We start from the raw sequence: 71,064 nt of genomic DNA, 5'->3' as shown, positions 1-71,064 counted from the left end.
ATACTATGCTTGGTTGAGAAAAATCCACACCCCGCTGTAGAAGTACCACCCTTCGATAATACTTGATACACACTTTCTGCGCCTAGCTGAAAGGCGTTAAAGAAAAGCGCTTATGGGAGACAACCCATGTTTTTCCCTACAGTACTTTGTTTTTATTTTGTGTCTTGGAAGTTGTTTACTACTGTAGCAACCTCTCCTTATCTTAGTTTTGTGTTTTGTTGTGCCAAGTAAAGTCGTTGATAGAAAAGTTCATACTAGATTTGGATTACTGCACAGTTTCAGATTTCTTTGCTGTCACGAATTCCGACCTGCCTCTCTGTAGGTAGCTCAGAAAAATATGCCAATTTACGTGCGTGATCCTCAGATATGTACGCAACTTTCATTCAATTTGGGCATTTTCATTTGAGCAAGTCTGGTGCCATTTTATAATTCGTCAATACGAACTGTTCTGTTTTGACAGATTCTGCCTTTTATTTCGCATTGCCTCTTTTGCTATGTTGGATGAATTTCTTTGATCCATTAATGTCCAGTAGCTTTATGCAATGTCCAGAAGTGTTAAGAATGATTGTGTCACCTCTGAACATGTTAATTTTTATTGTGCACTAACCCTCTAATGAGTTGTTTCGAGTTTGGTGTGGAGGAAGTTTTCAAGGATCAAGAGAGGAGTATGATGCAACATGATCAAGGAGAGTGAAAGCTCTAAGCTTGGGGATGCCCCGGTGGTTCACCCCTGCATATTTTAATAAGACTCAAGCGTCTAAGCTTGGGGATGCCCAAGGCATCCCCTTCTTCATCGACAACATTATCAGGTTCCTCCCCCGAAACTATATTTTTATTCCGTCACATCTTATGTGCTTTGCTTGGAGCGTCGGTTTGTTTTTGTTTTTTGTTTTGTTTGAATAAAATGGATCCTAGCATTCACTTTATGGGAGAGAGACACGCTCCGCTGTAGCATATGGACAAGTATGTCCTTAGTTTCTACTCATAGTATTCATGGCGAAGTTTCTTCTTCGTTAAATTGTTATATGGTTGGAATTGGAAAATGATACATGTAGTAATTGCTATAAATGTCTTGGGTAATGTGATACTTGGCAATTGTTGTGCTCATGTTTAAGCTCTTGCATCATATGCTTTGCACCCATTAATGAAGAAATACATAGAGCATGCTAAAATTTGGTTTGCATATTTGGTCTCTCTAAGGTCTAGATAATTTCTAGTATTGAGTTTGAACAACAAGGAAGACGGTGTAGAGTCTTATAATGTTTACAATATGTCTTTTATGTGAATTTTGCTGCACCGGTTCATCCTTGTGTTTGTTTCAAATAGCCTTGCTAGCCTAAACCTTGCATCGAGAGGGAATACTTCTCATGCATCCAAAATACTTGAGCCAACCACTATGCCATTTGTGTCACCATACCTACCTACTACATGGTATTTCTCCGCCATTCCAAAGTAAATTGCTTGAGTGCTACCTTTAAAATTCCATCATTCACCTTACAATATATAGCTCATGGGACAAATAGCTTAAAAACTATTGTGGTATTGAATATGTACTTATGCACTTTATCTCTTATTAAGTTGCTTGTTGTGCGATAACCATGTTTCTGGGGGCACCATCAACTATTCTTTGTTGAATATCATGTGAGTTGCTATGCATGTTCGTCTTGTCTGAAGCAAGAGCAATCTACCACCTTATGGTTAAGCATGTATATTGTTAGAGAAGAACATTGGGCCGCTAACTAAAGCCATGATCCATGGTGGAAGTTTCAGTTTTGGACAAAATCCTCAATCTCATATGAGAAAATTATTAATTGTTGTTACATGCTTATGCATAAAAGAGGTGTCCATTATCTGTTGTCTATGTTGTCCCGGTATGGATGTCTAAGTTGAGAATAATCAATAGCGAGAAATCCAATGTGAGCTTTCTCCTTAGACCTTTGTACAGGCGGCATAGAGGTACCCCTTTGTGACACTTGGTTAAAACATGTGCATTGTGATGATCCGGTAGTCCAAGCTAATTAGGACAAGGTGCGGGCACTATTAGTATACTATGCATGAGGCTTGCAACTTGTAAGATATAATTTACATGATGCATATGCTTTATTACTACCGTTGACAAAATTGTTTCATGTTTTCAAAATCAAAGCTCTAGCACAAATACAGCAATCGATGCTTTCCTCTTTGAAGGACCATTCTTTTACTTTCATTGTTGAGTCAGTTCACCTATTTCTCTCCACCTCAAGAAGCAAACACTTGTGTGAACTTTGCATTGATTCCTACATATTTGCATATTGCACTTATTATATTACTCTATGTTGACAATATCCATGAGATATACATGTTATAAGTTGAAAGCGACTGCTGAAACTTAATCTTCTTTTGTGTTGCTTCAATACCTTTACTATGAATTATTGCTTTATGAGTTAACTCTTATGCAAGACTTATTGATGCTTGTCTTGAAGTACTATTCATGAAAAGTCTTTGCTATATGATTCACTTGTTTACTCATGTCATATACATTGTTTTGATCGCTGCATTCACTACATATGCTTTACAAATAGTATGATCAAGGTTATGATGGCATGTCACTCCGGAAATTATCCGTGTTATCGTTTTACCTCGCCGGGACGAGCAGAACTAAGCTTGGGGATGCTGATACGTCTCCGACGTATCGATAATTTCTTATGTTCCATGCCACATTATTGATGTTATCTACATGTTTTATGCACACTTTATGTCATATTCGTGCATTTTCTCGGAACTAACCTATTAACAAGATGCCGAAGTGCCGCTGTCGTTTTCTGCTGTTTTTGGTTTCAGAAATCCTAGTAACGAAATATTCTCGGAATTGGATGAAATCAACGCCCAGGGTCCTATTTTGCCACGAAGCTTCCAGAAGACCGAAGAGGAGACGAAGTGGGGCCACGAGGTGGCCAAACCCTAGGGCGGCGCGGCCCCCCCCCCCTTGGCCGCGCCGACCTATGGTGTGGGGCCCTCATGCCCCCTCCTGACTTGCCCTTCCGCCTACTTAAAGCCTCCGTCGCGAAACCCCCAGTACCGAGAGCCACGATACGGAAAACCTTACTGAGACGCCGCCGCCGCCAATCCCATCTCGGGGGATTCAGGAGATCGCCTCCGGCACCCTGCCGGAGAGGGGATTCATCTCCCGGAGGACTCTACGCCGCCATGGTCGCCTCCGGAGTGATGTGTGAGTAGTCTACCCCCGGACTATGGGTCCATAGCTGTAGCTAGATGGTTGTCTTCTCCCCATTGTGCTTCATTGTCGGGTCTTGTGAGCTGCCTAACATGATCAAGATCATCTATCTGTAATTCTATATGTTGCGTTTGTTGGGATCCGATGTGTAACACCCCAAATTTCAAAACAAAGCAAAAATGAATTTCCTTTTTCCAAAAATGAGAACCAACAAAAACTTTTCTTAAATAGAGTGCTATGCTTAGTGCTCATCCATATTACTTGTGCTTCTGCCCTGATGAGTGTTAGTATGCTTATGTGATAAACCCTAAAACCCTAAAGTGATCAAGTGAAGATCACAAACCAAATAAAATTAAAAGAGAAAGAAATCAAATAAGAAAAAACCCTAAACCCTAACCTTTTCAAAAATCATTTGGATCTATTTTGAGAAACCTAAAATAAAGGAAAGGCCATATGGGGGCCTATAGCCTTAATATGTAAATCTTGAACCCTACCTTTTCTTATTGTGCTAAATGGTGGTGAACCATTGCAAAACTTATTAAACCCTAAACCACATCCCTCTTGTCATCAATCTCTGAAAAATAAAATAAAAAGGAAAAATCTTATTTAAGAAAGAGGCATATATGCCTATGGCGATTTTATAAAACTTTACCCTAGGCCTTTCTACTTTATTTAGAGGATTGGAAAACCTTCTTAAACCTTATCTAGAACTTCTCCAACCCAATCCAAAATGAAACAAAAGATTTTAAAAAGAAAGTAATAATGCCATAGAGGCATATGAGAGCAAAATATCAAATTTGTGAAATTGAGGATCTTGACCCTAAGACTTCTAGTGAATGGTTGGATCACTCCTATATATCTTTTCAACACTCAACAACATCAATTGGGTCAAGCCTAGTCAAATTAAAAATCAAATGCCACATATGCATAGAAGCATATGTGACACATAGCCATCTTCACCAATTCTTGTCCTATGCACTTCTACTTTTACCAAATGGTGTGAAACCATCTCTGAACCTAATCTAACCCTAAGGTGACCCTCAACCTTGCTCAAGTCAAGCAAGGGGAGCACCTTACAAGAATAAGAAAAATTGACATGTCACCTCCCATGTGTTTTTGCCAATTTTACAAATCTTTGAGCTAGACCTTTTGGAATGGTTTCAATGGTTTGAAAATGTTTCTAAACTAACAAGAATCACATTAGAGTCAAGAAAAGTCAATTCAAATGGAGAGAAATCAAATAGGGAGATAATTCCATTTTCACTCACATACACATAGGGCCCCTTTATCAAACCTTGACCTAGTCATCTCCATGGCCTCAAAATGGTTTGAACCTTTCACCTAACTCAATCCAACACCAAATAAACCTCATTCTTGTCAAAATGAAGCAAAGAGAAATAAAAGAATAAAAGTTAGAATTCCACAAAACCCTCACATATGGTTTATACCATTTTTATAAATTTTGACCCTAGACCATTTTGGGTCTTCACCATTGGTTGAATAAGGTTACTAAACACTTATTACAACTTTTGGAATCAAAGAAACACAATTCAAATCAAATTCAAACTCAATTGGGGATCACATGTGATATTGGTCAAATCTGCCAATATTAGTCTGATCACTACTTTGAGCCCTTGCCATTCAATTTTCTCAAACTAACTCTTGATAACTCTTTGCACCATTTCAAAGTCAACATCAAGGTGAACACTTTTTGTAAAGACACCCTGGCCAAAATCATTTTTTATCATTTGCTATGCTCATCCAAAGTTGGCACTTTTTATTATGGGGAACAATCTCCACTTAGCCATTCTTGCGATTCTTTGATTTTTACAAATTCCACCACCACACATGTTGGTCTCTGGTCAATTGCAACCTAACCAAGTACACCATTTTCAAATTTTGGAACCATAGCACACAAACCAATTTCGACAAGAATTTGCATTTTTTCAAATAGGCATCAATTCAACACTATTTGAAATAGTGTTTTCCCCCAACCCTAACCTGCTCCTAACTACTCTACCCTGTCCCCTTGTCCCCTCTCTGCCTCACCACCCACAGAAACCCTAAAGGAGCAAGCCTAGCTTGCATGTACATGGCCATGCCGGCCATGTTCTTCCTCCCCTTCTCTCCTTCCTCCCCAGCCTCCGGCCACCTTGTCCACTGGCTCCACCTCACCTCCCTAGACCTCCCTAGCCATGCCCCTGTCGAGGTGAACGACGACAACAGCCGAACTGCACGCGCCCAGCTCAGCCCAGGGCCATGCCGAGGGCGTCGCGCGCGCGCCACGGACACCCCCCAGGTCACGCGTCGCCTCGCCGCGGCACACCTCCCCTGGACCCCCTAGCATCAAGTTGAGCTTCGCCGCCACGACCAGAACCCGCCAGACACGCGCCGTGCCTCGCGCAAGCATTGCCGCCGTCGACATCGTCGTCGGAATCCCGCGCCCGTGCCGCCAGAGCCCGACGTCGCGCGCGCCAACCAGACCGTCCCCCACCTCGTCTCCTAGCTCGCTAGCACCGCCTGTACGCCACCTACCTCGCCCTGCTCCCTCCTAACCCTCTCCATCGCCGGCAACGCCGTGTCGCTGTCGACCTGCCGCACCCCGCCCGGCCATCTTGCAACCTATAAAAGGAGCGCTCCTCCTCCTCTGAGTACACCAAGCAACTTCCCTCCCTCCTCTGAGCCTCCTCGCCCTCTCTACACGCCACATTGCTCGCCACCGCCGCCCAATTGCAACCTCGCCGCCCGAGAGCCGCCGCAGAGCAATCCGACGCTACCATCCACCCCCGGAGCTCCGGCGACCATCGTGGAGTTCGCCATCGTCGACACCGTCGCCCTGCATCAGCGCCACCGCTCGCCGACGTCCCAGCTCGCCGTCGACCCCCTACCGCCGCCGCTGCAGCAAGGTCTTCTCGTCGACGACGACGACGATCCACCGCCGTCCGATCCCCCTCTGATCCAACGTTCCTCAGCGCCCCGTACCGATTCGGTAAGCATCGCCCACTGACGGGTGGGTCCCCCTGTCAGCTGGCCCGCTGCGCGCTGGACGCACCGCCGGGCCGGCCCAACTCCACTCGCCACGTTTCAAACTAATTCGGCCCATTTTCTTTCCCGCCAGCCCGCCTAATCGAATTGGAATTAATTCAATTCAAATCATTTTCAATACTGAACCCCACTTTGAAATTCAATACAATCTGTTTGGCTTGGCCAAGTTTAACAAAATTTATATTTTTGGAAAGCTAGTGAAATTATCTATCAAATGCCACTGGTCCCATCTCAAAATTATTTGTAGGATTAATGTAGCAAAATAAACAAGACAGGGACTTTTCTGCCTTAGAATAATTCTTAAAAATCAACCAAAATAGATATTGAGTCAATTCAAACTCCAATAGCTCACATTTGACTTACACTAATTGTTTATGCAAGAAAATGCTAGGGTCACTTTGCATGATCATGCCCTAGTTTAAGTAGTGGATAATATGGCTAGTTTAACTAGTTGATATTGTCCAAAACTATTAAGTAATTCATATGAAGTCTTATACTTCATTTAAATCTTGTCTCCAATGAATTCATGTGCTGTTTGGACCCCTGGCCAAACTCACTTATATGAATTACTTAGAGATTTAAATCATATGTAGTGTTACTAAATGGTATGAGGTACTCTACCTCATTTAAATCAATTTCTCAAATAAGGATGATGAATGGTTGACTTGGGTCAACATGATCTCATGTATGATTGTTTGGGAAATTAAATCTTAAGAAGATTTCAATGAGAGAAAAGTATTTCTCAAGAACCATATGTAAATTATCATTTACATATGTAAGGAGAGGAAATTATTTTCCTCAAGCAACACAACCAATGCACCCCAATTGTAGTATTTGTGTGAATAGAATAATTGGTGTGAGTACAAGTAATGTTAGAATAGCCAATGAATTGTTGATAATGTTAAATCACCTCAATGGTAGTTGTTAACCTAGTTACAACTATGTGTTAAATCATATGAGAGGTTTTCCTCTCATTTAAATCTTGGTCTCAAGTATTTCAACATGAGGTGGTGACCATGGTCTATATAAACTCATATTGAGTTATTTGGTGACATTAAATCACTACCCTGTTAGTATTAAATTATATGAGGTATGGAACCTCATTTAAATCACTTTCTCACAATGATGAGTATGAAGAGGTTGACTTTGGTCAACCTAGGTCATATATTACTCATAAGAGAAATTAAATCTTAATAAGATAATGAGAGGAAATTATTTCTCTAAGTAATTGAAAGTAACACCTAAGTTAGTATGAGAGGAAATTATTTTTCTTAAATAAGAGGAACACATCCACCCACTTAATAGTAGTGTGTGATTGTTATCACCAGGATTTAACCGAGTCAGAGGTGGGCCGCGATCAGGATGGGCTTAAGGAAATATACATGGAGGATTACGTGAATCGGCCTTTTATACCAAGTTGGGCTTAATTGCCCGTGTATCTGTAACATATTAGATCGTATCTTAGTTTAGAGATAGAATCTTATTCGTGCACGGTTTGGTGCACGCCCGCATTAGAGAGTCCGCTGGACTATAAATATGTACCTAGGGTTTATGGAATAAAAACAACTCACGTTCAACCCCAAAACAAACCAATCTCGTCGCATCGCCAACTCCTTCGTCTCGAGGGTTTCTATCGGGTAAGCGACATGCCGCCTAGATCGCATCTTGCGATCTAGGCAAGCACAAGCCCCACGTTGTTCATGCGTTGCTCGTACCGAAGCGCTTTTGATGGCGAGCAACGTAGTTATCATTAGATGTGTTAGGGTTAGCATTGTTCTTCGTTTAAGCATGCTTACGTAGTGCAACCCTTGCATATCTAGCCGCCCTCACGCCTATCTCAGTGTGGGGGCGGCACCCCGCTTGATCATTATTTAGTAGATCTGATCCGTTACGATTGCTCCTTGTTCTACAAGGATTAGTTTAATATCTGCAATAGTTAGGCCTTACAAAGGGGGGAAGATCCGAAGGCACGTAGGGTGGCGTTCGCAAGTCCTAAACGGGATGTTCCGAGGACCAACTTCATGTTGGTTTTTAGGCCTTGTTTAGGATCGGCTTACGAGCACCGTGCGTGGCCGCGAGGCCCAACCTCGGAGTAGGATGATCCGATTATGCGGTGAAAACCCTAAATCGTCGTAGATCTCATTAGCTTCATCTTGATCAAGCAGGACCACCAAGTATTCGTGCACCCCGTACGAATCATGGGTGGATCGGCTCTTTGAGCCGATTCACGGATAACCCGAGAGCCGATCGAGGCTCGTATTTAATGTTTACATGTATGCCCCTGCAGGAAACTAAGCGAGGCATCCCCATCACCTTCCCGACCGTGTATAGGTCGGTGGCACGCCCTTGCACTTCGCATCGCCGCGTGTGACCAGAAGAGCATTGCGGGCCGTCGCTCGGAGGGGTCTCAGCCAGCCGCGCAGCTCTAGGCTCTTCCCGGCTCTACGGTGTTGACAAGGCCGCTGCCCGCCGGTGGGTTTTGGCAGTCAACACATTCTGGCACGCCGGTGGGACAATCGTCTACATCAAACACATCGCCATCTACATCCGAGATGGCGGACGGCACGCCGACTCACCTACGAGGATCTGCCCGACGACCTCAAGAAGCAATACAACGAGATCAAGGCCACCCTCGAAGCCGACCTCATCGGCTCTTTTCGGAGAACCCGTTCCCATGGCATCGGATGGAAGGGATTCTCACCGCAAGGTGCGCTCGATGGGATAGACCTCTCTACCCCGTCGGAGGAACGCACCGGGGTCCGCGGCGAGAGATCAACTACCCGGTGGCTCACTCGCTACACCGCCACTCCGAGAACTTGGTCAACGTGTTGGAGCGTGTCGCTCGCGCGTGATCCAGGAGATCATGAGCCACCGCATGCTCGCCGTCGCGACCAGCTCTCGGGACTCATCAAGGAGAGTTGCCACTCCGGCCCCGTCCACCGCTGCCATATGCGTTGGCAGCACTCGCCGAAGTGCCGACTACACCGGCATTCCTCGTCTACATGTGATTGGTGGCGACCCTAGTGACTACCGGCTCTTAATGGAGGCGCCTAAGGAGATCCCTCAAGGATACGCGTGCATGTATGTGCCGGATTGTGGTGACCGGGCACTCACAAACCAGGCCACAACATCGGGGACTCCGGCGAAGACAGGAGGAACGTCGGCGACGCAGCTTGAGAAGCGTACGTGGCTAACTAAATACGCCACACCGACGAAACTCCCGAGCCCGGCTCCCGCAGGTTGGCTCGTAGCCGGAAAAGCAAACATGGCTGGCCAAGTACGCCACCCCGGCGAATCTTCGCAGTGCAACTCCTACGGCCAGCACAAGCGGATCGAATCAATACCATACCGAGAGACCAGTTCGGCATGATGCCGAAAAGAAGGGCGATCGGCTATTCCAAGCCGTACCCCGACGATTACGAGATGATCCCGCTGCCACCTAAATATCGGCTCCCCGACTTCTCCAAATTCGGTGGATCAGATGGCTCCAGCTCCATCGAGCACGTCGCCCGATATCCGGCTCAACTAGGACCGGCTTCGGTGTCGGATCAGCTACGCGTGAGGCTCTTTTCACAGCCCCTCACGGGATCGGCTTTTGGATGGTACACCTCTTTGCCAAGAAACTCCATCCGAGCCTTGGAAGCAATTGGAAGAACAGTTCCATATGCAATACCATTCGGAAGCTTCCGAGTCCGGCATTGCCGATCTAGCACAACTACGTCGAAGCGCGGGGAAACGGTGACAGAATACATCCAGCGCTTCAGAATCTTAGGAACCGATGTTATTCGGTTCGTATAACCGAAAAGGAAGCGAGCCGAGTTGGCGTAGCAGGCCTTGCAACACAGCTCAAGGACATGGCCTCCCAAGCGAGATTATCCCTCGTCGGCGCACATGGTTCGAAACTATCAGCATATGAACAGCCGCCACCCCGACCTGTACCAAGACAAGTTCAAGCGTGCAGTAGTTATGGTCGATACAGAGGAAGATGAAGTGCTCGCGGGAGACCAAGAAATAGCAAGTGGCGAGTGGACTCGGGGAGGAACCCCCGTGGCCTCGCAAATGGGTAAAGCCACCAGGGCCGCCCAGGGGATTTGATTTTGACGTAACCAAGACCGAACAAATCTTCGACCTCCCGCTCAAGGAGAAACAAGTTGACGATTCCCGAAGGTCTCAAGTTCCCCACGGCGAAGGAGCTAAACGGAAAGCCGTACCGCAAATTCCACAACTCGCTTTCCCATGCCACCAACGACCGCCGGGTGTGGCGTCAGCACATCCAAGCGGCGATAGAGAAGGGGCGGCTAATTTTCAACCAAGTACGCCATGAAGGTCGACACCCAACCCTTCCCCGCCGTTAACATGGTGGAAATCACCTACCCCGAAGGTTGCCACCGGGTCCCTCGTTCAAGCATCAACATGGTAGGACCCGGAAACCACTCTGGCAAAGATGGAGATGAGGGCAGCTGCTCTCATAGCAAGGATACAGAGGAGGCCGCTCCACGCGATCGGCTCCGTCATGATGGCAAGCGCTATGTCACCGAGGGAGAGGTGAAGAATATAAGATATCAGCGACCCCTCTCCGATCACCTCCTCAACAAATATGTGAGTCAGTATGATCAACGCCGACGGCCCAATTACGATGATAGAGGAGATCGTCCGGCTAGAGAAGCCGAAGATATCGTCGGCGGAATCGCGATGAGGAGGAACACGAGCGCCGTGCCACGGAAGCATCAAGGGAGCAAGATGACAACGCCGGACACTCGGGACTGCCCTTTCTTCGGACATCGCCGGGATCCAGGAATGAGCCGATTGCCCACAATCGGCAATTTCCCGTAATGCAACAATAAAAGAAGGAGGCAGCCAACGTGTCTGTGTTCGAGCGCCTAGGGCCTCTCCCGCCACAAAGCAAACGCGCCGAGTCACCTCGTTGGGCAGATCTTGAGGATTCAGAAGACGAGGGAGAAGTGGAAGAAGACAGTACCACCGGCCAAGGTGGTGCCCCGACGGACTCAGCCGTTCCCAAAAGCGCAGGGTTCAGCCGATTGCGCGGCCCTGGAGGAAGCCGAAAGGTTGTACCTGCATACGCTAAGGAAGGCACGGCCTGATCTGGCTGCAAAGGTTCAGCGAACCCTGGATGAAGAGGGTCGTCCACGGAAAATGGAGTGGCGCACCAAACAGAGGAAAGCCGATGATGAGACATCGGCTGGCACAAACATGGTACTCGTCTTGCCGACAGAGCTTAGCGCTCCACGACTCTACGGAGCACTCAAGGTGGACGACAGCAAGCGCATCAAGTCAGAGGTTGGGTTGGTTTTATCTAGCCTGACCAAGTAGCAAGATCAAACCAATGAGCAAACCAGGAGAGGCTGATCCTTGTGATCGGCCCCAAAAAAATTTATGAAGGGAACTTACAAAACCTTCAACGAGCAAGCAACGTGGAGGCCGATTCCAAAGAATCGGCCATATCCTCACCCACCATTCTCGCTTGGGTTTAACATGTTATCCAACGCAGTCGATACCATCAATGCTCCCGACGTAATCGGCTCGGGGGCACCTGTGTAGATAAAATACGAGGATACAACGGAAGCATCTCATCTTCTGGTGATGGGTATTGGAGTATGGGGGCCGATATGCACAGGTCGGCCCCGTAAAAAAATGAAAATTCGAAAATTTTCGAGCTCAGCCGATGCAGCAGGCATCGACTTAAGGATGTGGAAGCCAATGCGCAGCCATCGACTGCAGTGGAATTATGCAATGTTTATCGAGTCTCCACCAAATCCAGACCAACGATGGTGCCTTCTGTTGCCTCGAGGGAGTAAAACAATGGAAACTTCTTCAGCTGAAACGGAAGATTATCGGCTGTCGGAGGAAGAAAGAGGGTGAGCCGTGGCGCATTCTCTCGATATTCTCGCCTCGAGTGAGGCTCGGGGGCAGCCGGCTTAGTGGATACTCGTTTAAAAGAACCGATGAGGATACCATCGGCTGATCCTTCATTGCAACCTTCTTCACAATGATGGGTACCGAAAAGGATTATTGGGTTTGGTTGGAAAGTTCGAAGGTTTTCCTGAAAATCCTGCATTTTCCACCAGATTTAGAAAATCGTCAGCTGAAGAAGAGAAGGGTGAATTTCAAAGGACCGATGCGGTGCGATCGGCTCATTACGCATTGGCAAAGGGGACGAATCAGCAAGGTCAGTAGAAGAGAGCATCGGCTCAATTAAACTCAGAAGGAATCGGCAAAATCAAGATTTGGGGAAAAGTTCTTCATTGATTAAGATGAGATTTCTTACATAAAGAGCTAATTGCTCCCAAAAGGGAAATGCTAGGGGATCCATTGCCCCATCTACTACTACTGGCCCTATTCTAGAGGTCATATCTATGGGCCATCACTGCCCTCGTCGTCGCCGTCATCGCCACTATCGGCGCCGCTCCCGGCGGGCTCTTCGTCGCTCCAATGGCCGCCGACCGGGCCCTCGTTATCTTCATCTTCTTCGTCAACGTCGTCCTCGTCGCCGTCGAAGTCGCTAAGGTTGCCCGGCCAAGGGCGAACCGCTTGGCCGGCGGCTCGTCGGAGGAGCCTCGTCGTCGTCCTCCTCCTCCTCCTTTTCCTCGCTCCTCCTCTTCCCCGGAAGAGGTGAAGTCGCAGGAGAAGCTGTCGTCGTCACTCTCCTCCTCCGCTCCCCCAACGGCGAGGAAGCGGAGGTCGCTCTCCCCGTCCGTCAAGGACTGGTCGTCCTCGGACCAGATGGAGAAGTCATGGTCCGACTCCTCTCCGGCCGCAATGGCGCGGCGGGTGTTGGCCGCGTGGACCGCCGCCGCGTCGTACTCCGGCGTCGGCTCACGGGACGTGGAGGATTGGCTGGCAAGATCCGATGGGGCAGAGGAGGAGGAAGACATGGTGGCTGGGAGGGTTTTTGGAGTGCTAATGCGGAGGAGATACAAAGGAGAACTGTTCAGAGCGGTTAAATCGAAGGAGGATATAGTGGAAATTCAATGCCACAGCAGTTTCCGAGGAAGTGGTGCCTAAAAAAGAAAAGAAAACTGCCAGATCACGCGGAGAAGTTGAGAAGGCAAGGCATCATCATGAGGGATACTGCGACGGTTCTGCCACGACATGACCCGACGGAAGCGTAATGATTTTGGAAATATCATTTCCAAAACCAGGGGGGCATGTGTTATCACCAGGATTTAACCGAGTCAGAGGTGGGCCGCGATCAGGATGGGCTTAAGGAAATATACATGGAGGATTACGTGAATCGGCCTTTTATACCAAGTTGGGCTTAATTGCCCGTGTAGCTGTAACATATTAGATCGTATCTTAGTTTAGAGATAGAATCTTATTCGTGCACGGTTTGGTGCACGCCCGCATTAGAGAGTCCGCTGGACTATAAATATGTACCTAGGGTTTATGGAATAAAAAACAACTCACGTTCAACCCCAAAACAAACCAATCTCGGCGCATCGCCAACTCCTTCGTCTCGAGGGTTTCTATCAGGTAAGCGACATGTCGCCTAGATCGCATCTTGCGATCTAGGCAAGCACAAGCCCCACGTTGTTCATGCGTTGCTCGTATCGAAGCGCTTTTGATGGCGAGCAACGTAGTTATCATTAGATGTGTTAGGGTTAGCATTGTTCTTCATTTAAGCATGCTTACGTAGTGCAACCCTTGCATATCTAGCCGCCCTCACGCCTATCTCAGTGTGGGGGCGGCACCCCGCTTGATCATTATTTAGTAGATCTGATCCGTTACGATTGCTCCTTGTTCTACAAGGATTAGTTTAATATCTGCAATAGTTAGGCCTTACAAAGGGGGGGAAGATCCAGTGGCACGTAGGGTGGCGTTCGCAAGTCCTAAACGGGATGTTCCGAGGACCAACTTCATGTTGGTTTTTAGGCCTTGTTTAGGATCGGCTTACGAGCACCGTGCGTGGCCGCGAGGCCCAACCTGGAGTAGGATGATCCGATTATGCGGTGAAAACCCTAAATCGTCGTAGATCTCATTAGCTTCATCTTGATCAAGCAGGACCACCAAGTATTCGTGCACCCCGTACGAATCATGGGTGGATCGGCTCTTTGAGCCGATTCACGAGATAACCCGAGAGCCGATCGAGGCTCGTATTTAATGTTTACATGTATGCCCCGCAGAAACTAAGCGAGGCATCCCCATCACCTTCCCGACCGGTATAGGTCAGGTGGCACGCCCTTGCACTTCGCATCGCCGCGTGTGACCAGAAGAGCATTGCGGGCCGTCGCTCGGAGGGGTCTCAGCCAGCCGCAGCTCTAGGCTCTTCCCGGCTCTACGGTGTTGACAAGGCCGCTGCCCGCCGGTGGGTTTTGGCAGTCAACAGTGATGCTAGTCTAAGTTGTGTAAAACTGGTGTGTGCTTAGTTTAGTATGTAAGTTTGGTATGATGATTGTATACCCCGTATTCGTATTTTAGACGCTAGCACCAAGGAGTATCCAGAAGAGGAGGACTTCTACAACAAGGAAGGAGAAGAAAATTTGGACCCCTCACTTCAACCAAGGCAAGCTAACATACTATGCAAGCCAATACCAATGCAAGTTATAATGTTGCAAGCTAATATTCCTGCAAAGTGCAAAGCCCCTTTGGGGCAAGGCACCATGATTCTTATCTTTTCTTATACGAACCCATCCCAAGTTTTTACTTTACAAGTTTACTGGTTTTTCTAAATGAGTTACTTTTATAGTTAACTTTGGTCAAAGTAAAGAAGTTTACTAGAGTAGTCAAGTTAGCAAGCTATTACCAATACACGCTAGACCTTTGCAAGTTGACCCCAATGCAAGATAATAATCTTGCAACTTGCAAAGCTCACTATGAGCAAGGCATTACCTTATTTACTTTATGCTTATGATCCTATCTTCCAGCTTTACTTTACAAGCCTTATTTACTTTTGTTTTATTAAAGTACTTTTTGATTCATGATTCACGTGGTTAGTAGTGGATTAGTACAAGAATATCAAAGTTAGCCTAGAAGCAAAGCAAAATACTTAGCACCCCTCTTACATAGATGCTACTGCTAATTTGAAAGTAACTACTCCATTTGGGAACTTGGGAATTGAAATGACTTTGAAAACCTTGGAATGATGAGTCATTCTATTGAGAGATTTTGAAGGTGAACATGACTGGTGAATGACTTGGTGAATTTTACAAAAAACACTGATGGTTGGGTTCGGATGCGATACCATTCCAATTTTACATGTACCCCCACAATACCTGAATCTGGGTAGGGCTTAACTGGAAGTTTGTGTGTCTTAGTATGGGTTCCCTCTAAACAAGCGTCATCGGGGTTATGCCGAAAGCTGCCTCTACCACAAACAACTGAGATGATACGATATGATGCGAAATGAGGTGAATGTCCGGCCCAAGCCCCTGTGCAGCTTCCAGTGCCGACCGTCGGCCTTCACCGGGAGGCCAAGCTCATGGGGAGAGGTGCCTATACTAGGGTATGTAAACGAAAGGTTATGATTGGTAGTTCGCGTACTCGCGTATGATAAATCAGGGCCGAGTTACCCTCGACGAGCTATTGCAATTGTTGTGGCACAAGTGTACAACCTCTCGCAGAGTTAAACCTATTCGAATAGCCGCGTCCTCGGTTATGGACAGTTGGAAAGGCCATACTGTTCCGTCATCAGAACTTTTCGAAAACTATGAATGGTGAAGGGTGACTTGTGATTTTAAACTTGAAAGGTGACCTTGACTTTGAATCACAACAGAGTTGTGGGAATGACACTAATGTTCCCACGTGAGTTAGTTAGCACATGAAGAGTTGTTTACAAAAATGTTTGTGAACTAAAATTGGCTTTATGCAAAATAAACTAGAGCTTAGCACCCCTTACTAGAATTGTTAGCACTTACATTAGTATTAGTTTGCGAGTACTTTAAAGTACTCACGGCTGTGTCCCTGGCTATTCAAATGGCCAGACTATGAAGAGGAACAGAACTATCAAGATGACGACAACCAGGATGTCCACGACAACTAGGAAATCTTCTGACGTCAGACGTTGGCATGTGGACTAGCGAGTCCCTTCTACTTTACGCTTCCGCTATGAAACTATGAACTTGGTGTATGTTGATCACTAGATCAACTCTTTGTGTAATATTGGATCATGTGATCCCTATTTGTAAGACGACTACAGTCTGTAATGAATGATGACTTATGATATTCAACTGTTATGTCTCGCAACAACAATATTTCTGGGATTGCGATGTATGGCATAACAGGCATCTGGACTTAAAAATCCGGGTGTTGACACGATGAATAGAGAATACTTGTTATGTTGATTATCAAAGTTATGTCTATGTGTTGTTTATGATCTTGCATGCTCTCCGTTATTAGTAGATGCTCTGGCCAAGTTGATGCTAGTAACTCCAAGAGGGAGTATTTATGCTCGATAGTGGGTTCATGTCTCCGTGAATCTGGAGGGGTGACAAGAACCTCTAAGGTTATGGATGTGCTCGTTGCCACTAGGGATAAAACATTGGTGCTATGTTCAAGGATGTAGTCACTGATTACATTACGCGCAATACTTAATGCAATTGTCCGTTGTTTGCAACTTAATACCGGAGGGGGTTCGGATGATAACTCGAAGGTGGACTTTTTAGGCATAGATGCATGCTGGATAGCGGTCTATGTACTTTGTCGTAATGCCCAATTAAATCTCACTATACTCATCATAATATGTATGTGCATGGTCATGCCCTCTCTATTTGTCAATTGCCCAACTGTAATTTGTTCACCCAACATGCTATTTATCTTATGGGATAGACACCTCTAGTGAACTGTGGACCCCGGTCCAATTCTCTTTACTGAAATACAATCTACTGCAATACTTGTTCTACTGTTTTCTGCAAACAATCATCTTCCACACAATACGGTTAATCCTTTGTTACAGCAAGCCGGTGAGATTGACAACCTTACGGTTTCATTGGGGCAAAGTACTTTGGTTGTGTTGTGCAGGTTCCACATTGGCGCCGGAATCTCTGGTGTTGCGCCGCACTACATCCCGCCGCCATCAACCTTCAACGTGCTTCTTGGCTCCTACTGGTTCGATAAACCTTGGTTTCATACTGAGGGAAAACTTGCCGCTGTACGCATCACACCTTCCTCTTGGGGTTCCCAACGAACGCGTGTTGTACGCGTATCAGAACCCTTGGCCATAAGGCATATATGAGGACCGTGAGATAAAGATGAGGAGTTACTTGAGGCTCCTTTCAAGATCTTGTCTTGACTAATAGAATCCTTGGTTTCCTCTACATTGTTAGACACACAACAACTAGAGGAAATAGAATCATTTTTATCATGGCCACAAGACAAATCAAGCATATCATTATGAGATTTATTCAAGCAACTTACACATGATATGCAAGGACTATCAACACAAGCATGTAAATCATTTCTAGTGCTAGATGTGTTTAAGTCCAAAGATGAAGCATTGCAATGAGATAGAGATGAAGAATCATCAATAGTAAGCTCAATATCAACATTGCAATTCTCATCACCACTCACCATATCATTACCTTGTGTCTTACCACACTTTGGTGAAGTGGATGAAGATGAGAACTCATCACGGCCGGAAGTGGAAGCAATACAATCATCCTCAATAATATTGGACACATCATATTTATCTTGAATCTTTGTCCATAACTCATGAGCGCTCCAAAAAGGCAAGTATGGAGAAAGACCTACATCTCTCAAAGCATTCATAAGAACATAAGAAGCTTGAGAATTGAGATATAAATTTTTCTCATCCTGTAACGATAGATTTTGTGAATCCATAGGAGGAGAAAAACCTATATCTACAATTTTCTCCATATGAGGGTCAATGTCCCGAAAATGACTAAGCATGCAAATTTTCCAAACATCATAATTTGTACCATCTAATATAAGAGTGTTATCGTGCACTAATCCTCTAGCCGACATCTTTACTCTCAAGGCGGTGAAGCCTAAGAATGAGAGACCTTGCTCTGATACCAATTGAAAGGACACGGATATCGCCTAGAGGGGGGGTGAATAGGTGATTTAAAACTTTTACGAGATGGGCTTAACAAATGCGGAATAAAACTAGCGTTTACTTTGTCAAGCCCAAAGCCTATATACTATTGTTCACCTATGTGCACCAACAACTTATTCTAAGCAATGGTTCACCTATGTGCACCAACAACTTATGCTAAGCAATACAAGCAAGTATGTGATAGCAAGATATATATAACTTCAAGCACGATGACTATCACAAGGTAAAGTGCATAAGTAAAGAGCTCGGGTATAGAGATAACCGAGGCACGCGGGAGACGATGATTTATCCCGGAGTTCACACTCTTGCGAGTGCTAATCTCTGGTGGAGAGGTGCGGTTGCTTAGTGCTCCCGAACGCCACAAGAGGCTCACCTTGAGGTGTGGTTGCTCGATGCACACCAACGCCACAAAGGCCTCACCCCAAGATGCGGTACTCACACCACACACCGAACGCCACGAAGGCGCCTCACCTAAATCTCCGGTGACCCTCGCCACAAAGGCCTAGGTCACGGTTCCACTAAGGGATTTCCTTCGAGGCGGAAACCGGGCCTTACACAAAGATTGGGGCACACATCCACAACTTAATTGGAGGCTCCCAACAAATCGCCACAAAGGCGTAGAATCCGTCTAGGGTTCCAAGAACCCAAGAGTAACAACCTTCTTGCTTTCACCACCACGAATCACCGTGGAGAACTCAAACCTATGCACCAAATGCAATGGCAAGAACACCACAAAGATGCTCAAGTCCTTCTCTCTCAAATTCCAACAAAGCTACAAAAGCTATTGGGGGAATAGGAGAGGAAGAACAAAGAGGAGAACACAAAATTCTCCAAGATCTAGATCCCAAAGATTCACTCACAAAGAGATGATTTGGTTTGGTCAAAGTGTGGATCTAGATCTCCTCTCTCTTTTCCCTCAAAATGGGGCAAGAATCATGGAGGGATAGAGAGAAAGGGCAAGCTTCTCAAGAACAACAATGGAGGAGAGAGAGAGTAGAAGAAGCAACAGCCCAAGGAGGAAGAAGGGGGGTATTTATACCCCCCAAGAAAATCGAGCCGTTGGGCAAAACCAGGGCCGGATAATCCGGCCTAAGTAAGGGCCGGATAATCCCCCCCCCCCCCCCGGATAATCCGGCCTCTGGGACAAAACCTGGTCAAAATCCGGGCAAATGTCCAGCCCCTATACTGAGCAGCAATTCCTGAGGTCCTTAGCCGATTTCGAGGGGGCCGGATATTTCAGAAATATCCGGCCCGGATAATCCGGCCCGGATATTTCCGAAATATCCGGCCTAAGCAAACCGCGAAACACCAAAACTAAAACGGGCATAACTTTTGCATCCGGACTCCGATTTCGATGATCTTGGGCTCGTTGAAATCACAACAACGAGCTCTACAACAATATGCATAGAAACATCATAGTCCAGCAAAGGAGGATAGAAACAAATGATGAAAGGTTTGACCTATCTCAAAAAGACATACCGGTAAAACCTCCAATCTTGAAAATGCAACAAGTTGCCCATGGAAAAACCATTCTCAATGAACTAGAGCTTGTCATGAGAATAAGCACAAGCTCTAAAGCATCACATGGATAAGATCCAAATAAAACCAAGTAAGATGATGAACCAAACTCGAAAACGCAACAAGTGATCTATGTGAAATCCGTTTTCGATGAACTAGAGCTTGTCATGAGAATAAGCACAAGCTCTAAAACATCACATGGATAAGGTCCAAATAACAACCAAGAAAGATGATGCAAGGATGCAAAGGTTTGAGCTCTCTCCGAACGATACGATCGAGATACTCACTCGAGAGCCCTCTTGATAGTACGGCAACTAAACTATAAACCGGTCTCCAACTACACTATGAGACCGGTGAGAAAGAAACCCTGTCAAGAGCAAACCTTATACTTGCGCATTCCACTTGAGCTCGATGACGACGATCTTGACCTCAACAAGATGGAACGCCTTTCTTGCTTGTGCTTGCTTGACGAAGTCTTGTGGATTGCTCCCCCATAATCCACCATGGGAGAGCTTCTTCTTCGGCGCATATTCACATAACCATGACCACCATGTGGATGGCAAGACTCAAGCAAAGGATCTCTTCGAGATGGCTCATCTTGAACTTGCACTTCATTCTTCATTCTTCATCATATTGATGTCTTGAAGTAACTTGAGGGCTCACTTCATCTTCATCTTCAAGACATACTTGACACTTGATATCCTTCATCAATTTCTTCTTATTGCAACCTTGAAGCCAACAAATGGTTCAAGAATTGCCTATGGACAACTCCTACAAATATAACTCAATGCAAACATTAGTCCATAGGGATTGTCATTAATTACCAAAACCACACATGGGGGCTCCATGCACTTTCACCGGTGCTGAAAGTTGACTCCGATGACACTGACGTGGCCAGTATAGTTAAGAAATTATTTGCCATCTTTGCCACGACGGGGTATCTATGTGCATTCAGCTTCCACCACAATAGCACATCAAAAAAATTGTTTAGCAAGTTCTCATTCTCCTCACCAAGATACTTGTCAAGCCCATTCTTTGTTGTCTCCAAAGAAGTTTCACTTAAATAGGAGGCAAACTCGCTAGCACTTGAGGGAAAAGAGGCACTTGTATCCATAGTGTTGTTGATGAGGATGCACCCGCTCTATAAGAATCATCTTTCTCATGACGATGATGCATTTCATATGTCTCATACAACTTTCTCACCTCGATGTCGATCAACTCATATTCAGTAGCAGCAATTTATAGTATCAAACAATGCCCATTCATCATTTGTGGGCTTCCATTTATAGTTTGCATCGGTGTCCGCAAATGAATCTAATGCATCCTTATAGACAATGGTTGTTTTTAGCATGTTGTACGTTGAATTCCATCTTGTGTAACATCAAGTTTCAGCCCCTCACCAATTGTCATTGCAAGATTACGACAGATTTCAACAAACTTGAACAATCGAGATAACGACTTCTTTATGTACTTCACAGATTCTCTCACATTGGCAGTCAAATGGGAGATGGTTGCAGTACCATTGGTCACCACCAAGTTGATGATATGAGCACAACAACAAACATGAAAATATTTTGGAACGAAACAGTAGGAGCTTCTAGCTGCAAACATGGCCTTCAAATTCCGGATTGCTACATCATTGTTGGCTGCATTATCTAGATTAATTGAGATGATTTTATCTTCTATCTTCCATGCAGCCACACATTCAAAGACAGCTTGAGAAATCACATGCCCACTATGTGGAGGGTCCAACTCCACAAGTTTTAGCACATGACAGTGCATATTCCAGTTTTTATCAATGAAGTGTTCAACTAAACACATATAGGAGAGTGTTTGGTTGGATGTCCACAAATCAGTACTTAAAGAAATGAAGTCCACACCTTTAAGAACCTTCATAAGGCTATCTCTTTCTGCTTCAAACACCTTTAAGAATTCATTTCTAATGGTTTTTCTACCAATAAATTCATACTGAGGATTCATATATTTCATCACTATGTTGAACCATGTGTGCTCTACCATCTTAAATGGATAATCATGACATATCACCATTTTAGCAGTTAACTTTTTAGCTTCATCTTGGCTATAATCCCTAGAAGTTTGCAAAACTAGAATACCGGTATCACACTATCACTTGCATTAGATGGCTGAAAGTTGAGAAGGGTTTGAGAAGACACCTTTGCTAATAGAACCTTGTAATCTGCACACGATTTTGTGTAGTGTCTCTTGAGGTCTGTAGTGGCTCCGGTACCCCCTTGATCTGATTTGTAGGATAAGAACTTCTTGCAGTAATTGCATTGTGCCATAATCACCGTGACACCAGGCTGCGTGGTGTATGGCAGCAGAACCTTTTCAAAGTGATCCCAAACTTTTGAACCTGACTTTCCCCCAATTGAACGGTAACCTTCAGACCAACCTTCATTCCCTTTTATCGCTTCTTCCCTCTCCGAGAACCTCCACCATTATTATCCACAGAATTTCCATCATCAGAAATGTCAATATGACCATCATCAAATACATCTTCCTCAGACATGGCATTATTCTTGTCATAAGAATTTTCTTCCTCATCGGACTCATCCACTGGTCTCACATAGAGTAGTCACAATCAATCAATCACACTAAAAAAAACATGTAGTGGTGTTGCATCATTTATGAAATGGTGAAAGCAAATTACCACCGGTGATGTTGTTGTTGTCGGCGGTGACTCATTTGGTACTAATGGTTGTGACTATGCTGGTCTAGTTGAAGAGATACCAAGTAGACCCGCTGTCTTGGAATTCATTGCATTGTTGTATGCCCGCCTCCTTCCTTGCGATGGCAGTTGCGGCAGCGGTGGACGTGCGTGAGATCCTTCACTGCCCCTTCCAGGATGCACTTTCTGTGGGGGAGATAAGCAACAGCGGAAGAGCTTGTGGTTGCAGTAAAACCATAAGTTACAGTTACACAATATTGTAAAACTACAGATCCTACATGAACATACAGTTCACTCACAGGAGCAATTGCTACTACAACTATCAATCTGAAAGAGAAGCAAGTAAAGAGAAAATATATAACAGTAGTACTGCTGGTGGTGGAGCAATTACAGGAAAAAAAAGCTTCATTACCTTCGTTCGAGCCTCCGTGGTGGAGGGCCGGCGGGCGGAGAGCCAACAGGAGGTAGGAGGGTCGGCGGGCGATTGGCTACATCGGTCGACGGCCGGCAACCGCCACCGCCGTCGCTAACCCTAGGAGGAGCGCGTCCTAGGCAAGGTCGGGGGGAGGCAGCTGGGGTCGGTCGGGGCTGGAGGGGATCCATTGGAGGAGGAGAAGGGGCGGCGGTGGCCGGCGTTGGTGTTGGAGGCCGGCGAGGGTGGCGGCGCCAACGTCGCTCTCCAACCCTAGCGGCGCGACACGCGAGCAGAGACCGTGCGAGAAAAGAGCATGCCTGTCCATGGGCAGCCCGGCCCGAAGCCCGGCCCGAAAAACTCGGGCCTGGGCCTAGAAAAGTTGGCCCGATGGTCGGGCCGGGTCGGGCCTGGGTAGCCCGAGAAACGCATTTAACACTACGGCCCGTCCCGACGGCCCGACAGGCTTCATGGGTATTTGGTCGGGCCGGGCCGAGCTTGGGCCTGATTTTTTTGTTGTCGGGCTTTCCTCGGCCCGGCCCGACACATGGCCAGGTATAGAAAAGAGTAGAGAAATCGGGTGGATGGAGCATGGAAAAATCCACGATGGGGTATTTTGGATTTTTGGTGGCTGGCTCGTGAGCCGTTTGAGCTGAGCCTCGAGCCCACTTTTCACCCTTTTATTTGCACCAAGCCAAACCTTGGCTCGGCTAGAAATCCCTTGAACCAAGCGTCGAGCCAGCTTAGCTCGGTTCGATTTCACCCCTATTCTCATGCCTAACCAGGTCAAAACAGGCCTACCGAACAGCCCACAAGTATTTCGATGTGTTTTAAGATGTTTTACAAGTATTTTGACGAAAACTCTAAAAAAAGGCCGGTCTTCGCGAAGGTCTAAAGGTCTCTCCGCATGCGACACGTGGCGCGTTGTGGTGCTAGAATTTTGGTGGGAAGTGGTCTCCCTACTCGCCAAGTGTCGCAAGGGGAAGCAAGGTGGGATAGGAGAGGAGAGAGAAAGACAGGGATGGTCCAGTTTTCCCTTTATTTTGTAGATTCGTTTTTTCAAAATGAAATATCTAGCGAACCGTTAATCCAAATTACGAACCGTTTTCACTTTTGAGATCCTCGCGTCGAGGTCTTCAAAACTAGATCCCATGTTGATTGGTTTCGAGATATTTTTTTCCCGTACTTCCAATACTAGTGTGATTGTACTCGTGGTGTGTACCTAACTGTACTCGTGCTTCAACTGATAAATACTTCTGTTTTTAGTGTATTTGATGCAGTTTTTTTCTTTACTCAGTAACTGTACTTACTCGTGTGCGCTACTGTACCTGTGTTTTTGTACTGATACTTCCTCGTGCATGCGACTGTACCTGCACTCGCTTGTGTACGCAACTGTACTTACTCGTGTGCGCGACTGTACCTGTCTCGTCTGCACGATTGTACCTGTACTCGCTCGTGTACGCGACTGTACTTACTTGTGTGCGCGGCTGTACCTGCTCGTGTGTGTAACTGTACCTGCTCGCGTGCGTGACTGTACCTCGCCCATGTGTTCAACTGTATCCGTGTGTTATACGCAACTGTACTCGTGTGTTGACACAACTGTATTCGTGTGTTGTACGTAATTGTACTCCTGTGTTGTATGTAACTGTACTCGTATTTCGTGTAGTCGGATTATACGTAGCATGTAGAAGTGGCGTATGTATACGAAACATATTGAACGCTCCGTGTAACAAAAAAAACCATACGGTAGAGGCTAGTGGGTCATCACTAATAGAGAAATTTGATTTGCATGCATAGGATTCTAGTCGTGCGCGTATGATGGAAGTACGCGCGTCGTACTTGCCCAGGAACCTGCGCGCTCGCGCGACTCGGCCACAGTACTTGCCTAGGAGCCCGCGTCGGCCACTCGTTCGGAATGGCTCGCGCAGGTCACTCGGGTGGGAGCGGCTCGTACTGCCACGTGTCGTTGCCTCGTTAGTTCAGTTTCCTTTAGAGAGGTTAGTCTTTTTATAGTGGTACCCGTATTTTGACTTGATATGTTTTAATTGAGCTCAAAAATTACACCCGAAAACACACCGAAAGGGGCCTAAAGCACGCGTGGAAGAGGTGCTACCTGGGCGAGCCTTCCTAAGCCTGTTGGATGGCTTGCGGTCAGCTGCTACGCTAGACCACGGCACGACCACGCGTGTAAGAGCATGTTTAGCGGTGCACGTAAAAGTGCTAAATCCGTATAATAACCGTCGCGAAGGGGTTTCAACCTGTAAATACCATTTAGCAGTATCACTGGCCCGTAAAAAAGTTCCTAGTTTCGGCCCAATTCGCCTCGCGAGCCTGTACTTGTACGGGATGGGAGGCGGAACTGGACGTGACCCGAACTACTCCCCACCCCAGCGCGAGGGAAATTTCACCCTTCCCACTCCCGCCTCCGCCATCCCGATCTGCACGCACCGACCCTCTCCAGCGTCAACACGGCCGGATCTCGCCGCCATGGACCACTCGCAGACCGCGCCGACCGCTCACGACGCACCGCCGGCGTCGATGGTGTTCGACGTCCCCGTGACCGTTGCTTCCATCTCCGCCACCACGCCGAACACGGGCGAGGTAGCGGCCATGATCTCCGCCACCATGCTAGCGAAGAGGAACCGGGGGAGCGTCAACACCTTGTCCCGAGCACCAGCGGGCACCCCGGCAGCGACCCCCGCCGTGCCGGCAAAGGGCCGCACCAACTACACCAAAACAACAAAGTCCGCGGGGCCAAGGGCAGCCCCGCCGTTCAAGGTAAAGAAGCTGGTGGCCTGTGTCGGCCTCGCCGCCCCGCCGTCCAAGACCGCGGCCCTTCCTCACGTCGTTCTGTCTCCGCTGCCCATGACCTCCGCCAACGCCGAAAGGGCGGTCGGGGATGCGCCAACGGAGGAATTCATGAACGTCCTCAACAGTTCCGCCAAAAGGAGCTCATGGCCGAGGAGAAGGAGATCATGATGATGTCCATCAAGGACATGGACGAGGACCAATTGACATGGTGGAAGGACACCAAGGCGGACATCATGGAGAGGAAGAGGCTCTTACGTCAAGGTCGTGGGGCAAGTGGTGGTGAAGCGTCAACTCCTCGAGGTGAGTCTCCGATGAGTAGTGTTGGTGATGGCGGCCTCGACCACTCTAGCGATGTTTGATGCTTGATTGCGTTGTGATTGCGGGGTGCAACTTTTTAGTTACCGCCGTGGCTTGGCTATGAACATTGCCTAAGATCGTTTTGGGTTGACTTATGGTGATAATTTGATGTAAAACAATGAACTATGCATCAAATTATCATGATTAATGATTGTGTATATCATGTTCTCAATTTCTGTTTTACGGTTGCAGTTTGGTGGTTGCGCACAGCAGTACTGTGTGCCGGGAGTTTTCAGCCCATAAAATAAAAGACGTTTTCAGTGCCTATGCTCGCGTTTTACGGGTTGGCTCGTAAGATGAGACGCACCATTAAAACCTGAGCGGGCACATGCCTGTGTAAGAGCATCTCGGTCGCGTCCCCCAAACCGTCCGTCAAAACACGCCGGATTGAGCGTTTGGGGGACGTGTTTTGTTCGTGTCGCATTTGGGGGATGTCGCTCCCCAGCCGCGTCCCCCAAACGCCGCCCCCAAATGAATATTGGTGCACAAAAATAAGGTTTTCATTCAACTTTAATTATATATTACAAAGTTTGAATGAAAACGGCTAGCTTTCATCTAAACCTAGCTTACTGACCGCCCGGCGGTGCGTTCGAGGGCCCCGCCCCGGCGTCGCCTGCCCTCCGCCGCAGCTCTTGCTGCGCGCGCCGCCTCTCCGTGCGTAGGGCGCTGGCCAGACGCCGCTGCTCCAGCAGCGCGTCGACGTCCGCCTCTCCTGCTGCGCCGCCTGGAGGGAGAGCTCGACGGCGCGACGAATCTGCGCCTCTTCGCGGACACGGGCGTCGTCCTAGAGCTTCTTCTCCGACTCGAAGGACTCGACGAGCGCGCGTTGCTGATCGGCCGTCTCGTCCGGGTGCGGCCCATCGTCGTCGGACCACTCGAACTGGTCGTCGTCGTCGTCGGACCACTCGAACTCGTCGTCGTCGTCGTCCTCCACCTCGGTCTCCTCCTCCTCCATTGGCGCCTCCTCCTCCACATATGTTGGCACCTCCATCATCGCCGCCGCCAACGCGTCGGCCTCCGCCGCCAACTCGTCCGCCCGCCTCCCCCAGTCGCCGCCAGCGCCGCCTCCCGCTGCTGGCTCCTCCGCCGCCAGCTGCTGCTGGCGCTCGATCGAGTCCCCCCGCCGGCGCTCGATCGCCTCCCGTCGTTCACGGTACAGCGCCTCCCGCTCCTCGCGCTGGCACCAGCGCTCATCAGCCCACCGCTGCTCCATCTCCTCCGTCCGGCGCCGTCGCGCCTCTTCTCCCGTCGAGGCGTCGAACGCCGCAACGGTGTCCGCCAGCGCCTCCTCGTGCCACGCTGCTGCCGTCGCGGCCTCGTCAGCTGCGGGGCCAGGGGCGCAGAACTCTGCTATATCTGCCGCCTGCGCCGCCTCACGCTGCTGGCGGGCCTGCTGCTCGAGTGCCTCTCGCCGCTGCTGACGGTGTGCACGCCAGTTCTGCATCCCTCGCCGCCGCCGCTCTTCCCGGGCTGCGGGGTCGGTGTCGACCTGCGATTCCGGGACTGGAAGTGGAGGAGACGGCGGTGGAGGGAACTGGCCAGCGTCGGGGCGGTTCGCCATTGCCACTGGTGGTGGAGTAGACGGCGGTGGAGCGACGAGGGCTGTGTTTGTTGCCGGCGGCTGTGGTGGCTACCATTAAGCCGGGAGACCTTTTTATAGACGTCGGCGTCGGAAAGAAAGCGCGGGAAGAGGCGAGAAGAGGCGGTAAGATCGCACGGGAACGGGCGGTGGCGTGCGAACGCCGGCGACACGTGGAGGCTGCGCAGCACCGACGAGACGTCTCGCCTGCCCCTCCGTCGCCATTAAGGCAAAGATGCCGTCGTGTGTCACTGCGCGTTAGGTTAAAATTAATTGTGCCGCTGACAGGTCAACCCCACCACTTCCCGCATCGCTTTTCGTTGTGTCCGGCGTGCCCGAAACGTCCCTTGTGGGATGGGGACGCCCTCGGGGCGCCGGATACCGTATCGCGATGCGTCGGACAGGGGACACGACTGGAACCGTTTTTTGGTTTAGCGCGCCCCAAATTGCTTTGGAAGACGGTTTGGGGGACGCAACTGGAGATGCTCTAAGGCATATTTAGGCCGCGTTTAAATCCCGGACAGACCTATCATTCAGCCGCTGCAGATGCCTTACCACGGAAGGCGATCGGGACGTGGCTGAACACGCTGCCGAGTATTCCAGCACAATTCCCTGCACGCATCTGGCTAAAGTGCGTTGCCGTTGAGGGATTCTGTAAAGAGTACGGCCCCTTGAGCTGATCATCCATTCACGGTGACAGAACCTCGCGAGCAAATCATGGATGATGGTACGTATCTCTCTTTTGTTACGTGCCGCAGCAACAAGGCAAAACAAAAGGATACAATACAACCGCACAACAAAATGATGTATCAAGTGAATGTTTTTGATACAACACATCATGAAAACTCCCTCTGAACAATAACCAAAACTGGGGACGAGATGCACATGTTTTCCGCTAAATCAAAATCTGGAAAGTCCCCTGCTCCAAGCCATGTTTATGTGCTTCTCCTTTCCTTGCTCTGCTAGCAAGTAGAGATAACTGATGACTTTCAGGATTCATTGCTGGGAGGACTTTCTCTCCTGTTGCTGAGCCGTAGACCCAGCTTTATGTTCATGGCCGCCAGCTCTGCAGCCAAATACCTGAAGACATAAGGCATCGCTACGGTCTCCATCCCTTTGTTTGTTTGGCAGGCCTGGCACGCAAAGTTCTTGGGGGGCTTCAAGGTGTTGACGCCGAGCATGTTGCGCTTGGATTTCTTCTGCGTCTCCGACTTGATCACCGTCGCTGTCAGGAGGCTCCCGCAGAGGGAGCACACATCCGCTATGTGGTAGTCCGAGCAGGTGTGGAGCCTGTCATGCAGGAGATAGGAAGCCCCGTGAGCAAGGAGTGCATCGCGCTCCATCTCACCGAACCGGATCCCTCCTCCGTGTTTCCTTCCTCCTATCGGCTGTCTTGTTACTTGATCTACGCGGCCTGTCGTGCGAACCTACATAAATAGAGCACATCAATGAGAATATACATCATACCAATCTGCAATGCTGAGAGTTTATTCTGCATATGTTATACTAGTATTCAGAATGAACAGTTGCACACCTGAAATTTGTCTGAGACCATATGACGAAGACGTTGGTAATATACAGGACCAATGAAAATCTCACAGTTCATATATGTGCCAAAAAGTCCGCTGTACAGGGTTTCTACCCCATGATAATTAAACCCATAAGATGCTAGCATGGGACCCAGTTCATCCACAATGGAATCATATTTACTAGAATTTTCCCCTTCCTTTTTGACTGAGCTTGCAAAAGGTGTTGCATCAATGAACTTCCCATGAAGACTTCCAGCCTATAGAGACAGATGTCAGTCAGTCCGTAAAGGTGCAAATACACAATCCTACACTCTTAGTAATTCGAAAAGATGAAAGCAAGATTAACATGTTAACCATAGCACAAAGTTTATTCTTAGACAAAAACTAACATCAGTATCATATATGTACTTCACTTTCCCATCTATAAGAACAACAATTTTATAGGAGGATATGTGAGTTTCTTTTTGGCAGAAACAAAACAATGTTTTGAAGTGTTCCAATGTCTGAAAGTAAGAAGGGGGCGCTTTAGATGCAAAATGCGGGCTTGATCAATTGTCCATCACTCAGAATATTAGGGCTGGTTTGCTCAGTGTACTCTATATTCAAGTTTCATGCGCCAACCAGTAGATCAAAAGTCCGAATTTATGGAGAAGGTTGGGCAATCCACATATACTTCCAACACCCCCTCTCACATGCGGCAAGGCCTACAAATGTACAGAAAGGGTGGACAAGTAACTTTTTTCATCTAAACTGCGAACACAGAGACTTGAACCCACGACCTCTGCTCTGATACCATGTTAAGTTTCATGCACCAACTAGTAGAACCGAAAGTCCAAACTTATGACGATGGTTGGGCAATCCACATATATACACAACATGCTCAACATCATGCCTGAGAAAAATGGTGCCTAGCCTCATCCTGGGAAATTGATGTTTTTACCACAAGCCAAAGGTGCAAGTGATTAGTTACTGTCCTGGCCTGTCGGAGTATTAGCAACGGCAGTAAGTTTCAGTAATCGTATGCTTCAAATCGAAATGGAAAGAGTCTTATTCTTATCGTTGCCATAAAGACACCCTATCCTCATGCTCAGTTCCTCGCGAACCCAGATCCATCGGGTGTTTAACTAGAGGAACGACCCGCAATTCAATCTTTCACTGGCTTGCTCCGGAATCAGGTAGTGCATCAGTTTTTCCTCCATCACTTGGTTTCCGCCAGCTGCAGGGGCTCACAGCGGCAACGGTGGCAAACGAGTCCAAGCAAGCTCCCAATGGCACATGTACCAGAGCTGACTCTCAGAGGCCAAGACATCAGGCGCCGTGGGCCCTTGGTTGACCAGAGCTTGAAGACAGAGTCTATGGTTAGGTGGTGTACACTGCAACAACTGTTGGATTCTTCTTTCAGTCCTTTTCTTGTTTGTGCTCCGACTGGTGATGGCGTGTGATTAGAGCAGGCTCCTGCAGGCGCACATCCAGGCGGGTATCTTTTCTCTAACCAAACAACATCCAGACAACTCCGAGGGAAGCTCCAGGCCAGGCATAAAGCACAACCAAACAATCCTAATCCTGTTATTTTAGCATTGTTGCAATTTTGACTTTCATAGCAAGGAAGCATCACTCATAGTAATTATTTAGGAAACTCCAAGGAGATGAAAACAAAAGCTTTACACATAGTAAAAGATAAAACAATAAGTCCAGAAAATCTAATTAAGGACTCAAAACTGTGAGCACCAAACATGGCAAGCACTGTATCGTTATAAAAGGTATGACAATATATCAAACTTAATCTTATGGTTTTTGGCATATCGAGATGGAAACAGAAGTATTTTTTCAACATGCAAAATAAGACATGGGCTTATCTCAATCTACTAACACAAGTCAAATATTACCTTTGCTGCTATAGACTCTATGAGCATTGCTATTGTCATTCTTGAAGGAAAAGCATGAGGATTAATGATGAGATCTGGCCTCATGCCGGTATGTTCAGAGAATGGCATATCAATGTCAGGCCACAACTGTGAACAAACTCCCTTCTGCCCATGTCTGCTGCTAAACTTGTCACCAATTATAGGATTTCTCTTGCGGCGCAGACGAATATTTACCTGATTAACACATAAAGCAATGAATAGCTTGAGATAAGAAAAATAAAATTTGAACACATTTTCGGAAACTATGATAACATACAAGCAATTGAGAAATTCATTGTACAAAATGCGACTGTAGTTCACTGATTAATAATAAGTCACAGGTTTTAAGCTGATGCAGTTTTTTCCTCTTGTAGCATTTAAGCTTCACAAATTGCTACTATCATACAACCATTTAAGAAATCATTGGTTTACAGACAGCTACTAAAGATGCCTAAGCCCTTTGAACAAACCAAATGAGTGTCCCTGTATGATTGCTCCAATACTTTTAAACATTGTCTTTTACTTGATGTGAAGGTGCCCTTACCTTCTCTAGGAAACCTTTTGAATTTGCCCCATTGACAGCAACATAGTCGATAGTTGCTGGCTCTGTGCCCTTTAGTCTGACAGGCCTTATCGCACCAGTGAGTGTGTTATAGACACTGTAGTACTGCTCATTTGGAACTACTGCCTGTTCATACAAAAGTACATCTCAGAGAAAGAAGAAACTCGACCACTTCTTGCTCTCGACACAGGAACATCTTTACTTATATATATTGATCACTACCTCTCCAACCCGAGGAAGGCCATCTGAGTCAATTACATCGCTTGTGTCCCTCGATAGTCTACTCTTGGCGAAGACTTCCGGAACATTTTCTCTCCTTTTTGATGACAAGTCAATGCACTCTGTCTGCAGGAAGAGTTCACAAGAAAAAGGTTTCAGAGAGTCAGGGCCCGTACTTTCAACAAAATAATCGGTCTAATCTCGAGCTTTCTTAAGAACATGAACTCCTTCCTGAAAGTCTATGTGCATGTGTAATTGCAATGGCATTATTAAAAAAACATAACGCAGCTCATATCCAGTAAATTTTGTTTGTGGGGTACAAAGGGTAATCGCGCTGCATAACCTTGCCTGGAGAGAGAACTCATTGCAAGTCGCCACAGAAGCAAATTTCAGTCCAACATCCTAATGACGTAAAGCCTCTAAAGCATGTTTTGAGACTATGTAGGTTACATGTGAAAGAAACAGTTATAAAGCATACAACATACATTTATGCATGAATCATTTAGTTCTTGTAGATAATGAAACGGTTCACAGGTCACTGAGAAAAGAAAATGCCATAATTACCTGGTAAATATCTCCACGGAACATCCCACGATCAACAGCTGATTTGTTCAAAATCATGGCATCCTCCATGTCATAGCTAGATTACAAGAACAATTTATCACGTCAAGCAAAATTTCCCCTCGTAATCATACTGTTATATAGTGTAATAAAAAACTTACCCTGTATATGATAGCACCGCAACAATAGCATTTGTTCCTGATGGAAATTCATCCATATGATATTTTTTATATGTAGCAGTTCGAACAATTGGTGTCTGAGGGGTCTACAAGCCAAAAAGACGGTCTATAAGGTGACGATTCCATAGAATACATGGTAAGCAAGAGAAAGATTAATTGAGTTGGCTGCTGGCAAATCCATCCTATGGTACCGAATGAGACATACAGATGACATTATATATGTAGGGCAGGGAGTGAAGCTATGTGTTTATGCTTAATTTCATTTTAAAGCTATTTTCATGGTTGTATTATTTACAATGCAAGAGATAAGGCTTCTAGTCAGCCATGAAAAATGTTTAATCAGGTTACAAAACTGCATGTAAATAACAACCAATAGACTGAAATTCCTGACAAAACTTAATACTCCCTCCGTCTCACGAAACTTGTCTGAAATTTGTCAAAACTTGGATGTATCTAGAAGTTATTTAGTGTCTAGATACATCCGAATTTTGATAAACCTCAAGACAACTTTCATGGGACAGAGGGAGTACTTCATTTGAACGAGTCACTTGAGGAGCTCCCAAGTTGTGATTTTCAGCCTGAGTTACTTGCCATAAAATACAACCAAGTATCAGTGAGTTTTACTTGACCTATTTTTACAAACTATTTCATGATATTAGAACTTGTAAGGAAAAACTAGAAAATTCTAGTGTGCACAGGATCACCAAATTCTGCTGGGTCCTGGAGGAGACCACGGCTAACAAAATATTACGCCTTGCACTGGAGTAATAACCAGCCAAATCGTAACTGTCACATACAAATTCTCAAAACCCAGGCTGCAGAAGTATGCTCTTAGGGTCAAACTACCAGTTCCTTAAGAAGCATGTAAGGCTTAGGCAAGTATACTACATATATAATAAACTAAACAAAGAAAACTCCTGAACAATAACTGGATAGATTGAATTCAAAAATAAGAAACAACAAACCTGTAAATGGAATGCTTTAACATCTGTACGAAATTTTAAAGCTTGACCAGAAAAACCCATAGTTTGCTTTGCCATCTACAGAAAATAAACACGAACATTAGTCAGCCCTAAAAGAAAAGAGCCTCACCCTTCTTTAATCTTATGCATGATCAATTAAACGCTGCAGAGGCAATATCAGATTATTGACCTGGCATTGGTACATGTTCCGAGGGCTTTGGTTGTGATCTGACCAAGGAGTCAGATTTGCGACTACACTTAGAATGGCCGTAGGGTGAATTTCTTCATGAGTTGCAGGAAACAATGTTCCTCTCCCACCATTCCCACCATCTTGACATTGTATCTCCATAAATGCCTAATATACAATGAAAAATCAGTTCCTGCAATATTAGTGGCAAGTAAATACAAGGACAAAGGAGTTGATCGAACGACACCTGTTCAAATGGTCCAATAAGCTCAATACTTGGCTCTCCACCAGGTAGACTAACCAGATTTTTCACTGGTCGAACAAATCTCGCAGGACTTGTGAAAAGGTAGAGGCCAGGATAAGCCCCACCAAGACTCAAGGGAACATAGCCCACTTCTAAATCTTCCGGAGTCTGATACAAAATTTAAGCATGGCCCTGTGAGTCAGTAACAAAATATGTAGCGCACATGAAAAGTAAGAAACTACAAAAAATGCAAGCGAACAGACCGCTGGGTGTGACAGTAGCTTTAATCTCCGAAGATAGTTAACTATCTCATCAATCTTAGCAGAAGCAATAGAACCAACAATGCATCCATCTAAATGGACATGAAGGATTTCCGGGGGACCAGCATGCTCTATCTTCGGCAACAATGGGGTCATTCCACCACGAACCAATTCAGATAAAAGTTTATCCTTTATTTTCTGAAAATCTTTAATTGCGCCTTCCGAGTTATAGCAGGATGAAACACCTGGAAGTACCCATTCGATTAACTGATGGAAACAATGGTGTTGGGGGAAGGGAGGCACTGCAAAATTCAATCTAAGAGATAAAGAACTTTCAAAAAGCTTACGGCATGTGGAAGTCATATGGTTCAGTAAACCACAGGGCTCTCCATCTGGTGTATGAACTGGACACAGGAAACCCCAAGACCTACATAGAAATTCTCAGTACAATCGATATGTATGCAAGAAAACAAAAATACAATGCCACACAATATCACATACTCTGGAAGTAACTTCCTAACAGTTGTCGTCCGCATTTTAGCAAAAGCAGCACCCCTATGGACAGACCGGAAATGTGAGATATAACGATGGAAGTTGAGTCGTTCAGCTTGAATGGTCATCCCATCTCTCTGAAAATTATCAAAAATAATGCACATTATTCCTGAAAGTAGTATGGAAGAAAAATATGAACACTGACATCAGAAGTGACTTCTAAAAGATCAAAATTGCCAGCATTCAGTTCTGTCTTCCAACAGAAAAATGATCATAATTCATAATCCATGGCAAGCATTCAATCTCTCTTAATCAATAGCGCCACTCAAATTTCAGGAATATTGTTGCCTCAAAAGCTTACAACTATGAAGTCTCCTACAAATGCAGTAGGCCTCATAAGAGACACACCTGTGGAAGATCCAACATTGACTGTGAATTCGCTCTGCCAACCTTTATCAAAGACTCGATAGCTCTGCCAACAAATGTTGTATGTTTACTGAGAATTTTCCTTATCTCCATTGCTGCACAAGTAAACATATGATTGAGTGTAAATATAAAATATGCCAATGTACTGAAAAAACTCGGAGCTAACAGAATCCAACAGCCGCATCTCATCCTAAACAATGCTTCAAAAAGGTCAATTAAATGGCTGGTGAATATACTATAACAGTGAACCCAATTGACCCAAATCTTGCCAGTTTTGACTGCATTATGGAGATGGTTTTTGGTTTGCTCGGTGCAATCACCCTCTGTCCCGGTTTATAGGTCCTGCACGTATACCTATATCGTAAATTTGATCAACGTAATACAAGTTATATATTACAAAGTATATATCATTAGAAAGGTCAGATGTTCTACTTTGCAATGATATAATTTTTGTGTTGTACAATTCATATTATGTTGGTCAGATTGACGATCTAGGGATACGCGCAGGCCCTATAAACCAGGACGAAGGGAGTACTTAACTAATTGGGGTTCAATTTGTCTAGCTTGTGGTGTTATCTGATCGCCAAACATACAATACCGCCTGCGTCCTTTTCCCGAGTAATCCAAGGTATATCACCATGTGAGCACACATACTTAACAATACTTTACCCCTTTTCCTGAATATTAGTGCATGCATTCAAGATTTAAATGTCGATCTGTCCCAAGTAAAATTGCTCTCTTACACACATTCAAAATTCCCAGCATTCTAGAATTAAGATTTCATGACACTGCTCTGTTACACTCACATTCAAAATTCCCAGCGTTCTAGAATGAAGATTTCTTGACACCACTCACAAGGTACATGGTAAAGCTTTTAATTTGGTTTGTAAAGCAACTATCACTTGACTAAGGGGAAGATTCTCTTCTCATAACAATCATGTTTCAACACAGAGGGATAAAGGATGAAGATAGAATCCAAATGCTTGAGTAAGGTTGCAGTTCTGACCATGGCCATTTTATATACTCTCAAGAAATAGTATTACATTCTCTCTGGAAAACATGAAGCCAAGTAGAGATCCTTATTTTAGACTTCAAGCGAGCATCGCCATGAGATCTCGTAACAAGTTATGATTCAGTTGAATTGAAAATACATAAAATTTTGGGACATGCAGCATTATACACTAAGATACTCTCAGCAAATCACGTTTTCCTTTAAGAGCGGGTAGGATGAGTGTGTTAGCCAAGGTATGCTTGTTAGTGCATTATTATTAATGCATGTGTGCAAAAATCATTGTCTTTCAGTACCATCTCTGGCAAAGAACCCAAGTAAGCATCTCAGAAATGCACCTAACTAAAACAACTGCATAAAAGGCAAGCTACACATTTTCTCAGTAAATATAATGTACTTTTTAATCCCAAAATGTTTGAGATATCGGCTTATATATTACCATGAATGAATCTTGAGATATTCTGAGAGCTCAAAGTATCAATGGTACGCAACTAAACAAACCTAAGTGTTATGAAACCATAATCAGCAACTAGTATCCCCATGTTGAAAAAAACTGCACAAAACGTACAATAAACTAATAATTAGGCATTAAACTTGAGTAGAATAAGCGTACAGTTACTGAGTTCGAAGCTTTTATTCTTTGTCAGCTCTTCAAGAATTACACGTTTAGACTTCCGCATCCAATCTTGAATCCTATCCTGCAGATATAAAGAATACTTCAAGTAATGTGGAAGGTAGAAGAATCAAAAATTTCCCCAAGAAAAGACTGGCGCCGACATCAACATGACACAAAAGAAAAATAGCATCAAGCATGTGCAACATATTTGTGCATCAGAAGTGTTGGACCTCTAAAATCTTGTACCTATTGTTTTGCTTCTCCTTTTGATAAAGGATATGCAAATGCTTGTTTGCGAACTCTATAAAAAACTGTGTTCTCTATTTATCTCAACATTGTAAATTTGTAATCTACTAGGGAACGATCTTGAAATAATAGGACAAATAAGTTCAGGAAGCTCCCACAAGTAAAAAAAAACTTCCAGATTTTAACCTACAGCCTCATAAATTTGGAAGAGCGAATGTGAAGTGACTGAGATGAGTAAAATAGTCATTTAGAGCATCATAATGTTATAGTGTTATTTTACAAAGAAACATTATAGTGGCAAATCTGGAGTTTTACGGAACAACTTTCCAAAATAAGTAAACAAGTGCAGTTCAGTAACCTTCAGAAAAACTGTGATCAGGTACCCAGGCAAGAGAGCTTCTTGGAATTGAAGTGCATCAGGATTATCAGGTGAGGCAGTTTGATCAACAAGAGCATAAAGTTTCTGTAGCATAAATCTAAAGCAGCAAAAAATAAGAAATACACATGGTTAAAAGTGATCAAAAGGACAGACATTTCATGAGATAGGGTTAGCAAACTTCAACTCACATCAATAGATTAAATTTTGCATGGTTGTCATTCTGCAGGTGCACGAGAATATAGTCCTTGATAACCGCCTCAGCAACCTAAACAGTGTGGAATTACCAAAGTGAAGAAAGATACAAAACTCAACAGCATACAAAAAAACAAAGAATATACTCAGCATTACAGTTTCATAATCATCCTTTTCAAATCCATCCATCACAGACCGAAAGTACTTGCCTGCATTCCAAGATCATTATCGGCATCAGCAAATATAAGAGGACTTGAAGATATTACAATGCAAAATAAAAATAAAAAAATCAAACTACCAATATGCACCAAGCATTGTTTGCGCGTGATGAGGGACAGAGCTCTGACTTCATCAAGAATTATTTGTGTCCTTTCACCAATTAGCTCAGTGCCGACAACCCCCTTTCCATTTCCATGTTTATCACTGTAGCAGCATGTCAAGCTTGCACCTATTTCCCAGTCACTCGTATCAACAAGGGCCTGCATTGGCAAATCAAAAATCCAGTCAATGCAATGCTACCAGGACCAATGCTAAGGATACTTCGTCCCTAGCCTGGATGCATAGATATTATTTTCCCTCCAATTCACAAATAAGTGATGTTCTGGACAATGACACGGTCTTCAAGATATGACTTTGGCCAATAATTTTTACTAGTATTATATATGCATAAAGCCCAAAAACATCTGAAAATACTTTCCAAGACAAATACATACATGTGATTTTCAGGCTTCCAACTAAAATATTTAAAACAGTAATTTCGGTTTAAGAGTTTGGCTAAAGTTATGTCTATAAATATGATTTCAGGCTTAATCAAAATATTTAAAACAATAATCTAAGTAAGACAGTCACAGTTTTTAATGTTGGCTAAAGGTATGTCTAAACCGTCACGTATTTGTGAACTTTGTTTACATAACTGAGCAGCGCTTTATACATTAAACATAATGTTCATTACAAATGATGGTCCGGACAGACTCGGGGACATCAGTAACGTCGCTTATTGTGATCTGGAGGAATATAGAAGTATAGAAGCATGATCATTTAACAACCCTGTGAAGAACCAAATACTAATACCGAAGGTGCACGGTACCTATTTTAACCAAAGGATGCTTAACTTTCCAAAAGATGGGAATGAAACTATTAAATTAACAGAATGACTTTACAGCATAGAACAAGCTCATGACAAGCTCGTGACGTTATGGATTATTAATAAAACACGGCTTAACAAACTGGAACACAGGGAATGTCTGAACATTCTAAGCACTTCCATGTTATACAGTGCCCCAATGATAGAATTCTACCATAAAGAAATTGAGATGAAATAAAACAAATGTTCTTACTCACGCAAGCCATCGCACTGTACACAAAATGAATGCTAATGGATTATTATATGCTAATTAGGAAACTGTAAGCATCACAAAATGATGACAGTCGTCTACCTTGAGAACAATCCCAACCGGAAGGAGAACCTCTCTGCCTCCAAACCTATTTTCACCACAAATTCAAAAGGTCAAATTGAGAAAAACCCAGATGTCTTCTTCGATTCGCTATGTACCAGCACAGAACTTACCAAAACCCTAGCCTTGCACTTCCATTTTGTAAGTAATACAACTTTACTGTCACGCTGCTGGACTGGTCAAGTTGAACACATCTGTTGAAAGAAAAAATAAATTGCAAGATAATGTAGGCCGTAAAAGCATACAGAAGAAATTAACATTTAACATAGGCACGTCACCCATCTGAGGTTCCTGCTTAATTCAGAAAGAGTTAACTCTCAGACCAAAGGACTGGCAAAAGTACGGGTAGGTATGTTCAGTTCGATTCCAAAATAATTTGGTTGTAGCAAACTGCTAGCCAAAATATGCTCAGAAACACCACAACTGAATAAAAACAGCAAATGATATCTAACTGAATAAAAACAGAAAAATGTTTTCAGTTTCCGTAGATCGAATTAAGTAGAACTTAGCCAACTAATCTAATGGGTTTCCGTAGATCGAATTAAGTAGAACTTAGCCAACTGATCTAATGGCTACGAAGAGATGGCTGAAATTGAACACCTGTTTTTCTCAAAAATAAACATGAAACGAAAAATGGGAATGAATGGGGATGTCAAGAGACCGAGACGGAGCTATGGGACTGGGCGGCTTCACTAATGCCTCACCTTTGCCCAGAGCCATTGTGGTTGAAAACTGCCGCTGCCTCGCCTCCTAACCCTGGCTTGTGGAGGCTGACATATACCCATGGCAGCAAGGCCTGAGAAATGTGAAGATTGAGGAATCGGGATTGGCAGGAAGGCTGTAATATACGATTGGTCAGTGGCAGTTGGCAAGCAATAGGGATGTATGCAGTCAGCAGTCACTGAGCACTAGCTAGTGTTGGCCTTGTAATCTTCCATGTCCAGCGCTGAATGGAACTTCTAGTGGATTTAGAAAATTGGAAGATAGTGCAAGTTGGGATGCTTGCCTACTTGTTAGGATGCACATAGGAAAGATGACAACAGCATGGCAGGCACAGGTTCCAGAATACAGCCTACAGGAGTTCTTATGTTTAATTGACGAGTTGACTGACTCAGTTTCCAAGTCCCAAATGAAAAACAAGCACAGAAATGGACAAGATGAATCTAAATAATACTACACAAAACCAGATAAAACAGACTTTTTGTTTCTTCTGTCCAAGTTTGGTTTGATGTTCAGGTATGGGTCAAGTTCACAACCCAGGTTAAAACAAGGTTTATTCAAAAAATAATAACACATAAGAAAAGGGAAGAACTTAAGTCAGTAAAACCAAGACCCTGTCCAGCATTTTTTTTCCCCACCATATCTTTAGTTGTTCATGCTGAAACACAACTAGGTAAGAATCCTCCCACAACCTTTCCAAGTTCTACACCATAAACAAACTACCAACCACATCCTGATATCTTGCTACGAATCCATACATTTCTGCTAAATTGCTGCATTTCAGAAAAAGATGGTGCTCCTTCTATGACCACTAATATAAATGACAGTTTGACACTTTAAAGTTAATAAAGCATCTCAGAAATCGCTTGAACACAAAAGGCAGATTTGAAGAAAACTAACATAAAACTGAAATCGTGCTTGTTTCCTGTGCAGTGGCAGACAACCCAAGAAACCACGATTTCAAGGTTACAACAGCATCCTGTTTCTTTTCACTAAAGTGATAGACTCCCAAGCTATAATGATACAGATCTAATAAATGTCAAGTTGTTTTCTTTCATCACATCAAGTTTGTTGTGCAATATACAGTCATATTAATGGACTACTTATTATTTTACATCTTCTAAATTTTTAATAGATAGTCTGCAAGTACCATCTAGGCAGCTAGTACAAGCAGGTAGAATATAAGCAGTTGGAAACTTCGAGCAACAAGCAACCGATACCTTATCACCACAGCTTTGTCGGTATATCCCTCGCCGCGCTTAACAAAAGAACTACGGACCATGCTCATCGGCTGAAAATAATCATAGCAAATTCCGAATCAGTAATTTTTTTATAATGGTAGCCAATTAAACAAGCTCAAGCATAGGTGTGCCCATCTTACGTAATTACGCTTTTGTATAATAAGAATCCGTATAAGTCTCTCCATCCCACCACTTATAAAGTACCTAAAAGAGAATTACAAACAGGCATTAATAGTTAAACAATAAACAAAGGGAACGATGTCAACAACATAATTCATGACCAACAGTATGCATATGAAATGTATCACAACATATATCAAAAGCATTTTTTACAAAGTGCCCTGCTACTAGATAAATTCACGTTTCTTGGAACGGTATCAAGATGAGAACATGACTTCTAACTAAGAGTTACATTCAGCAGTGCAGTTGGCTGCCCCAGGAAAAAAATGCATAAAACACACTAGTGCATAGATTCATAGAATATATAGCCTATTATTTGATTATTTGATTATCAAACGATGCCAGAAAGGCAGCCCAAAACAACATCTATTTGTCCAAAAAGCATGTATCGTCCACTCATTTTAGACTTGCAGTACAAGACATAAACAAAAGGAAGCAAACTAAATAACAACGGTACAAAGTCAATTAAGGCTGCATCTGGCATTGCAGTGGATCATGATAATCTCTCTTTCCAAGCCCATTTTTGCCAAATGTAACGTTGATTTGGCGCGCTTTTGCCTACTTTTGTGACTAATTTTCTACATTACATTATGAAATAAGAACAAGCGCATCAATGTTCAGCAACCGGAAACTGAGCCTGAGACTAGAAATGGCAGCTAAGGAATTAAGCTGACAGTTCATAGAAAGGGGGATGTAAATGGACAAAGAAGTACATAACAAACTCACCCGCCCATTTCTGTGGCCTCCTCGCCATGGTAAATTAGTTTACGCGAATCAGCACCTCTTAGGTGGCAAAGTTTTGACTGGAATAGCAAGATAATAAAGTCAGGGAAAAGAATCGATTATTATATACACAGGTTGAAACAACAAAATTTGGCAGCCACAACAAAATAGTTATAAGAAATAACAGTTCTCAACCTCCGTTCGGAAATAAGTTACTCAATTTTTTCTAGATACACGTCTAGATCAAAGCTGAGTCACTTATTTCTGAACGGAGGAAGTAGTAGTACTACCTACATGATCTTACATAGTCCCAAACTGCAGCTGCTACTCTAGATATTCGTAAATTGTTGGAAATGGTATGTGGACGTAATTACAAACGTTTTAAGATAAATGCCTACTAAGTTTATGCGGTTGTATGGTATGCTGTTCTTCATCTCTCTCTAAAAAAACAAGATACATGCAGAGAAGTTTCGTAAGAACAAGTCAACTGAAGTCAAATATATCCAAAGTTCAAAATTATGCTTGTAGTTTCACATGCATTGAAGCTTATTACAAATGACACAACAAAAACCCCACAGCATAAAACAGTGGACGTTTTCATGATTTGCAACAAATCTTGTTAATGTAGTCATGGTTGTTTTGAGGGATCTTTAAGGTCAAATGTCGGGAATATCAGCGACACCATGTCAAACCATGTCATGCATGATAGTGTCTCACGTCCCACTGTAGTCCTAGTCTTCAGGGTCTGGCGCGTGTGTATTTAGTTATTTGGCTAACGGATCTAACCCCTGTACATCAGTCCATGTATACTTACGACACCCAATCAATGGAAATCAGATTGTGTGGCAAGGGAAGACCTCCTGGCTTCGCTTTCAATTGTTACACTTACATAGAACCGTGGGCGCATACAGACATGCTCACTGCGACACGATAGACTAAGTGCCAAAGCCAATTCAGTTATTAGGCTTTAATAATGCTTGCAAATTTTAAAATCTATCAAGAGCATAGGAAATTACTTCAACTCATTAATCAATAAGAGTCATTAAAAAAATAGGCAAGAAAGGGTAACAACCATCAACATAATAGGCAAATGGCCAAAATTGAAGGTTTGCCTGATTGGCGCCCCATCATTAAACTGGAAGAAGGCTTCAACTTTGAATTCGCCACTATATGAAATTCTACCTTGCCTGCACTGTTCTCACAAAAAGAAAATGGGAAAGGAGTCAGGCCTACAAACACAAGTCTATATTTCTGAAGAAAGCATACCAAAAGAGTATGGACCATGATAGTGGAAGAAAGACTATGCTTAAGATAAAATGCCAAAAATACTACAAACCTCCTGCGGGTAGAGCGGTTGTTCCAACCGACCATCCTTCATTGGTGGGAGCACATGACCCTTCTCTAAGGACAGTATAGACAATTGTTAAGGAGAAGAAAAGGAACATTAACCATGCTGTTTTATGCACCATTCACTCTGATATCCAAGTATCCACTAATTTAGCATGCCTTACAAAAACCTTTTGCTGGAGCTTAATTAGCTTCAAGACAATTCAGCATCCACACCCAGAGAAGCTGTGCAAAAAAAAGGCCTAACATGTGTTCCACTAGTTCTTAGTTGGCATCAAGTATTCGTTTAGGATAATTCAACCCCCATTTTAACTCAAGGAAATCCTAGATATATCCCCGAGAATCTTTTCCAGATTTTTAAAGAATGGAGAATCTACACTGTTTCCTGCAAGAGCAGCTAACCAGCAAGGAAGCAACCTGAAATCGGACACTGATAGCTGATACTAGTTGCCGCAAGTCGCAATAGCTAAAGTCCTATAGCTAAACATAACAGCTGCGCTTGACGAGAAAAGCAGATATCCGTACACACACAAAAAAGAGAATTTTGGGGAAAGAGTGAAAAGAAAATTAAGTGAAGCGCGAAAGGATATTTCTGAGGGTGGCGTTGGAGGAGGGGTCGGTGATCTCCATGGGGCGGATGGAGAGGAGCATCTTGTCGAGCCCCTCGTCGAGGAAGTAGTCGAACGACTCGATGTGCGGCCGGTACAGCTCCCGCAGCGTCGCGTAGTCGCCCGCCGCCGCCGCGGCGGGCGACTTCTCGGGCGCCGTCGGCATGGCCGGAGGGACTCGGTGCGCCAGGGTATGGCACGATGAGGTAGGGGGCGGCGGGCGAGGAGTGGCGGCGGAGGTGGCGGCGTTTGGTGTTCGGCGGGAAGGGTAAAACCCTAGAGAGGGAAGGAGGAGGCGGCGGCGGCCGCGTGGAGGGTTTAAGGGAGAAGAGGACTCGAGAGAGTCCACCGGCGCGTGTTCTCATAAAACCGGGCCCAACCGAGGTGCAGAAGAGCCGTTGTCTTGTTTTTTGTTTTTCTTTTTTTTTTCTTTTCTTTTTAACTCAGACCAGAGGCACCGATGTTTAAAATCCGATAAATAAATTTAATTATGTTAGCCATTTTTTATCCTTTATCTTTCACGAGAGTCCAATTTCTATCCTAAAACTTCTATTTGTTCCATAACAAACCCTAAACTCTTGAAAAGGCACATCGTGATGGAAAATACAGCCATGTTCAAGAAAAGGGCGAAAAAGATATAAATTATTTTGAGAACCAAAGATGATGAAGAATTATTTCGATCCCCAAAAAAATTATACGAGTACAATATTTGATCATCTTTTGTTTTCGGGAGGATTCGGATTTTTTTTCAATATTTAAAATTGTCATAAATTTAAAAATTTATGGGGTGCATAACACCCATGAGCCAAAAATTCGCGTCCACATCCGTCTACCTAAGAAGAAGGGTGACATGAGCACAAAAAATTGCTTCGCCTAACAAAACCATGACACACCCCTCGTAGTGCCAAAACAAGAGAAAGATTACCAAGGTTCCCATCAAATTTCTTGCTTGAACCATAAATAAAGGGGGACAAGATTAGACTAACTAGAGTGTGTGATCTTGATGATGGGGGCTACCCCCACTTGTCCTAGCACTGCCTCACTGTGATGCCCGTCCTTCCTAGAATCACCATGCTCTTACCACCGCCCTACCGCTAGTGGGGATTGACAGCAACTAAAGGCGGCGAAACACAAAATTCAAGAGATTGTGGAGGGGCTAGAAAATTTCCACCTAAGCCCTTCCAAAAAAAATTCCTTACAACTTTGTACAATGCTAGGGCGGGGGAGGGGGGGTTGCTCCCTAACTTGTACTAAGCTCTGCCACTTCTATTGTCGTCTTCTTGAAGCTCATCGGCTTGGTGCATCTTCCCACTTCAAGGAAAGAGCAAGGTGCAAGAATCGACCATGTGATTCCTTCGATGAATGCGACAATGAATCGTTGACAAGCGCGAAGTCAGTGGTGAGCTTGACATTGTTCTGACGAGCGAGGACATGCAAGCAAGTTGGGGTAGAGAATGGGACAAAGGAGCTTGAGGGTCGAGAGTGCATAGGCAGGACGGCGTGGCGGACTAGCTAGCGGTGCCAAAAGTGAGACAACATGGGCACTTGTGTTGCAAGGTTTGGGGATTTAGCGCTCCTATCGATATTTTGACAATAGGTGTGTGTAATTTGATCGAGGGGAATCACCGTAAAGAATTACTTCCAGTTTGGTTTGCTTTACCGATTTCTTGTGCCATTCATTGTCCATGTATGCGTTTTTTTCTAGTTAGATAAATATGAACATTTCCAAGAGCCTAGGGTTTGTTTTGGACCAAATAGAAGTTTTAGGAGTTTAGGATAAAAGGTGGACTTTCCTGATAAATGAAATTTTGTACTATATTAAATTTTCAAGTTTATTTTTATTTTTATTTCAACCAAGTGTCACGAATGATTTATGTATGCGTTGAAGTTTCTCTCTATATTAGAATATAGTACTTCCTCCGCTCCGTGAAAGTAATATATCCAAATTTAGACAAAGTTAAGATAAATTTCGTGAGATGGAGGAAGTACAGTGCTTATGGAACATGACAAGAAATGATATGTTACTATATTATAGGTCCGAGTAAAAAGGAATTGTTGCTTAGTATTTTGGGGTTTGATTGGAAGCAGGGAGTTCTCGTGTGCTTCAGTGATTTGATAGATACATTAATATACAGAAATTGTCGATTATGAGGCGTGTGACGCCCCTGACATCTAGTTGGAAAATGTAAACACGCCATGGACTATTTTTTCACATGAAACGGGGCATCGAATTATTTATATTTTGAACTGGTGTGCCATCAATATCCCATGTCCACTGCTTTGGACATCCAAATCCGCTCGAAGCATTTTGAGAAGCGTTTAGAATCCCATTCATCCTTCACGGCTATCACTGCATAAAAGACATTTCAGTGAAAAAGAGACGAGAAAACACAGTTTTTTTTTTTAAAAAAAAAAGAAATAATCAACGGATGCAGGTGTTATGGTGGTCACGAAACATTGATGGGGTTGTGAGCATTGCACTATGCAGCCGAGTGGGAAAGAAGCCGAATATGGCAATATGCACCAAGTTGGGTAGATTACGAGTGAATACAGCATTGACTCGATGAGTACGAAGGCAGGCTTGTTCAACTGGAACGACTCAAAGTGCACTTTGAACTTAAGGACTAAGTTGTAATGACTACTGCCCTCCCTCAAATGGACATTAACAAAGCCATGTGTGAGCTGGTCAGCGCAGGTACTATTAATCAGGTACGATAATCATTACACGTCATATGATTCTGATAAAAACTCGGGATAACATCCAGCAAAGCCGGGAATAATTGATAAACTATTGACTGCCGTTTCCTCTGTATGGATGCCCATTGGCTTCGAGCCAAACATATTTCAGAACCATTGCAAGCATGTATGTCCGTGGTACAACACAGCCGACAGAACTAACCGATGCTGTTGCAATACCTTGCACTTAAAATCGACAACAACAACTGTAATATCCACGATACCTGCACAAAATACCCAAAATTTTGGTTGACAAGCCTAACAACTCTACAGTGCATCAGAACTCCTAGGAAGCTTTGCTAGCAGCAGGGTTTCTACCAAACTGAATTATCATGGGCTTGCCTTTGAATGCATAACCATGTGCCAAACTCTGCAAAATAAGAAAGGGAACAATTCTTTAGCACCCCTGACACTCAATAACTGAATAAAGAAATGATAGGATAGAAATAAAAAACTACACATGTAAGGCAGATGGAACTTTTTTCTTGACAACTGATATCATTCACCAATTTTTCTATACCGTACAATATTACAAGCTAATGAAGAAAGTTGATAGTCACTAACCAGTGCATGTTGAGCAAGTTCAACAGATGGAAATGTCACAAAAGCTTGGCCCCTCATTCGTCCTTCCTGGAGCAATATCAGAATATTTCAGAAACTGAACAATGCAGTAGCTAAACGAAGCAACATGGTGGTGGAACTTTTTGTTATATGGTCCAAAGCAAGCATAAGCTTCTCCAATAATTTCCATACTGAAAAATAGATGCGGAGCAAGGAGCGCCATTTGGAATTACATTTTATGAACAGATTCCTTTTTTTATTACAACCATACAGAAGCAAAAGATATATACACATCTAACCTGCATTAACTTGATAATTAAACCAGATCTTGCAGCATCCATGCTTTCGAACACAGATCCTGCAAAGAGCAGTTCAAGGCAAACCGAGAAATTAAGAAAGCACTAAGATGTGCAGAATTCTCATACAAACATTTCAAGAAACACAATATATAGTCTCCCCCAGTCATACCAAAGACATAGTAGAAGTCATCATGAACAACATCCTTTGCCAAGTTCTTGATATACAATACACTGGCAGGATTCCCTGGAGTGTAATTCTGCAAAACAGACACAAGGGTGTGGTGGTGAGGCACCAAAACATAATTAGATTGTTTTTTGATACGGTAACTTTGCAACTCTGACCTGAGAAAATAGGCTGATAATTGATGTCTATTTTATTGAATAGCAAGAGAAAAAAGAACATGCGGGGTATGTGATCATTGTATTATAGACCCGTTGCCTAACTAACAACACCAGCTTATGATACTAACTTTAAAATCTGCTAACAGGAACAACCGTTCTTCCAGTTATTACAATCTCATCATCAAGATAAGAGTACAACATGAAGTGAACAGCAGATGATGATAACTATCTTGACGTTGCAAGATAATATCACCAAAACCTGACGACATTCAGGCTGACCAAATGTCCACACAATGTTTGTGCAAACAACATAATAATACAAATAAAAATCTACCTTGAACATGGGAAGGGACAAAATCTCTTCGGTTGGTAATTTCTCCTTCTCTATTTCCTGAGGCGTGGCAAAATGTTTTTGTTCAAGTTGCTCATCTCTTGAGGCCAATTCCTTGTCAATAGTGCGTTGATCAGCAAGTTCCTTAGAAGCAGGCCTGGGGGTGATTTTTATCTGCACAGAACCATTTCATTACAGGATGAAAAAGAAATTCGGCTGTTATGGTCTGGGAAAACATGCTTCACCAGTTCACCTGCATCACTGGGTTCTTCTTCTTTATTACTTGAAGCTCATTAGAAACTAATGCAGCTGGTTTCACCCCGACTGCTTCATGAGCGATACTTTTATCAACTGCAGGACCAACAATAGCTTCATGCTTTGCGCGTTTGATTTTCCTATCAACATCTTCCTGCAATAAACAAGGTGCGCATTTTTTTTAGGCAATGATGATATTACAAATTGAAAAGTACAGACATAGGATAGCAAGTACGTACATCAGAAGATTCCATCTCAGACTCATCACTAGACAAATCAGCCAAATGAAGTTTCTCTGCCGTAGAAGGTTGTGGTGGTGGAGGAGGAGGAGCAGGCACTTCTGACGGTAGAGGTGGAGTAGGCAATGCCATCCGGAATGGGGCTGGAAGGTTCATCTTGTTCATCAAATGCAACACCTGTTAAGGAAACATCAATCTAAATACATCTGCTCATGCTGAATGCACAAAATTATGCCTTGCAAGTTCCAAAAGAAGTTCACGGGGTTGAAATTCTAATAAACCTGAGTGTAAAATCGGGGAACAGCAATCAAAGAGTTGACAATGTTTGTCAATATGTTTCCATCTGGTGGTGGATACGCATACCTAAAAATAAATAAAGAGCAACTCTGATAAATCTCAGTTTTCAAGTAAGATGCTGGATTATGACTGCCACATGGATAACAGATAGTTCTGCATCGAAGAATCGGTTGACCTCGTTAAAAAACTATGACATGTTGCAGAACTACGGAGTCTCAGAGGTATGAGTTGCATGTACTCTCAGTCTACAAAACTACAAAGTTTGGAAATTGTTTGCTAGATCGATTTCGTTACTTCCAGTTGGACAATTTAAGCAAATTCGCCGCAAACACTTCGCGTTGAAAATTCACTGGCATTTAGAATAAGCATTCCAATATCAGTAAATAGATTACTCCTCATAAAGACGTGCATTTTGATGTAACAAGAAAAGGGACAACTTTATTAGTGGTATGATGTACTATTGTACTCCCTCTGTTTCTTATGTAAGGCAATTTGACCAACAATTAGACAATGAAAATAAGGTTACGTGACAGAAAAGAGATATCATCGAGAAATGCTTTTGAATAGGAATCAGATGATATTACTCTTCGTCACATAACCCGCATAATATTGGTCTAACTGAATCTTTGAATATGTGGGCGTGTGGTTCTACACCAGAGGGATTACTATGTAACAGATACAAAGGTGAGCTTAGGTTATTGAATTCTTAATTCGTGAAGTGAATATAGCAACTTGTATCTTCAGTCACTAAATGATCATTTGCAGACAACAATGTACTCATATCTGATAAGACAATATGCCAATTAGAATTGTAGAATTACTTAAGTGTTCCTAGTAAAATGAAGATGATGGAGTGAAACAGCGATGATAACCGTAACATACTCAAGATGAGGAGGAAATGGATAGTCCACACCAAGCCTAGAAGCGATAGGTTCAGAAGTTGATGTAGAGTTCTTCTGGTTCTGGGAATTCATACTCGGCACTTGAGGCATCCCCTGAGCTAATTGCTCCTGGTGCTTCTCATTTGCATTCTTAGAATTTGGCTGGTTTGCTCTCTCGACTACCAGTACTTTCCCAAGGAACCTCAACCTTCCAAAACCAGCTCTTAGCAAACAAAACATAGGACAGAACTCAGAGGATCGATTCACAAGACTAAGATGAAGAAAACAGCTCATTTTGTGCAACTAGTTGTAACAGAAAATGTATGAATGATCAAGCAGAGCATGTACTTGAGGAAAGGAACCTGTTCAAGAGAGACTGAGCCTGGTTGGCCGCCATCTCATCCCTGAAATCCACAAATGCACAGTTCCTCAACCTGTTGCAGCAAAATAGTTTCGGTTAAAAAATAAATTATTTTGAGCAAACTATAGTGGACGATGTAACTATTATTTGATGTTAGTAAAGAAAAGAGGAACACTGCTCGCTCGCTATACGTCACAAGTTACCAAAATCAGTTAACATGTAGTAGTAGTAGTAGTAGTAGTAGTAGTAGTAGTAGAAGACCAAAGAAAGCAGTCACAAAACAGGTAACAAGGAGAAGGTGAATACTTTCCAGTGCAGGGACGAACAGCTGTGGCGCCGTAGTGGGAGAAGAGCCTCGAGAGCATCTCCTGCGTGATCGCCTCTGGGAGGTGCCGCACGAGGAGCGTTGCCGGTGGCGGAGCTGACCCAGCCTGCTGATGCGGCGGCGGCGGGGCAGACTCAGCCTGCTGATGCAGCGGCGGCGGCGGCGGGGCAGAGAAGGGATTCGCGGGCGCTGGAGGAAGCGGAGGTGGCCGGAAGGGCTCCATCTGAGGCGCCGATGGCTTGGCGATGGATTTGGGGAGTGTGGGGTTTCACTTCTCCCCGGGAATGCAAGCCGCCGGACGAGCTCGATTCCGACGGATGTGGGGAGGGAGCGCTGGTGCTGAAGAAGTTCCAGGTTCGCTCGTGTCTTGGACCGAGAGCGCCACCGGCTGCGGCAGAAGAATCAGCGGCGGCCGTGGCAGCGGCGGCGGCGGCGCTGATACCTTTTTGGGAAAATTGGATCCATACCATCAAAAGATCCAAACTTTAGAAAAATACCACCCAAAGTTTTGCACTTAGAAAAATACCATTGAAAGATTGCTCTGTTACTGATTTCTACCACTACCGTCATCTGGACGTGAACCTGCTCAGGAAAACGTTTGGAAACACAACGTTCAGCTCCTGGACATAACCAACTCAAGATAAAACACTCCCAGACTTCATTTGAACAACTATTCAATCAAAAATCGAGCAGCATAACAGCTGCATTTCAGCCCAATTTACAACAACAATTCAGCAACAGATCAATAACACTATATCAAGATATATAAGTGCATATGACACTAGATTTTAGTAGGATATAACAACCATCTCAACGAGTTTGAAATGACAGAGCAGAAGTTTCAACAGCCATACTTGTACGGACTGTTCACACAAAAGACCACAGTTCACGGCAAAGTACTTAGATATCTAATTCATCTACTCAATCATCTCAGAAAGGAAATCATATGTTGTGTCCGTCAATGGAAGTTGCTGCAGCAAATTGTCCAGATTCATAAGGAGCTCATCTATTCCCTTCACACAACATGTGCCACACACAAATACAAGCAAAATATGTACAAATTGAAAGAATCTTGAGAGATTCAGGTGAGATTACCCTTCTGGAACTCCAACACCATCCATCCCTGCCCAGATTGACATTCCTGCGTCTTAGCACTATAGAATCCCCAAAGCTAGGGTTAGCCCTTTATGAGAGCACGGCAAGGAGTAGCAACAAGAGGAGAAGGGGGTCGACGAGGATGCGTACCATGGTGGAGCGCTGGGAGAAGGAGCCGCGCCCGCCGAGGGGACGCGCCGCCGGCCGAGAGGTCCGCCGCGGGGACGCGCGCCGCCAGGAGGTCTCCGTCGCTGGCGCTGGTTCGGTCTGGGCTCGTTCGGTCTAGGCTGGGTTGGGCCTGTTCAATGTGTTGGTTGCGTTTGAGTCGAGCTGAGCACGGGGCTGATCGATTCGTGAGTTCACGTCCAGATGACGGTAGTGGTACAAGTCAATAACGGACCAAACTTTCAATGGCAGTTTTCTAAGTGCAAAACTTTGGATGGTATCTTTACTATTAAATGGGAGTTGGCCGTTTGACACTCAACGCACTTTGATGGTCGTCATTGAAAAGATCCTGGCCGTTCAATCTAAATCAAAGCATCCGCTTAAAATTCATCCGTCTGATCAACTTTCCACTGTAAGTTGCACCTCTTTCCCTTTGTTGCCGCTAATCAAGATATAAATAATCAATGCAAATTAAGTAGGAGATATATTGTCAGAAAAAGAGAGATTATAATCTGAAAAGCTATCGTATCGTATCTTTCCAATTTAATCTTGATTCACACCTTCCCATATCCCATAGAGAAAAATAGAAAACCTCACATTTCCAATCCTATTAGCTAGCCTACAAACTCTGTCCTATGGATCGCACCCACGAGCCACGAGTGCTGACGCCCGCGAAGATGGGATGGCCTCGTTCTCGGCACCCACGAGCTTCGACGCATGCGAAGATGCGCGATCACTTGTTTGGCGCCGAGGTAGTCGAGGGAGAGGGCGCGCGGTCGCTTCCATGTTCCCGCGAAGATGGGCGTCAGTGCGTCGCTCGCATGGTGCCGACGGAGTCGAGGGAGATGGCGACCACCTCCAGGTCCATGATGAACGCGGCGGCAAGGCGTGATGGTGAGGGCTTATGATGAGGTCTAAGACCCCGTGTGTGGCCCGATCTTGCGGATTGACGTCGAAACCAAAGGGGAGATGGGAAAACGCGAGGAACACGAAGAACACGGTGATGAACACGAGGAACTCCGAGACTCACGCACGCACACCAACCCGATACACCCGATGCTTACCTCCGTGGCTCGATGGACCACGCCAATAGAATCTCCGTGGAAGAGACACGCGGTAGAATTCCCCGGAGAGAGATTGGGATTGGAGAGGAAGAGCTTGGGGAAGGAGAGAGAGTAACAAGTACTAGAATCTCCTTCAACAAGATCTAAGTCAACAACCAAGGTGCCTTGATTACGGAGGGATGATACCCAAGGAGACTAAGCTCAAAGTTAGGGTTTGAGTTCAAAACAAGTCTAAAGAGCTAATGAGGGGTTCCGGCTACTTATATAGGCACACCCAGCCAGACAAGGGCGAAGCAGTACGCAAAAGGATAAGTTAAGGCAGTTTGGTGGGGCACTCTCGTCAGGTCCGGTTTGGGATCCGGTCAGACCGGGCCTGGGACCGGGCTGTCCGGTCAAGGGTCCGGTCTGACCGGGCCTGTGGCCGGGCGGGCCGGTCATGGGTCCGGTCGACCGGTCGGAAACCGGATTCCCGCGCGGTTTCCGGTCGTCGTGCGGTACGAGGGGGCTGGCCGGGTTTCCGACCGGTCGACCGGGCCTGTGACCGGGGAGCCCGGTTGTAGGTCCGGTCCGACCGGGTCCCGGGACCGGCCAGCGTCCGTCTCTTCCTTGGAGCGCTTCGAGCGACGTCGGCTTCGGCTCCATGATCATCTTCATGTCCAGCTGCTTCTCTCCCAGCTGCTTCTCTCCCTCCCTTGGCCATGGCGCCTTCGTTGCTTGATGGACCAATTCAACCATGTTGGAGTAAGGTTGGAACTCCATAATTCGCTTGATGGGATAGTTGAGGCCATTGAAGAAGCGAGCAATGGTTTGGTCATCGGACTCTTGGATGTTTGCTCTCATCATAGTGAGCTCCATCTCCTTGTAGAACTCCTCGACGGTCTTGGTACCTTGCTTCAACTTTTGGAGCTTGTTGAAGAGGTCGGTCATGTAGTGCGTGGGGACAAAGCGAGCATGCATTTCTTTCTTCATTTCTTCCCAAGTGGCAATTGGAGGTTCACCCTTTTCTTCGCGAAGAGTGAGGACTTGCTCCCACCAAGTGTTTGCGTAGTCCTCGAACTCGAGAGACGCCATAGCCACCTTCTTGGCACCGGAGTAGTTGTGGATGCGGAATATCTTGTCCACCTTGAGTGCCCATGAGAGGTAGACCTCGGCATCTTCTTCTCCCTTGAACTTTGGCATGGTGAACTTGAGTCTTCCAAACATGTTCTCTTCATCCTCCAAGTTTCTTCGACGAGGAGGGGCACCTTCATCTCTTGCGGCTTGAGGAGGAATAGGAGGTGTTCGACGGCCAACCATAGCATTGGGTTGGTGTTGGAGGTGCACACTTGCTTCACTTGGTTCACGGTGAGGATGTGGTTGAAGATCTTGACGAGGTTGTTGGCGACGCCCAAAGATGGCCTCTCATCTTGCTCATGTGGTGGTTCTCCTCTTCCACGTTGGTCATGGCGAGGATGATTGCGAAGATCACGCCTCGGTTGGTCTTGATGTTCATGGCCTTGAGCATCACCATGTGGCTCCATGTTGTGGGAGATGTTGTCATGCGGGTGGCCGTCACGCCCATGGTGGGCATGGCCATCCGGTTGAGGACGATCTTGTGGAGGACGTTCATGTGGACGAGCATGGCGATGTATTTCTCCTCGCCTAGAGTTGGAGCGAGAGTCTTCATGACGAGCATGTGAGCGATGCGGTCGATGATGGTCTTCATGCCTTGAAGAAGAGCTTGAGGATGAACGGTGGCCATGAGAGTAGTAATCTTGTGATGAGCTTGAGGATGATGAAGTAGAGCGGTGTCGACGATGACGACCCAAGTTGGTGATGGCGCGCTCGAGGCTATCCATGCGCCGCTCCATGTTCGCATCGTTGGCCGCCATTTGACCATTCAAGTTGTCCGTAGCTTCGCAAAGGAGAGCCAAGTCTTGGTTCACAACGGAGAAGTTGTGTGCCACTTCATCGTATTGCTCATCGATGCGCGTCTCGAAGAGGGTGAGTTGCTCCTTGAACTCTTGGCGTTGCGTCCATAGGTTGTGTTGAGTAGCCAACCTCTCGGTGTTGCGGAGGATTTCTCCCTCCCTTGCTTCATCTCCGCTCCTATCCATGATACAAAGACAAGCACTAGGTTGTGTATGTTAGTGGAAGAAGACTACCTCGCACTCTTACCAAGGTAAGATAGTATTGAGGCAATCCACCAAGCCGAAAGCAAGATCAAGTGTATCGGGGACACACGCAAAACCACACGCAAAAGCTAGCAAATATGGTGTTAGGCGAGTGTTGTGGAAAGCCAAAAGACAAATCCAAGATCGAGTATGTTGTTAAGAGTGGTGGAAATCCGAAAATCCAAAAGTTGATGCGAAGATCACTATAAACACGGAAAAAGGATGTGGAACACACACACGAGATAAATGGGGTTAGTGCAACCAAAAGTGAGCGGAAAATTGTATGTGCGGATGCTCGGTGTCACACTAACACAAGGAGAGTCAAAGCTTTGGTTGCAAAGGAAGAGACAACTAGATTCACACGTGACCTCTCTTCTCGTATCTCTCTTTGCTTACAAGCTTTTTCTCTTTTGTATATGTTGGCACTTTGCACTCGTTTGTATCTTTGGTGGCACGTGGACACTTTGTATGTATGGGCGTATGGATGTATGGATGTATGGATGTATGGTGCTACTCGCACTCTTTTTGTGTTTTTGGGGCTTTTTGACGCACTATGTTAGCGTTAGCCTCGCTTTTGCTATCTTGCCACACGAGTGTTTGCTTGGGTGCCTTACTCAACGCTACACACACACCTCACAATGCGGGGCCACGTGCAATGTCTCGCAACACTAGACAAGCAATGCTCAATGGGATAGATCGCAAAAGGAAGAGGGGTTACAAGGTGACAGCTGCAAGTTATACCTGCGATGGTGGTGGTGGTGGTGGTGGTGGAGATCGCCGGATGTCGAGGTCGAAGGAGGCGTTGCGTCGCCCGGTCGGAGGCCCGGTCGGACCGGCTCCTGGACCGGCTTGCCCGGTTTGACGCCCGGTTGACCGGGTGCTGGGCCGGCTCGTCCGGTCGTAGGCCCGGTTGACCGGCTGCTCAACCGGATTTCGCGGGATGAGCTTTCTCTCTCCTGTTCTTCACGAAAACCAAGCCAAATCGACCAAATCGAAGGAAAACGATGGAATTGGAGGCTCAAAGTTGGGGAAATAGTAGATCAAGCACAACAACTCCAAATCCACGGACCAAAACCACTCAAAACGCAACCAAATCACAGATCGGTCAAGAGGCAATTTGGGGCTATTTTTGGGGATTTTTTGGAAAAATTTCTAGGGACGAAATTGGGTGGGTGGAGGGTCAAATCCGCGGAAACCAAAGGATGCTGATACCATATGATGAGGTCTAAGACCCCGTGTGTGGCCCGATCTTGCGGATTGACGTCGAAACCAAAGGGGAGATGGGAAAACGCGAGGAACACGAAGAACACGGTGATGAACACGAGGAACTCCGAGACTCACGCACGCACACCAACCCGATACACCCGATGCTTACCTCCGTGGCTCGATGGACCACGCCAATAGAATCTCCGTGGAAGAGACACGCGGTAGAATTCCCCGGAGAGAGATTGGGATTGGAGAGGAAGAGCTTGGGGAAGGAGAGAGAGTAACAAGTACTAGAATCTCCTTCAACAAGATCTAAGTCAACAACCAAGGTGCCTTGATTACGGAGGGATGATACCCAAGGGAGACTAAGCTCAAAGTTAGGGTTTGAGTTCAAAACAAGTCTAAAGAGCTAATGAGGGGTTCCGGCTACTTATATAGGCACACCCAGCCAGCAAGGGCGAACAGGTACGCAAAAGGATAAGTTAAGGCAGTTTGGTGGGGCACTCTCGTCGAGTCCGGTTTGGGATCCGGTCGGACCGGGCCTGGGACCGGGCTGTCCGGTCAAGGGTCCGGTCCGGCCGGGCTCGTGACCGGGCGGGCCGGTCATGGGTCCGGTCGACCGGTCGGAAACCGGATTCTCGCGAGGTTTTCGGTCGTCGTCCGCATGCGAGGGGCTGGCCCGGTTTCCGACCGGTCGACCGGGCCTATGACCGGGGAGCCCGGTTGTAGGTCCGGTCCGACCGGGTCCTGGACCGGCCGGCGTCCGTCTCTTCCTTGGAGCGCTTCGAGCGACGTCGGCTTCGGCTCCATGATCATCTTCATGTCCAGCTGCTTCTCTCCCAGCTGCTTCTCTCCCTCCCTTGGCCATGGCGCCTCCTCCTCTCCGAGGTCTTGATACGGCTTGTACCTAATGACACATAGCACGTCGGCATGAGGTAGCAATCCATCCAAAGGGGTACCAAGATCAAGGGTAGTGAGGAGCGAGTTCACCTCATCATGTAGAGCCTTGGCTCGGGCTCGTGTCATTGGTCCACTTGGGGAGCTAGTTGGTCTTGATGGAGTGTCGTCGGTGAGCGGGGCTACATCAGCTTAAGGCCACCAGTGAGTCGCACGTACTCCTCCCTTCCGATGTGAAACGCCGCTGCTACCGTCGTCTATCGCCTCATGTCGCGCGGTCTCAGGGCTTGCCCAATCAACTACAAAATAAGGATGAGAAAAGTTGTTTGATTGAGCCCGATGGTACCGCCGGAGGCACGGTGGTGCTGGTGAATAACATCTACCTCTCCTGCGCCACTGCGACCCTACGTGCGCGGCCTGATGCAGGACTTCCACAACTTCTACATCCCTTGTTCCACCCTGAATCGGTTAGTTTTTCTCCAATATTTTGTTCGCTATTTGTCAGTGAATACATAATTGTGTCGATCTGAGGACCCATTTGATCAGGACGATTGCCAAAATTAGTAGACAATGGGGATTGTCAAAGATAACCTCCTTGTCATGAACCCAACTGTTCATCTATTAAATAGTTTATTGCGCTATTACTTCCGTATGTCTGATTGCAGCAACGCTCTCCTCTCGAGGTATGTCTGATTTTAGATTCTTGGATTTTATTATAGCCAACTTTCTTGCTTCGGTCTGCTAAAAATGTGTCCAGTTTACATAGTAGGTTAACCAAATTGGATCAGCAACCGTGAACATTGAGGCCGTGAGAATGTCAAAACGTGCTGGCTGGCTATCTCAGTCACCATCTTATGTTCCTGTACTTCGTATCTCAAATATTCAATTACCATCTCTTGCTGCAGAGTAAAACTGATTATACGTTCCTTGCTGATTTAGAGGTTCAGCATCCAGTTTACATATTAGGTTCGGCGTGTGCCGAGCAGGAAGTCGCGGTCGAGGCCGAACACCAACAGCCACATTGGTGCACTGCGGCGGAGCACTGTCGGGGACAGTGTGATCTCGGCGGCGACTACTATGACATGGCCTCCATCATGGTGTAGTATGCGAGGGCGTCATCCAGTGCGACAACTCGGGTGGACTCGTACCCGGTGCCCGAGGGTGCAGTGACAGTGAATAGCTAGGCACCGGAGCGGGGGAAGCAGTGGCGATCTGACGAGGGTGGTGACCAATGACGCCGTGGTGGCGAGCAGCATGCTGATGCGGCGGTCACTAAGCGGTTTGGGCGCTTCATTGTGATGGATCGGGCGACCGAAAAAGGTGGAAATTTTCAGATTGACGGTGAGGTTGTGCGCTGGTTGGATTTTATAGCTGGGTTTTGCTTTTCTAGGCATGCAAAAAAATATATGGGTTGGTATCTGCTGGAGCACACTTTTTCCCTCCTACGAAAAAATAGTTTTTTGTGCGTCAGTCTATTTTAGTGCGTCTGGAGCTGCTCTTAATCTTGAGTGCATGTGAGTTTGCATCAAATATGCAGAAGTTTGCTATATACAGAGAGTTTGTGACGTAAAGTTAATGCGTAAATGATATCAGAACAAACATATATTAAAATTGTATGCGTGCATAATATTTGTTATGTAAAACTATGTATCTTGTTTCGGATTTATTTAGAAATTTTCAATATGCCATTTACCTGAAAAGTAATTACATGTGCATTTTTAACAGACAAAAAACTCTCAAAAGAATAAGAGGTGACATGCAAAGAAAGCCTTTCCCATTTTATATGTGTTGCACACTCTTTTTTAGAATTTGAATCTATTGAATATGGGCACACATAATTTGGGTCAGTGTTATTATATATGTATCTTTATGTTACCTTATATTCACTTCAATATCATGCACTATATGAACGACTAGCACATGACATATTACTGGAGTAGGAGGATTGTGGAATATATTGATGGTATTGTTGTATTGCGATGATTAGGAAGCACAATGGAAGAGACAAAAATATTGAGGACCCGTGGCAACACCATTATAACGATACCTCTTGTATTGCCACCGTTAGAGAGTTAAATTGTTCGGTCTAGAGAGACCGTAGCAACGCACGGGCATTCAACTAGTTTTTCTAAAGTTTGGATCTTTTGATGGTATGGATCCAATTTTCCCTACCTTTTTTGGTGTGTCGTCGAGCAGGACTCTCAGGCTCCGCACCGTGAGTGTCGTCTGTGTTCTCATTTGGGCCTGTTGTTTCCTGGGCCGCCGCATTCTCATTACCGCGCGCTACAAAAGGCCCTTTTTGGGCAACCGCTGGGCAATTCGATGTTTCGGAATTAGTATTTCGTGTGCTTTCATTTTTTTTTCAAGCGAATACACTAGGTTTAATGCTTGAAAAATACTTACTACCTACTTCTCCACTGAACATTGAAATGTTTGGTTTTTTAACCGGTTTAAATTGTAATCAACCTAATTTAATGTAATTTTACCTTCTCACTTTTTTGCTTATGGCACAATTGAAGCAATGTGTTGGCAATTTGATGTATCAAAATAATGAAAAGTCGAAGATAATAATTATGATGGCTTTGGAGGACCGGCTCCATGGAGCCTATTTTTGACTTTCTTGAAATAGACATTTTTAATATTCAAAAAGATTAAAATGTTACATATGTTGACAATGACGTATTCTAAGGTCCCGCAAAATCATAATGCAAAATAATTAGTAGTCTGGCATACACAAAAATGGCAAATAGTTTTACAAATCTGATGGTTTTGAATACACCCTAGAATACATAGTATTTCACATTTGTATTTTGCACACATAGGTAGAAGTCATCATTACCTACATCTAAGTTTTTTCGGATTTTTTTGAACTTTGAAATGTTGGGTAGTGAAGTTTACTTATGCTTGAGCCGGCTATACCAAACATGTTATAAAAATGTACTCCTTCTGAAATGAGATGTTTTAGATGGACAAGATACAGGCCGAAATAAGTTACCTACACATTGAAACACATCTAAATATATACATTTTCCAAAACCTAAAACATCCTATAATAATAAATAGAGGGAGTACAAAGGTTGTACTGAACATGATAGAGCTATTTATCTAGTATTAAAAAGCTAAAACATCCTACGATAATGCATGAAGGGAGTACAAAGGTTGATATTCTACTGAACTATTTATTTTGGAGAAAAAAAACATCCTATAATAATTAACGAAGAGAGTACAAAGGGAGTAGTACTACCGAGTTGCTTCTTCAAATTCCATTGTTTATTTATGCTTGAGCCGGCTAGACCAAAGGGCGAGCCACACCATTTCTGCCCCGGATCCTCTACGCGTCTTCTTCTGCCCCGAATCCGAAGCGCGACGCGACAGGAACACGCGCTAATCTGAAATTTCGGACCAAGCAATCGGTGAGCTTCGTGGCGCCAGCCAACCCCGCCATGGCCGGCTCCACCACGGTGCTGGCCGCCATCCTGCTCGTCGACCTCGTCGCCTTCGCCCTCGCCATCGGCGCCGAGCAGAGCCGCCCCACGGTACGCCCCGCCCGATCTGCGCGATCCCCCCTCTCTAATAAGCTCTCCGCCCGACGCGCCTGTGCTGATGCTGATGCTGCTGCTTTGCGCCGCCGCAGGCGAGCCTGGAGACGGACGCGAGGAACGAGTGGACCTACTGCCGCTACCACCCGGACGCGTCCACGGGGATGGGCGGCGCCGCGCTCGCGCTGCTGCTCGTGGGCCAGGTGGTGGCCGCCGCCGCCAGCCGCTGCTTCTGCTGCGGCGCCGCGCTCCGTCCCGGCGGCGCCCGCGGCTGCGCGCTCATGCTCTTCCTCTCCTCCTGGTTGGTGCTCTCGATCCATCCCCGCATCCTCCCTTCCCCAGTTCCTCTCTCTCTCTCCTCCCCTGCTCGCCGCGCCGCCTTGACTTCCACGTGACGCTGACGTGGGGGCCCCGCTACTCGGAATCTTCACCTTTCTCGTTGTTATTTAGTACTAGTACCATGTTTAGATTGCCAGAAGCGAAAGGTCAGACGGTCGGTCGTCGGAACAACAACTACACCCACCCCCTCCATGTTCTTGGCCAACCAAACACACATTGATTACACAGGGATGCACGAAATCCTCGCGGGGCTTTTGTGATGATTTATGCTTAAATTGAGGTTTTATAGTCTCGTTTGTACTCCAGTCACGTACGGCAACATCTGGGGCCGTTTCAAGGAAAATAAAAGGTCATTCTGGGAATTGGGACGTTGTAGACGCAATGGTGGCATACACAACTAGCTGCTCCATGTAAAAAAGTTGTCAAAAGCAATATGGTGAATTTTATCTCTCCAATAGAAGCTACAACTTTAGTCAGAAAAAAGAGAAAAGAGACTTCACAAATATGACACTACGTATCTCTTTCTCTCTCCAAAAAACCATGCTTTTAAGGCTTAAGATCCCGCTTTCTAAAGAGGAGGCTGCCTCCTCATCTGAACTTACTTTGGACCACCCGAACCTAGCTAAAGCTGTGAGGCGGTACCTCTAGGGCAGTGCTTCGGGCATGCCCTTAGGAGTACTTGCGTCGAACTACTCAAGAAGCACATTATGCTTTTCACATGTAAATCATGGTGGAATTTTGTGGAAGTTGCAGGTTAGTAGTCAGCAGGTGGTTGTTTTGGCGACCACCGTTTAGTTACACCTAGTTTCATGCACTTCATTTGGACCACTTGACCAGCAAACCTTTTAACGGTTCCTAGGTGGCCCACATTTTGTCAAATCAAATTTTGATCAGCTTTTTTGGGTTTTTTTTATCAGCTTGGAGAGTTCAGATGTGAATTTAGGGCATGTTCGTCAGAAGTGGAAAATGTAGACATAGAAATGGAATGCAAGTGCAAAAGCAAAATGAAGGTGTGAAAACGACACAAAAATTACAGTAATAAGTTAATAACCGCTTGCATAGAACAGAGGAATAGTGTCTTAAGTCTCATCCCAAAGCATATGGGTGTGAAAAAGAGGTTGGAGTGGGTGCCTTGGGCCATAGGAAATCAAAACGCAGGAATTTGTAGCACCATTCCTTTGATCCAAAGGACACGTGTATGAAAAAGAATCCAAAGGATTGGATTCGGATTGTGATAACCAAATTGAGATTTTGTCTAAACGTTCATTTTTTATAGGATATTAGGGGAGTTTTGAATATTTGTGAAGTTTATATAAATGATTGATTTGGCATATGCATTATCTAACTTGCACATGGGCGCATAATTATAGTACAACAGTTAGTGTAGTGTAGCCTTCAGAAGATCAGAGGGGATCTGAGTCTGGTTATAATGAAATGTAGGCAGCACTTGTTTAGTAATATGTTTAATTGGTAGTTGGAAATGGTCTTACGTTGTACACGTACCTTTGGTCATCAGACAGTGGTTATCTTGAAGTGGTCGTAATCAACAGGAGTCCAGATTACCCGGAAAAAAACAGGAGTCCAGATGCACATTTAGTCATTAGCAAGCATACCAGTCAACAAGTTTTCGTTACTAAGTGTACTCGTGCTGAAAAAGTATGTTGTGATGGGACACTTAGTTTTGTTATGGTTGTTCTGCTAGGCCGAAGGGCCTGGCAGCTGTATAACCTTCTTTGTTTCTCGTGTCTTGTGATCTGTTTTCTTTGGTCATTGTGAAGCCTTGACCTTTGTTGTATTTGCCACTTTATGGCCTTCGTGTTCTAATACAAAAATGCACTGAGCGCCTGCATATATTTGAAAAAAAAGCTGAGAAGATGTCAGATGATGACTCAGTAACACACTCGGTCAATTACTCAAGGAGCATCTGTTGGTTAACACTACTTTGGGTTCTGGTTCTTATGTTTTGGACTACTCACTTGGCTCTTGGGATTACTTCTAGAAAAAAAGAGGCATTGCTCTGGCAGCTCCGGCTCCATTTGGTTGCCTGCACGAAACCAATACTACCCATACAGCCCGTGGAGATTGCTGACCCAGCCAAAAGTAGCCAGAAAGCTAATAATTTTTAGAATTCAGATTACATGCTGATAACAGCAAGTGGTTCAACCATGACTTCCACATTCGTCGAAATACCATTCAGCCCTCCACTGCTTCCTCCTCTCTCCACAATAATTCTTGCGATTTTTGCTTTAGGGACCTACATGCATTGGTCCAGAAGAGGTCACATTGAGTGCTTGCAGATGAGAAGACATCTTTTCAGTGTCCTGAAGATCCTTCGTCATAGCAATTGGGATTTACCCAGAGGATTCCCTGAAATAGAACATCGTTCCTTAGTTTCCACATGCACCAGCATGCTGCAGCCCAAATCATGTCAAGAATTTGGTGATTCTGGTCACTTATCCACCACCATGCCAACCTGCACAAGCTCAAAACTACACCTCTCTCAAGGTTGTAGCCTTGTAGGGACTTTTGTTGTCGTTAGATCAATGTTTGCATAAATACAACTGCTTTAACTTAACCTATCTTCCGATCAGTCACGAAAATTTGGTGTTTAGTTTATACTATTTTTCATGTGATATTTGCTCATCCTTTAACACTCAATGTGGAAAACCATACAATTCATGCAGGTAGCAGAATGGACACTAACGGTTTTTTCGATTACTGTGAACAGGTTGACATTTATCATTGCAGAGGCGTGCTTGCTGGCTGGGCTGGTGCAGTCTGCCTACCACACTGGTTACCGCACAGTGATATTTGAAAACCCACCGGACTGTGAGACGGTGCGGCGGGGCACATTCGGAGCCGGTGCGGCTTTTGCCCTGATCACTGGTGTGCTCACCGGGTCATACTACTACTGTTTCTCCAAGTCGCGGGGATCCTACCAACGCCCGGAGGCTGCCATTGGCATGAGCCGGTTTCAGTGAATCTGCTGTAACACATTGGCAAACCATGTACTGCACTGCTGCTGCAACATTTTTGATAACCATGCTATTACTTTTTTATTTATATAGATTCTGCATATATGTATTCGATTGCTCAGCGAGACTGACCCTGTACCCACCATTGCCTTCGTTTCTTCTTTTTGTATGGTATAGAGAAGAGAAGCTACTTGAAAAGCTTTTAGCACTGTGATTCAATCTGTGAGGAAAATTCGCTGGACGTTTGTTTTGTATCGGATTTGAGGTTTAATCATAAGAGATAGGACATTTCGGTTATAAATGTAGGTTACATATAAAATGGCCATTACAATTGAGAGTTGAGTTAAAATTACTTGAATATGCAGAATATACACACATGTAGCAGAGTGAAAATAACCTCACAAACCTTGCACGGTCAAAGGGCAAACTCTTCATATAGTACGTACTACGTAGTACTTCATGCGTTCGGATATACGCATATAGTTACGCGCGTATAAATACTGATGACAATGTTACTAGTGGCAGACCCAATAACTTAGATTGTCATTTGTTGGTATGGATCATCGACGTCGCGCCACTGAAGGCCGGGCAGCCTGAACTCTGAAGCTCACGTACTTAGAAAGGCGCATCGAAACCGGACATGTCATCTTGCGCCTGCCACCCGCTCCAGAACTGCACTCCGGCGCCGCAGTTCGCATCTGCCGCCGGCGCCGTTCCTCCGACCGTGCCAACATCTTGGTCGCCCTGCGGTGCTGCCGTAGCAGCCGCCATTTGCTGCCACGCGCCCATGTCGATGCTGTAGCCGCCGCTACCCCCGCCGACGGCCGTGAAGCTGGCAGGCTGGAACAGCATCTGCCTTAGGACGTCGGCCGGGACGAACCCTTCGAGGGCGCCGGATCCGATGCCGCCCTGGACATGACCGGCTTCCGCCGCCGCCGCAGCGGAGGACGCCGTGCCGGTGGTGGTGGAAGGCGCCTTCGCGCCCCCCTTGTTGCCTCCGCCGTTGCGCCTGTTCTTGCGGCCGCCGCCGACGGGCACGTCGCGGAGCGTGCCGCCCTCGGTCCAGTGGCGGCGGCACGCGCGGCAGAAGTAGCGCGGCTGCTTGCGGCTGTAGTTGTTGTAGTAGCAGAACTTGGTGTTGGCGGACCTGCACCGCGGGCACTGCCTGGGCGGCGGGCGCGGCAGCGGCGGGTGGCCCGCGTGCCTGCCGCCCTGCCTCACCGCCGCCGCCGCCTCGACGCCCGCGCCGCCGAAGCCGTTGCCGCCGTATGCTCCGGCCTGCTGCGCACCGCACGAGAAGCCGCCTTGCGGTTGTTGCGGCACGAGGGAGGAAGAAGGCGGCCTAGGGATCAGGTAAGAGAGGGGCGACGAAGCGGAAGAGGAAGAAGAGGCTGCCAGAAAGGGCGACGCCATGGCTGGCCGGACCGCGCGGGGAAGGCCAGGGAAGGAGCCTGCCGATGCCGGAGGCGGCGAGGGCGTCGAGGCGGGCGCGCTTGCTGCTGCGTGGGGAAGACGAAGACGAAGAAGAAGAGTTGCACGGTGAAGCTCTGTGCATGTCGGACCAGCTTGCGCGCCGCGGCCGTCTGCCTCGATCCGATCACCGGCTTGCTTGTGCTACGAACTCAGCTGTGGGGTTGTGAGACGTCGATCGAGCTACCGGAGAAGGAATGCATGAACCGGAGCCGTCTCAGTGCTCGTGTTTGCGTTGGCTATATAGGGCGCGCGCGCGCGAGCTTGGATTAGGTAGGAGAGGGAGGTGACCTGGTTCCTTAATGGTTAAGGCCATAGTGGAGAGAGGGAACAGAGATCTGCGCGCGCAGCGGGAAAGCTTTGCACGAAGCAAACATACGTGGACTGGCCGGCCGGCGATCTACCGCTGACAGCTGAGTGTGGGGGCCGTGGAGTGCCCAGACCGCGCGCGCGTTTGGCGATTAAGGTCAGGGCCTGGTGTTCGTCCCAGGATCAGGGTATCAAGGAGCACACCTCGCGTGTAAGTACTCGTTTTTTTTTACGGTTTTGCTATGTCTCAGTCAACTGAGATTTTCTTAAGTTTAAGTCACTTACAAAAAAGTACTTGAGTTGCACTTTTCTGTTAAAAAAGTGCAATTGCACTTTTCTGCCAGAAATGTGCAACTGAACTAAGTTGCACCTTTTTTGAACTGCAGTTGCACTTTTCTGAGTTGACTGAAACTTAAGAAAATCTCAGTCAACTGAGACATAGGCACACCCTTTTTTTTAACGGTTTCAGTCGACTAGTTTATATGCGAAATCATTCAGTTCCTTTAATTTGTTCTGCTTTCCCAAACCTCTTAATTTGTTGACTGAAAACAGAAAAGAAAAAAAGCAATCCTCGATTTCGCATAGAAATCAAATGAAGATTAAAATAGCAACTGCAAAGAAAATAAAAAAGAATCGATTGATTTCACAAAAATAACAAAGAAAACAACTAAAATAATCGGATGAGTGCAATTACACAATAAAAGTAACAACTAATATGTAACAGAGGGAGTAGTCAAGGATTGATGGATGTCACTAAAACGGTAAATCTTGTTCATCCGATTATTGCAGCATATACACCATGCACGTAGAACTTTTGTCTCCGAGGCGTGTCCTGCGCACGCCATCCCGCCGCCCATCACCTTCCCGCTGCCGCAGCCAGCGGTTCTCGCCCACCTCTCACGCCGCTCGTTGCCAGGAAGGCCAGCAGTGACGTCCGCATCGAGAGAAATTCACTTTCATTCTCGAAAGGGGTCACACCCGGCCATAGAGAAGGCTACAACTGGTACAGTCCCTGCCTCGCGCCCGTGTCGCTCCCTAGGGCGACACCGGGGCAATACCGCGCCGCCGCCGCCTACAGCCCCCTCCGCCTGCTCCTTTAGCCGCCGCTGCCGCCGGCCCTTGCCGCGGTGGCGGCGGGCCCAACCCTCGAAGGTGGACTGGGGTGGTGAACGCCGGAGATCTGCGCCATGGCTGCTAGGGCGGTGGTGGCGGCTCATCTGCGTGCAGCGACCAGGGCGGCGCCCCTGGTCGGGGTGGTGGCGGAGACTCTCCTCCGGCGGCGCCTTGTCCGGCGGTGAAGATCTGGGCCAGATTGGGTGGCGTTGAGGAAAACTCCAGATCTTGATCTAGGTGATTCCCGTGCTACCTATCCGGTCTTCTTCGTTGCATGGCTGGGCCGGTTCTGGTCGGGGTCGACCCTGCTTGGTCATCGCCGTTCTCTTTGCTGCCTCATGGCCGCTGGTAGAGTGCGGCGTCCACGGCGGAGCAGGTTGCCGGCGGGCGGCGGCGAGGGGGCCTGCCGTTCTGCCTAATAAAGGTGGCAGTCCTATGGTTTCTCTCGCACCAAGTGAAGATCGTTCGGAAGCTTCTTCCCACCGAGCTTGCTGGATTGTCGTGTTCCGGAAGGTCCCGTCGGCGAAATTCATTGTGCGATCAATGCTTGAAGGTTGCTGGATTGGGTGTTTTCGGTCGAGCGCACCCATGTTTTTTATCTAACCGTTTGGTTTCAGAGGGAGCGCTTCGAAGCTCTGCTGGCTGTTAATATCATGGAGCTTGTTTTCTTTCCATGGTGCTGGCGGAGAAGGTCATGAAAGTCAAGATTGGTGGAAGAGCAATGGTGGTCGGATATTGGTGGTGAGATGGAACCGGCTTGGTGTTCCGGGCTTCACAGACGGCGATATGAAAGTAGGGGCGACAACACGGTGAAGTTCAGAGTCCTACCTTTCAGGGTGAAAACCCAAGATCTGGCCTTAACTGGTTGTGTCTGGCAATGACCTTGTTGGAGGCATTGTTTTGAGAGCGGGGACTATCTTCAGGGTGAAAACCTAAGATATTTGATCGGGCGACAACGGTGTTAGAGCACTGTTCCCTTCTTGAAGGCGTCGTTTTTGGAGAGTCTGTATTTCAGGTGTTGTCTTAGCGGTGGATGTATTGTTGTTGTTAGGCCCGAGATACTGTAGCGGGACTTTTGTTTCTTAGTTTTCTTTTCTTTTTTTGGCTGTGTGCATCTGTAGTGCCATTAGGGTGGTGCGTTGTTGCGGAGGCTGGGTGTAATTGGTATCTTTTGATATTAATATATTCCCTTTATCGAAAAAAAAAACGTCGAACTTTTGTGCTATTGGAGCATTGTTATACCATTTTATTTTGTGGTTGTTCAAAAACAAACTCATATTAGCATTTTGAAGACACATTTGTAACAAACCCCCCCCCTCCCCCCAAAGTCGCAACATATGTTGTTATGTTGTGATCTAAATTCATATAAAGACCACCTAAGTTCCGACGAGTGGAGTGCTCCGATCACTGAGAGACTTGGGCCCTTCGCCAGGAGGATTGGATCATCACCACCGTCTATATATACTTCTTGTAAGCCGCCTAGTAGCGTTCATTGCTTCATTGAAAAACCCACGGCGTTGTGTAAACACTTTCGATATAGTAAATTTATGATGGTTCGCGCCGTGGTTCTTTTCCACTCTTTGCTAGAGAGGTTTTACCACTCAAAATCCGTCGGTCACATGTGTTAGTTTGATCTATTTCTTCCTCTTTTATCTTTTACCTTTCGGTTATTGTAACATCCATTATAGGAAAATCTCCAAATAAAAGTCAACACACATATCAAACAAAGGAGGACAAAGTTTGAAGATGCTCTCAAAAACATTTGCTACATTGAAGCAACTTTTGCAGCAAAAAGCGTAGGATCGTTGGTTAGCCAATTCAATAGCAAGCATGTAGTAGTAGTTAGCTATAAAGATTAACTACCTTTATTTATTAATAATGTTCCACCTCTCATACTCACAAATTAATTTTAGCACGTGTTGTAGCTGGCTCTTAATTTACATGTACCAGAAGGGGACTTTCCTAGATGTTATTGTTCTCTTACAAAAAAATTGACGGGGATCTCCTTCCATAATACTTCCTCTGACCCATAAAACTCTCGCTGAAATGAGTAAATAGACGCGCTAAAACATGGTAGATACACGTAATTCAGCGACAAGTATTATAAATCGGAGGGAGTATAGTTTTTATAAGGAAATGCAAATTTGACATTAATTGTAAATTTTTCATGTAAACTAGGCACCGGCACCTATGACTCGCACACTCAGTCGCGATTGCTAAACTGGGAGATGTACCATGCCTTTAGTATAACCTGGTTTTGAATAGGCGCGCTGGCCGTCGGTCGGCTAATCCGCGCGCGGGGATCGGTCGTACCAGCGCCGTTCGATCGTAATCCGGCGTCCAGAATTAGCAGCATTTCGATTTTTGCATTTTGCCCCCCTGGTTTTTGGAAAATCAACCCGCGGTCCTAAGCCTATCAGTTTAAACCGAACACGTGTTTCCCTTTGCCCCCAAACTTTCAGATATTTACAACAAAACCCGCTGTTTAGTATAGCAACAAAAACCCGCCGCTTTGTGTACAAAAATAAAAAGTATTACAACAAAATTTTCACAGTGAATCTTCACATATATGTACAACAAATTATCAATATATTTACAATAATAATTAACAACAAAAACAATATTTTTTATTTGGGTGTTTACAATAATAGTCAGTTTCCATGCAATAATATTTTTACAACAAATCGGAAACATACTTACAACAATAATTAATAACAAAAACCAACATTATTTTATTTGAATGTTTACAATAAAAGTCTGCTTTCATTCCAGAAATATCTTTAGAACAAATTAGTAAAATATTTACAACAATAATTAGCAACACAGGCCACAAATAATTTGGGTGTTTACAACAAAAGTCACAAACATCATCCACAAAAACCACATACTATTTACAACTAAAAAAAATATTTTTGCAAATAATTCAAAAGTTGTTAAGAAATAATTTACAACTAAACATTACAACATCTCTGACATGCTTTCTCTATAATTTTTATACACATTTATTACAAAACTAACGAACATATACAACATCTCTACGAAAAAAAGTCTCCATGACTAAAACAATTACACCAAAAATAACAAATAATTACAACAAAAAAGTCATCCGTTTACAACGTATCAAGAAACACACATTTTCGTAACATATCACTTAGAAAAATCTTACAAATTATGTCGTGTGAGTTTACAACAATTTTTTTATCTAATTGTTACAAATCTGGAAATAACATGGTACATTTCTTTAAAAAAAGCAACACTCCAGTTTGGGCCGAAAAACCAGGCCCATATAGGGCCGCGCGGGAGCGAGGGACGACGACCGATCGCTGGCGAGCGATCGGTCGCCGGATGAAAAACGTTTTCCTTTTGAATATTACCTACAAAGGAGAACAAAGACCTATCAAACAAACACTCAATTACACAACTGATTGATGATGCGCCGCAATGTCAAACACCGCCTAAAACTGATTGATCGGCGGCAGGCACTCGATAATCAAAAAAGCGCATCTCGTTTACTTGCGGTAGAAGAAGAGGGGAGCATGGATGCAACCACTCCCTCCACCGCCTGTATAATTTACTGGCATGGTGGCGGCCGACGGCGACGGAAACCGGCGAGGCGCTAGGTCGGTGCACAAAGTGCGCGCCTTTTAGACCTCCCGCCTCACGAGTGAGTAGGACTTGGAAAACGACGGCGAGTTTGTCTTTGTCCTGGCCTCGCGCGCGGCGCCGCCGGCGATGTAAGCCTTGCAGGGTTTGCAGCGGGCTTCTCATCTTAACCCTTAAGTCTTTCAGCCTACTCCACGAGTTGCTTTGCATGCCACCGTGGAGCCAATGCAGAGTAGGATCGGTGTCGATCCCTTCGTCGTTAGAAACAAGCTTAGATTAAGGCGAGTTGGGTGGTGGCCGGCTCGACTGGCCTAGCTAGCTAGTGGGGTGACAGAGTCGACACGTTTCGGCACACTGGTATCCCTACTAACGATGCGTTTTATCGCTCACTGGATATCCATCTGATGTTCAAAATGTATTTTTTACATAACAAGGTGATTGACCACTTTTTTGGAGGATAGCATGCATCAATCACATAGAAGAAGAGGTCGACGGCCAAATGGCCAATACAACGCTATAAGGCTACAACTCTGCACCCAACACAATACATTGTCAAACGACATACAATACATCCTCTACCACGACCTGAAGATACGACTCGCCTTGTCTAGCATCC

General features: G+C 45.5%; 4 protein-coding genes across 6 annotated transcripts; 1 reads left to right on the top strand and 3 right to left on the bottom strand.

The window, feature by feature from the left end:
- Positions 1-28,589: 28,589 nt before the first annotated feature.
- On the bottom strand, positions 28,590-44,059 carry LOC124647551 (DNA-directed RNA polymerase I subunit 2). The gene is made up of 27 exons (XM_047187473.1): positions 43,876-44,059; positions 43,275-43,348; positions 43,011-43,130; positions 41,942-42,018; positions 41,176-41,239; positions 41,015-41,085; positions 39,188-39,268; positions 39,057-39,102; positions 37,919-38,099; positions 37,777-37,829; positions 37,617-37,693; positions 37,408-37,525; positions 36,801-36,885; positions 35,161-35,273; positions 34,762-34,889; positions 34,608-34,687; positions 34,264-34,505; positions 34,004-34,168; positions 33,760-33,924; positions 33,573-33,647; positions 32,590-32,693; positions 32,432-32,507; positions 31,871-31,993; positions 31,631-31,774; positions 31,069-31,281; positions 29,188-29,439; positions 28,590-29,080 (listed from the first exon to the last, which is right to left on the bottom strand). The coding sequence occupies exons 1-27, from the start codon at positions 44,057-44,059 to the stop codon at positions 28,643-28,645; spliced, it is 3,549 nt and encodes a 1,182-aa protein (XP_047043429.1). The 3' UTR covers positions 28,590-28,642.
- A 2,528-nt stretch (positions 44,060-46,587) lies between these two features.
- Positions 46,588-50,919, bottom strand: LOC124705767 (U11/U12 small nuclear ribonucleoprotein 65 kDa protein-like). 3 transcript variants are annotated; one of them, XM_047237463.1, is made up of 11 exons: positions 50,502-50,919; positions 50,197-50,268; positions 49,836-50,057; positions 48,938-49,019; positions 48,657-48,833; positions 48,416-48,571; positions 48,166-48,336; positions 47,659-47,746; positions 47,490-47,548; positions 47,194-47,259; positions 46,588-46,999 (listed from the first exon to the last, which is right to left on the bottom strand). In XM_047237463.1, exons 1-11 carry the CDS (start codon positions 50,741-50,743, stop codon positions 46,916-46,918), a joined length of 1,419 nt encoding a protein of 472 aa, XP_047093419.1. In that variant the 5' UTR covers positions 50,744-50,919; the 3' UTR covers positions 46,588-46,915. The 3 variants fall into 3 exon arrangements, with proteins under 3 accessions (XP_047093419.1, XP_047093420.1, XP_047093421.1); XM_047237464.1 differs by having other exon boundaries at positions 49,836-50,042; positions 50,502-50,918; XM_047237465.1 differs by lacking the exon at positions 49,836-50,057.
- A 9,508-nt stretch (positions 50,920-60,427) lies between these two features.
- Positions 60,428-64,194, top strand: LOC124708993. Its single transcript, XM_047240627.1, has 3 exons — positions 60,428-60,636; positions 60,735-60,940; positions 63,707-64,194. Exons 1-3 carry the CDS (start codon positions 60,544-60,546, stop codon positions 63,957-63,959), a joined length of 552 nt encoding a protein of 183 aa, XP_047096583.1. The 5' UTR covers positions 60,428-60,543; the 3' UTR covers positions 63,960-64,194.
- A 148-nt stretch (positions 64,195-64,342) lies between these two features.
- LOC124705942 (dof zinc finger protein DOF1.6-like) lies at positions 64,343-65,445 on the bottom strand. Its single transcript, XM_047237625.1, has one exon. It carries the CDS (start codon positions 65,364-65,366, stop codon positions 64,569-64,571), a length of 798 nt encoding a protein of 265 aa, XP_047093581.1. The 5' UTR covers positions 65,367-65,445; the 3' UTR covers positions 64,343-64,568.
- Between the last annotated feature and the right edge of the window lie 5,619 nt (positions 65,446-71,064).

Source organism: Lolium rigidum, chromosome 4, assembly GCF_022539505.1.
Source record: "Lolium rigidum isolate FL_2022 chromosome 4, APGP_CSIRO_Lrig_0.1, whole genome shotgun sequence".
NCBI lineage: Eukaryota > Viridiplantae > Streptophyta > Magnoliopsida > Poales > Poaceae > Lolium > Lolium rigidum.
This window is presented reverse-complemented; position numbering and strand designations above follow the sequence as displayed.

Coding starts and splice junctions, on each gene's coding strand:
- LOC124647551 (XM_047187473.1), bottom strand. CDS start 44,059: ATGCCGACGGCGCCCGAGAAGTCGCCCGCCGCGGCGGCGGCGGGCGAC. Junction 39,269..41,014: donor GACAAAGCTGTGGTGATAAG/GTATCGGTTGCT, acceptor TTCTTTCAACAG/ATGTGTTCAACTTGACCAGT. Junction 37,830..37,918: donor ACAATGCTTGGTGCATATTG/GTAGTTTGATTT, acceptor CTTGGAATGCAG/GCAAGTACTTTCGGTCTGTG.
- LOC124705767 (XM_047237463.1), bottom strand. CDS start 50,743: ATGGAGCCCTTCCGGCCACCTCCGCTTCCTCCAGCGCCCGCGAATCCC. Junction 47,747..48,165: donor TGTCCCTTCCCATGTTCAAG/GTAGATTTTTAT, acceptor TCTGTTTTGCAG/AATTACACTCCAGGGAATCC. Junction 47,549..47,658: donor TGACTTCTACTATGTCTTTG/GTATGACTGGGG, acceptor TGCTCTTTGCAG/GATCTGTGTTCGAAAGCATG.
- LOC124708993 (XM_047240627.1), top strand. CDS start 60,544: ATGGCCGGCTCCACCACGGTGCTGGCCGCCATCCTGCTCGTCGACCTC. Junction 60,637..60,734: donor CCGAGCAGAGCCGCCCCACG/GTACGCCCCGCC, acceptor GCGCCGCCGCAG/GCGAGCCTGGAGACGGACGC. Junction 60,941..63,706: donor ATGCTCTTCCTCTCCTCCTG/GTTGGTGCTCTC, acceptor TACTGTGAACAG/GTTGACATTTATCATTGCAG.
- LOC124705942 (XM_047237625.1), bottom strand. CDS start 65,366: ATGGCGTCGCCCTTTCTGGCAGCCTCTTCTTCCTCTTCCGCTTCGTCG.